The 52,180-nt window shown below is 40.9% G+C and overlaps 4 protein-coding genes across 4 annotated transcripts; all 4 read left to right on the top strand.

Moving 5' to 3' along the window:
* The first annotated feature begins 26,148 nt into the window (after nucleotides 1–26,148).
* HBE1 (hemoglobin subunit epsilon 1) lies at nucleotides 26,149–27,700 on the top strand. Its single transcript, XM_036927061.2, has 3 exons — nucleotides 26,149–26,258; nucleotides 26,382–26,604; nucleotides 27,447–27,700. The coding sequence occupies exons 1-3, from the start codon at nucleotides 26,167–26,169 to the stop codon at nucleotides 27,573–27,575; spliced, it is 444 nt and encodes a 147-aa protein (XP_036782956.1). The 5' UTR covers nucleotides 26,149–26,166; the 3' UTR covers nucleotides 27,576–27,700.
* Nucleotides 27,701–36,593: 8,893 nt separating this feature from the next.
* On the top strand, nucleotides 36,594–38,039 carry LOC118933088 (hemoglobin subunit epsilon-2). Its single transcript, XM_036927062.2, has 3 exons — nucleotides 36,594–36,688; nucleotides 36,800–37,022; nucleotides 37,911–38,039. The coding sequence occupies exons 1-3, from the start codon at nucleotides 36,597–36,599 to the stop codon at nucleotides 38,037–38,039; spliced, it is 444 nt and encodes a 147-aa protein (XP_036782957.2). The 5' UTR covers nucleotides 36,594–36,596.
* An 857-nt stretch (nucleotides 38,040–38,896) lies between these two features.
* Nucleotides 38,897–42,746, top strand: LOC118933054 (hemoglobin subunit beta-like). The gene is given in 5 exon segments (XM_036927021.2): nucleotides 38,897–39,026; nucleotides 41,402–41,513; nucleotides 41,652–41,773; nucleotides 41,776–41,877; nucleotides 42,643–42,746. Coding segments are annotated over 5 exon segments (570 nt in total).
* A 3,102-nt stretch (nucleotides 42,747–45,848) lies between these two features.
* Nucleotides 45,849–47,166, top strand: LOC118933086 (hemoglobin subunit beta). The gene is made up of 3 exons (XM_036927060.2): nucleotides 45,849–46,003; nucleotides 46,133–46,355; nucleotides 46,915–47,166. The coding sequence occupies exons 1-3, from the start codon at nucleotides 45,912–45,914 to the stop codon at nucleotides 47,041–47,043; spliced, it is 444 nt and encodes a 147-aa protein (XP_036782955.1). The 5' UTR covers nucleotides 45,849–45,911; the 3' UTR covers nucleotides 47,044–47,166.
* The last annotated feature ends 5,014 nt before the right edge of the window (nucleotides 47,167–52,180 follow it).

Below are 52,180 nucleotides of genomic sequence, written 5' to 3'. Positions count from 1 at the left end.
ATAAATTAGGATATATTTTATAGAGAGATATAGTTCCTAATAAAGAGGAAATGCTGGTAATATTGGGAAAAAGGGATACAGAAGACAGATGAGATGCAACATTCCAAATTTGCATTCTAGATGTAAAGAAAGAACAAGCATTACTTCAGAAAATGTCAGGATAAGTGGGATAAAACAGCCTGGTTCCAACATCTGAAGATGTGCCATTGGAGGTACATTTTTGTGGGCTATATAAAGAAGAATTAGAATGCTATGTTTATCATGTTCCCTTCTGCATGTTTTGAATGTAACTACATTGTAAATGATGTTGCTCTATATGCAAACAAACTTTGGTGAGGAAAACTAGCAAATGTATAGAAATCTAGAAAGCATACTCCTGAAAGGTCAGTTTCTCTTAGGACATGAGGGTAATTGATTAGCGAAAGGAAACTGATACAGATTAAAAGCCAAGTAGCCGCTTTGCGATTTCCTATGGCTAGGTGAAGCCAGATCCCCTCACACTTCTGTCTTTCTTACCAAGGGCTGCTGAGCACCAACACACTATATTTTCTTTTTTCCAGCTTTCTCCTTTATCTCCTGATATTTTTCTTCTGAAAGACTGACCCTAGATTTAGAAACAGCTTCTTTCCATCTCCCCTCACTTGCTTCTCTCAAAAAAGAACTCAGGGATTTTTCACTTTGTGACATTTTTCTCCCAATCAAGGCAGAAAACCTGACAAAACTAATGCTGCTGGTAGAGTAGTTTCTTCCTTACCTTTAAAATCTTTTAAGTCTTTATGCTGTTTATTTTGGTTGAACCATAGTCTACTATCTGGTAATGTTATAGGTTTTGATAATTAACTTATTCATCTATTGTTAGCTCTATGCTACTATATGGAGCTAATCTAGTTATATGTATGGGACCTAAAAATTTATATTTATTGCTCTCTGAAGACTGATGTTTTTTCCTATTTGTAAGTTAGTTCTTCTATTTGGACTTCCTCCTAACATCCTATTTTCTGATTGAAAACTTATGTACAGAGCCCAGGAAATAATTAGTCCAGTCTAGATTCTCTGCCAGTTAACCAAGAAACTTTCTATAGTGATACCACATCCAGGTAGTGAGCATTCTAAAAATATTCCATCAATTTCAACATGGAAAATTCTCAACTGTCCTTTTCTTGAGGAAAAGCATGTATCAGTTGCCCCCAGACTTAAGATTTTCATCATCCTTTCTGTAAATGCAATATATCTAGAGATGCATTTTCTAGCAATGAAGAACAGGATAATCCCCAACATGAAAATACAATTTATTTTAAGATTTACTGTATTATTTAGAAATCTTTATAAGCAGTAGAAGTTGACTCTGGCTCTCTTAGCTTATAAAGGGCATTTGTTGGAAGAATATTGGGGTGACATTCAGAATTATTTGCAAAGTGTCAGGAAATAAAGCATTACCCACAGAACCAATAGTAGATGTCCACCATGATCCTTTAGCAGAAGCAGGGCACAGGGTCTATGGCTGCAGCTATGAACTGAAGCGCTGAGGACACCACTGTCACAGCACTTTACAATTTATTCTTTACCTTTTGTAGAAAGGTAGATGAGATGATGCATCTAATCACTTTTGAAGAAAGTTCTAGAATTCAATTTACTTATTTTTGTCATTCTTGCAGCAAGTTTAGAATCTCAGTGTTGGAACCTGAACAAGACTGTGCCCTGAATTTAGGGTCTGAGTTGCAAAAACTAAATGCTAAATAATAAGGGATTCCTCCTGATTAAGGGAGAGATTCAGATACAGGACAGCCGAAAGCTAATAAATGTCTGCTCCTGAAGGATTCAATCATTGTGCAATTGCTTAGTGATGGTTCTTGGAAAGTTGTACCTAAGCATTCCATTCATTATCCTTTTGTTTGCCACTCATTTTATTTTTCTAAAGTTGATATATAGAGTGTATTTCATTTAGGGACATTGGTTTCTAGTTAGCTTCATCATTTGGTCTAAAATACACATCATTCTAGAATATGAACTATTATAGGGAATCTGCATCCTTGTTGACACTAAAGAGATGTCAGTAAGAGAAAAAAAGAGGAGCTTGGTAGTAGCAATTGCAATATATTACCACGTTTCCCAAGAATTTCTCAGGGAGAAGTTCCCTTGGTGTTACAGGAAGACAGCCTACAGCAATAAATGTGTGGTACACAGTCAGAGGCAATGTGCTGAGAAAGAAATTAGGTATGATACAGAATGCTTACATTCAGAAGAAGAAGCAGAGGTTTCTAAATATAAATAAGAAGAAGCGATGGGAGGTCAAGATGAAAACCCCGATTTCCTCAGGCAGCAGCCAGAGGTGCAGTGATACGATTTCACCCTCTACTGATCTTTAAACAGCCTGGACCAATGGTCAAAAATTGTAAGTCATTTAATCATCAACAACAGCAAAAAAACAAAAAAACCCCACAACAGAGTGAATATTAAAATGTACTGATTAAAAAAATAAATACTAGATTTTAATGTTAAATAAAACTCATCAAAAATAACATAAGCATTCTTGGTTTTGCTTTGTTTTGTTTATAATTCCTTGCTTTGAATTGAATAAAAAAGACATTCTGTGTTCAGAAAATAAAAGTTGTCAACTTTAGGCTTCAGTTTTTTAATCAATAATATAAATATTAAAAAGCTAACCAAATAATTATAATACTGTAACACCTACTCTGGATAATTAATCGGCTAATATTTACCTACTGCTCCAGTCATATATAAAGATATTTCCTGCACAACTTAAGTGGAAGCAGAGATTTTCCAAGCAAGCACAGGCACCACACAAATGTGTTTGGCTCCTTTTTCACTCTGACGTCTACCACCCAGTGGCCACGTAAGACCCTCCTCTACAGAACATTCTGAGTCAGTACTGACAGGAAAGCAGGAATCACGCGGATGCTTCCTCCGGAGGAATTATCAAGTTCTAACAGCTTATTCTCTGCCATATCATGAATTCAGCCAGGGCAGTAATCGGGCTCCCCCCTCAGCTTATGATGTTCCCAAGGATGACTGCCTGCCATTCTACAAACCTCCAAAGCTGTTAATACAGTCCTTCAAAAAAAAAAAGAATAGTTTTATTTGTGTGGTGTGGCTAGGGCTGATTTATTTAATTCAGGACACACTTCAATTTCTCACAGTCAGCAAATACCCTATTTCAGGTGTTATTCGAAGAGCTTTGCAAGAATTAATTTGCTGCATACTCATGACCACTCAGCAGTTTTTGAGATGGGGGCCAAAAAATAAAATCTAAGCAACATACAGCTTTCAAACATTCTCTTTAGGAACATAGAGTTTGGAAATTATTTAACAATTCTGGTGGATGAATGAAAGGTGATAGTTTAGACATTTAATCATTTAAACACGATAATGAAGGCGTTGCAGTTTTCCTTGCTTTCTTTGAATTTTTGCCTGAAATCTGAAAAATCTGTTTTTACCTCAACATTTCCAAACATTTCACTAAACCTTAAAAAAAAGCCCCTTTCTTTGGGTTATGTCCTCTTCCCCTTCCTTCATGGGTGGTTTGAGGGCACAGGCACAGTTTGCATGCACACACATGTGTGTGTGTGTTGGGGTCTCCAGAAACACCCTCCAGCTGTGCGACCTTCTCCAGGCCTCACCTCTGCCTTTGGTTTCTCCATCTGTAAAACAAGGGGACTGGACCTGGTTCTCTCTCTCATTCCCTCGCTTTCTCAATCTCTTCATCAGCACACTGCCAAAGTGACTTGTTCAGGATGCAGAACAGCTCCAAGACCCCAAAATAACTCCCTCACACTAGCTTTTATGGCATACATTGCACCCTTAGCCCCTGGCAATCACTGATCTGCTTTCTACCACTATAGTCTTATCTCTTCAGGGAAGGCTTATAACAAAACACATATTGCTTGTAATTTTTTGAGATTCACTTCTTTCGCTTAGTGTAATGCTTTTGAGATTCATCAAAGTTGTTCTGTTTATCAATAGCCCATTCCTCTTTAATTATTGAGTAGTATTTCTCATATGGATCTTCTGTTACATGGATGTTAACTGTTTCCCTGCCATTTCCTAGTAATTTTCAGTTGGTCAATGATAACCTCCAATTATGTTTCACTTCAATCACTGTTTCCCATATTCATTCCTAAGACATTTCCCTCCACCAGAACTCTCCCAAATCTACACTGTGCCAGATCCTCCTGTCTATCTCTCTTATTCACACACATACAGAAATCACATGCACCTTAATGTCTCTATTTTATACCTACATTCCCCTCCTTTCTTTATTCTGTCTGTCCTGTGAATGCTTCCTCCCCACCCACCCCTTCAGCTGACTCCTTACTGATTTTTCCCATTGCATCAGTAGCCTGGACTCATCTGATAGACCCCCCAAGCCTCTTGACTCCATTATCAAATGTTATCTCTGTTGAACAGCTGGATCCAAAAGTACTGTTGGCAGATGAGGCCCGGGAACAAAACTAGCAAAACGAACTGCATAGGAATAAACATAGGTAGTGCACTTAAGACCAGGATTCAACGATAAGTGACAGTTATAAGCATTTCTCTAAGATTGCTTGAAAAGCTTAGATGTGGAATGTGGATCCTCACATGAGTTCAGGGTATTCCAATAATAGAATAAAATCAGTTATGATTTCAGATTTTACTGTTGCTACTCTTTGCCCTCACACTTGTATGTAGTTGATTCTCACAATTCATATTCATTGTAATTTTTAATATACAGAAAAGACTGAGACATAGGTAGCTTACTTAGGTAGGTTAAGGAGTTTATCTAAAGTCAAATAATGGGGAACTTAATCTGATATAACCATACAAACAGAGTTTGTGGTACTAGTGAGGGGAAAGTGTTCTCTTTGTGTTCTGGTCAGAGGAAAACAGAATATTCAGTCCATCTACTACGCTTTAAATGGGATCCAGCTCATCTGCTGAAGACTGGGAGAGGGGCTGGTAACTCTAGTGATGACATTTGAGAGAAGTATGGGGAAGGGGGGGTGACCCTAACAGAAAGGAGAGAGAGGTTGGCAAGGCTTTGTTTATGAAAGTATATGTAAGAGCCTCTATGTGAATGGGCTTTATTTGTGAATTTTTATTTTATTTATGATTTATATTTATGAATATGTGTGTATAAAGCTGTGCCTTTTTCTTATAGGTGCTTCAGTGTGCCTAAAGGTATCAACTACTTGGAGTCTGTAGGTGTTTATTCCCCTGTCACGTGCCTGGTTATTTCTCTTTATTTCTCTGAGTGCCAACGATAAGTTTGTACCATAGTATCACATACATACCAGAAGGATCATTTAATATTTCTCCATTCCATAAAATTCATTAATTGACTAATATGTACCAGATCCTATAACAGATGCTGCAGAAACAAAGTTGAATAAAGTACAGTCCCCAGTTTCAAGAGTTGTGTAGTCTTGTTAGGGAGAAAAATGTGCAGACAGAAATCATATATGTAGAAATGAATTATAAGAAACTGCAGCATTTTATCAGAAGACTTTGGGATCACAGAAAAGATGGTCAGCTCACACTACTAAGGGCAGACAAGAAAAAAGAAAAAGTTAACTAATATGGAGTGACATTTATGCTGATTAGATGTTTTAACCTAAATCTGTCTTCGAGTGCTGGAAATGCATTAGCCTATTATTAAGTATGTGTTGAGGTAGGAATCAATACATATAAAAGAACTGGAGAGAGGAAAACAGAATAAGGATGATAAAGACCTGGTAAACCATAAGATTGAGAAGAGATTAAAGAACTGATTTATATGTAAGGAAAATGATATGGGTGATAACATATGTATAAAAGTGGTATTTTGAGGAACAAATAATACTCTATAGTCTGAGTTTCTTTATATAAAATAGTAAAATTTCTTGAAGTAAACTACAAGGAGGTATTTTTTAGATCAATATAGGAAAGACATTTTCAACAGAGTCATACATTAATGGAATGAGGATTTCTCATGTTACCTACCATTAGAAATGTCCAAGAAAAAATAGCAAAATGATGTAGTAGCATTTTAAATATCCAGGTACAATATAGAGGATAGTACAAAGCTTCTACATTTTCTATGAACTTTAAGACTCTCAAATTACTCTTAACTTATTGAAATAACACCTAACGTATTGAAAATATTTTTATACAAACACATACATCATAATCCAGTCAAAAGCCTCTGTATGTTACTAGGGAGTTATTTCCCATTTGTAACTTGAACTCACTGCTGCTTTTGATCTGCCTGATAAAATCACATACCCTTCCAAAATTTACATTAAATGAATAAGTACAATGTGTTCTCTACTCATTTAAATTTCCATTAAATTTTATTTCTATAGAAGAAACTTTGTTCTTCTCTGTAATACATATACATGTATACTCCAAATGATCAGTACACAGAGTACTTATCCATGAACACCTGCATCAGCCTTCTAAGCACTTCTGGACTAACTACTAGGACATGTGAGAAGAAGAGAGGTCTATCTCACACCCACAGATGGGTCAGACACCAGAGCAGCATGGCTGCCCATTGGCACGTGGGTCCCACAGCTCGGGGTCAGAGCTCTCCAGGTCACCATGCCTAGAGAACAAGTGTTTTCTCTTGAAAAGATGATACTTTTGCCAGGCTTCTCTCTGGAAGGGACTAACCTTTTCTCTCCTTTTTCAGGGAAAGACTATGTTTAGCCCTTGAAGATACAATCTCATTCTTTTATTCCCACCTCTACCCATAAACGCTCATCACATCCTTGCTCCCACTCCCCACACCCTCAGCACACACAGGGATACTTCAGTGGCAATACTAGTGACACCACTGCTACTAATAATAATGCAGTTTTTATGGCTGACACTATGTACGAGTGTTGCACTGCTCATATATTGACTTATTTAATATTCACAGTAATGCTGTGAGTCAGATACAACTGTCTCCTCCTTTCTATGGTTGAGGAGACTGAAACACAAGGACATGAAGTCACACCCCCAGATCAAGCAGCTTGAAAGAGCAGAGGGCAATGTTCAACCCAGGCTATTTGGCTCTAGAACATATGCTATTTTAACTATTATACAATAATAATTCATGACAAGACATTTTTCTAAGACTACATTTTTGTTTTGGAGTAAGATATAGTTTAAGAAGACAGAGATTAGATTCAGCCAACTATTACACAGAGTTATTCTCACTGCGTATGCATTATAAATATATACTTTAGTTTGCCTTTAATTTTACAAGGAATGCCCTTATTGCTTTTGGATGTGTGAAGCAATGTTAATCACTAGTGACTAGTACAGCAGAAAAAAAATGGGTCATTGAAGTCTATGTGCTCCCCTCTATTTTCTATCAACCCTTGCAGTTAAGTTGGCCATGTGACTAAAGAAATGTGAAGATAATAATGTGTTCCTGGCCAAGCCTGGGGCATTTCTCTCTCTCTCTCTCTCCTTCCATGTGGCAGGAAAGTAAAGGATTCTGAGATGATGAATTCAAATGCTGGAAAGAGTCTCGATTCCTGTGCTTCTTCTTGGACAAACACTCAAGAGAACTAACTAATAATCAACATCCAGCTGTGACACGAGAAATAAATAAACCTGAATCGTATGAGAAATGATTACTAAAAGCCCATCCTTGTCACCAAAGTCAAATCACAAACACAATGATGAAGTTTTGAGAAAAGGAAAAGAACAATTTATTAATTTGCTAGAAAATGAGGGAGTGGCAGGCTCCTGCCTTCAAGAACCACTGACCTCTTGAAGCACAGGCAATTAGGGCTTTTAAAGGGGCAATTATTGGGGAGAGGCTGTGGTGTTCACAGACACCAGACACATGAAGTAGCAAATTGCAAGGATCTGAGCAACAGTCCTGCACCAGTTTAAATGCTTTTTGTTTCTGTTATTGGTTCCCCCTCAGTAATCGGAGACAGGATGACTTGGGTTCTGCAAAATCAGCGTTCTGCATTATCTCTGACCCTGGAACTCAGAAAACAGAGAGAACAAAGAGAAACTGCCACTTGTTAGTAGTTACAATGTTTTTGGAGCTACTTGAGTTCATTTTCATGTTAAAGTCAGTGTCAAATTTTACACCCAGGGACTTAATTCAGGTTTCCTCTGTTACAGAATTGCCTAAAATTAACGAAGCACATCATGTTCCTGCTGTCACACTTTGGCTTTTTTGCTTCAGCTCCAGTCCTACCTTGAGTTACAATGCCATTTCAAATTCTCACTTTGAGAGCCGAGATAAAGTGACAATTACTTCTAGACTTCCAGAAATGCTAAAAACTTTCTTAGCTCACTCTTCCAAATCTGCCCATTTCCTCAAGATCTCCTAGATTGATCACAATTCACGGATTGTAAGGAATCATTGAGAATTTCCTAAATCCATTATTGAGTCTTTACATTGACATTTTTGACTATGACTCAGCTTCTGGGATGAACTTAAGGAAAGGTGTTAGCCTCTGCAGTGCCTTTCCCAGCCATGAACCAGGCCCATGCTGACTGTCAAGCACCTCCCACTGCATCCTCACAGGCATCTTAGCCTCTTGGCTGGGATCCTGTCCCCTTGCTTATCTCCACACTGCCCACATGTGCAGCAGTGCCATCCTGGCCGGCATCAGGACAGAACCCTTCGTTGATGAATCCATGCTCCTCTCCAAGTTGACTCAAATGGATCTGGTTTTTACTTTCATCATTCTTTCCACAGACATGGGATCCTGTGTTTCAAATGCCTGAGCTCAGCTTTTATGTGTATGTCCAGTTATGCTTCCTCCTTAGATCATCCTGTATGAAATCATCTATACAGGTGCCAAATCCTTTGACTACCACGTGAATATCTGATACCACCTATTTATGCCTCATCATTAACAGAGTTATCTGCACTGCTGACATCACAATAATTTGTTATCATATCCTGTTTGTCTTTTTCTACTATTCTTTATCAAATGGCTTTTTGTCTCTTGCTCCCGCTGTCTCTTATTCCTCTTGCCTCCATCTTGATATGATCCCTGTAGTCTGTGCTTATGTCTAGACTAATAATCGGTATGAGTTTATGTTAGCATTACTCACCATAATATGGGGCCCATTGTCCATTATTGTTTCCTGTGCACTGACATGGAAAAATGTTCAGTCATTTTATTCTGTGTGGAGAATATCTGGAAACTTTCTAGTACACTCTGTTGTGGGCATTTCAGCTTAGACAGTGTGCATGGGGTTACCACCTTCTTTGATTCAATGTCTCATAGCCTGTTGGCCAACACTTAGTATAGCTAAGTGAACACCATGAGAGACTGAGGATGCCAGTGTAATACAAATAACAAATGCATGATTTCAATTGCAATCTTACGTTTTCCTCTTTAGCAGCATATTATGTTCCTCGGGAAAACTCTTAGGGAAAGTAGGCAGCAGCCATCGCTATGACCACTAGAGGGAAGCTCATGCCTGTGGGTCAAGGTCAGGGTGGATGGGCCCCACCTGAGGGAAGTGTTGCAGGGTCTCTTGGTTGAAGGCAGATGCCCCCACCTTACAGAGACAGGGCATCTGGGACCCCTCCTAGATTCTCTTTTACCAAGTTATGCCTCCTGAGAAAATGTCTACACTTTGTTACCAATTTCTAACAGTAAAGTGAAGTCCAGTACAACATCACTGTGGATTGTCAAAATGCCACAGACTTTCAAAGTGATTTTAGGTATTACTCTTTATTTATCTCAGGACTGCAGAAAGGATCATCTTACCTTCAATTTAATGTAATGGAAAGAGCTTTTTCAAAAGACAAACAGATATTAATCTCTTTCTCTACCTCTCTGCCCTCTTTCCTTTCCTCCCTTCCTCCCTCCCTCCCTCTTCACCACAGTCCCATGTATCAAAATCCTGGGGTATTCACACCAGACAGCTAAGGCTGGTTTTAGAGGATGAGGTTAGGAAGTGGGGCTGCAGGGACCTTTCAATTTTTAGTTTATATGCACTTCTATTGTTCTAGAATATAAATAAGATTACATTGTAGCTATATAAAATTTGGACGTTTGTTTACTTATTCTGAGTTATACTTAACTCACTTGGAAAAGGTAGATGAATACTTGTTGCATAGTGTGTTAATGATTAAGCAAGATACTGCATGTAAAACTCAGTTCAGTAACTGACATGCAGAAGGTGCTTAAAATATTAAAAGGTAAAATTTATAGGGTTCTTACTTTATGTTGGACATTGTAATAAGTACATTGATCCATGAGACCATTAAGGTCTAATTTAAATGCTAGAAGGCAGACACAGTTATCCCAATTTCATCGTGGAGAGCTCCATATTCTTAGAGGTTAATTAAATTGCCCAATATGTATGATCCAAAGACTGAACTCAAACTTCAGTTTGCCTGATTCTAGATACCACCCTCCTACACATGACACTGTACTTCTTTTTTAAAAGTTATTATTCTCTGGTTAATAAAAGGATATTGAAATACAAAGAGGGCAGGGTCTACTCCCCCAAAACAGTCTCAAAATTAAGCTAAGCAGTTGACAGACACTTGCTGGGTCGTCTTAGGGCCACATGGGGGCAACAGAGTTGTATTTCCTCTGCGTTCCACCTCCAACAAATCCTGTCGCTCCCCAACCCACAGGCAGCCCTGAGCACTTTACATTCTGTACTACACTCAAAGCGTTTTGTGGTATGGGAAGGAGGGAAAGAAGAAAGGAAGGAAGGAAGGAAGGAAGGAAGGAAGGAAGGAAGGAAGGAAGGAAGGAAGGAAGGAAGGAAGGAAGGAAGGAAGGAAGGGAGGGAGGGTGGGTGGGTTACATGAATGGACAGATGAAGTAAATGCTTCTCTTCTGGATTGTCTCCTACCCTGTTTAAAATGCATCTGTCCCAGATCTGAGATACTTGGCCTTTTAATTCATCAATACCTAGGTTAGATCCTTCTGATGTCAAAAGCAGTAAAAAAAAATTTGAAAAACAATTTCTAACCCACAACTCATGCTTTGTAGGTGACTGGACTAAAAAAGGAACATGTTAATAGGGAATGAACACTAATATCTTCTCCCAGAATCTGAGATCCCAGCTCCTCAGAACTTTCCAGGCCCATTCCTTCTGCAACAAGCCTCGGAAGTAGACAGTGAACTAGTGGGGAAAGGAGAAAAGTATTTCAGTTCCTAAAGACAGGCACAGCCTTGGAATTCTCAGATCTTCACTAACCCTGAGGGTGGACAGGGGGGAGCTTCTCTGAGAGTCAGGGAGCAGGGTAAGGACCTGCCTGTGCTTCTGTAGGAGAACGTCCTTGTTCTGGAGGCAGTGTTTACCTCAAGGTACTGCCCTTTGGGGACAACTAGTTCTTTGCGGGGATTTCTAGGACAGCTACACAGGATCTACAGGGTCTCTGACCACACTCTCAACCCAGTCCCTCTGATGGAAAGACTGAAGCTCCTGCTTTTGATTTAAGCTCTTTTGGGTTATAACAAATTAAATTCTGACCTATCCCAGCCCTCTGCAGCACTAACTATGCACCGTCCGCTGTCTGCTATCCCTCAGGCAGGGCCAGGCATTAGCCATTTAAATATTCTGCCATTCCTTTTCTTGATTTTCTGCCATGTGTCAGGCACAGGACTAGCTGCAACATTATTATTTGGTTAGTTTATAATATTTATATTATTGATAAAAGTATCTGAGGCCTAGAGATGATAGCTTTCATCTTCTAAACTCGTGATGGCCTACTCTTTTATTAGCCATAGTGTGACTTTCCCAGACAGACAATAACAATTAAAAGTTAGATGAATTTATTTAGATGAATTTACACAAACACAAGGAGATAGTGAAATTAAATCTCGTCAAGTTATAAACACACACACACACACAGACACACACACATTTTTTTCCCACTTAGCCACTGAAGCAAGAGAAATCAGAGAAATTGAAAGCATTTCTCATTTTTTCCTTGACTACTATGCAGAGACAAGCCTGCAGACCTGGGAAGGGGTTATTGTCCATTATTGATGTGTGGGGCAAGATGAGGGTTGGGATGGGATGGCAAATAGTACAATGACCATGTTATCACTTTTAGAGCAGAGAGCTCTTTGGTACTCAGGCACATAAAAGGGGACGCAGGGTATACATAGACCCTGAAGGTTGTTTCTTTTTTTAGGGGGAGAACAGTCACAGCCTGAGCATATGGGCTATGAGCCCTCTCACTCAGCATCCAGGTCAGAATGATACAGCTTGTCCTGCCCCTGTGCTGGGCGGACTCGCTCCAAGGCCCAGCCGTGGGAGGGGGCCCTGGCAGGGCTCTGATAGCACTATCTATAGGACCAGGAACCAGGAGGGCAGCCCTTCCCTCCCAGCCTCTGAGCAGGCTTTGCTTGTTTATGTATTTAAATACAATATTTATTTTTAAAGAAATAACCAGGAGCCTTCCCAGCCCTGGCTATGGCACAGAAACTACCTAAGATATTTTAGGCTCCATCTATTTGTTCCTTCAGAACCAGCATGGTCTGAGGTGAAGAAGCTAACTGCGAGGGCACCGGACAGCACGTCTGGGCTCTGAGTCCCAGCCAGGGCATCTCCATGACACACTAAATCCTGCTGAGGAAGTCCCCAGTCTCTAAACATCAGGCTAAAATACATGGCCCTTCTTCTGATGCTGAATTTCTGCTGTTGAAATTCGTGAGCTCCCTGAACTCCTGAACTGGACAGGTCACTGGACCCAATCCTCCCCAGCCACCAGGATGTCCCCAGGTCTTCTTGGCCGACAGTGACATTCCCTTCTTTAGCCAGACCACTGGGCTCTTGATGTGTGTGTGCCACCTCAAGTGGGGTCAGGAAAGGATGCCCCCTGCCTTCTGCATCCACACACCTCTAAGAAAGAACTGGACACCCTCCCCAAATAGCCATCCCCACATTTCAGAGATCCAAACCCTTTACTGCAAGTTTTAGTAGTGGAGAGCAGTAGTTAAGAGCATGGACTCTGGAGCCAGACTGCCTGAGCTGGCAACTCAGGACCTCTTACTAGCTGTATTACTCAGTTCTCACAGCTTTAAAATGGGGTTTTAACTGTCCCATAAGATCGTTGTGACAGTAACTGAGTTAACATACGCCAAGAGTTTAAGTAGTATCTCATACATGATAAGCACTCTAAAAATGTTTGCTATTTTATTATCTAACTGCCATTATTCTTGCTACAGCCAAAAACTATATTATTCTGAACTTTACATCAGTTCATTTATAACAGTAATAGTAAAAATAACTGACACTTATTAAAGGCTTACTTATGTGCCAGGTACCGTGGTAAGTACTTCGCATAACTTACATCATTTAACTTATTTCTCTGAGGTCAGGGAAGATACATCAGGTGGAGAAGTGGGGATGGTTATGACCACATATGGGGGTGGTTATGGCTTCAGTTAAATGGCTGGTTTTGTAAATTCGAGGACTTTGCCTTTCTGGTTTGCTGTTATGTCTCCAGCACTTGTTACAATGTGCAATTTGTGTTTAACAAGTATATGAATGCACCAATATGGAAAAATTATCTTCTGGAACAGGGATTTGAGTTATACTGTGTGATAAAGGCTTAAAGCATTTTCATTATGTAAGAACTTTGCAAATATTAAGTTGTCTAACAAAAACAAGAGCTCAGTAGTAAAGCCATAAGCTGCTTCCTATGATAGAAAGTGTTTCACCCATGGTTGCCTGATAATGACAGAGATGTGTCAGAGGATTCCTAACTAGCAGAATATGGTCTTGGTGAATTCCTACACTTGGAAAGCTCTGGAAAGGCCAATGCCATTGCATTTATTCTTTGCTCCCCCATCATATTCATAGTGATGACAGTCAGCTTTCCCTATGCTTCTTGACTGGAAGACTCAAATTGTCAAGGAGATGAGTTGAGGCACATGGGGAAGAAGAGCCGGAAAGGGTTCTGAGTGAAGTGAAAACCCACCTTGTTCCCTTCCCACTCAGGATCCAGCAGTTGGGAATTAGGGCTTTGTGGAGGCTGGCCAAAACCAGGATCCCTACAGGACATGAAGAGGAGAGAGACCCAGTTCCTACACTGGGCAGGTCTCCTTCATGGGACTGGAAGCCACCTGCCCTAAACCACCAGAGTCCCTCTCTTCAGTCTCTCCTGTCTGGAATCTCCTCACCTCCATCCAGAAACTGTTCCTCCACAGTCTGTGCTCCTGCTGGTGGAAGGGGTTCCCTCTGAGGACACACTCCTAGCCTCCAGAGCTGGCCCTCAGTTCCTACTCTCAGCTCCCAGAGGCCCCGACTCCCGCTGCCCAGTGGCTCCTGCCGTTGACCTGGACCCTCCTTCCCCTCCCTGAGCCTTGCTGGTGATCCATTTGGTGAATATGGCTTCAAGGAATACCTCATTTGTAATAGCTTATCCCCAGATGCCACTCTAATTACCAGAATCACTGTGCGTAATGAGAGGAATCGGCACAAGTAAGAGAATACAGAGGCCCGAGGAGCCAGAGAGTAAGCAGGAGGGCTGCAGGGGAAGAGGGATTAATGGATGATAAAAATCTGGTTCCTGAGAACTCTTATATTCTCAGGTCTAATCAGTTAGGCTGCTTTACAGACAATGTGCCCTACTTCCTTCCCTCCACATAGTAACTCTGTAAGGGAGGTAGAACTATTAATCCTGTCTTTAGATGTCAAGACTGAGCTCAGAGGAGTAAAGGCATTTACCTAAGGTCAGACATGGAAGAGGCAATGCCAGTCCTCGGATCTGAATGTACTGCACTGTTGAGGCACCTTAGGTGAATGGCCTAGGAAAGCAGGGGAACTGGGCTATGGATAATGGATAAAGGAGGCAGGAATGCAGAAGTTGATGATGGTAACTTAATTATGGCAGCAGGAGTCTCTCAGGGCTCGGGTTTAGAGAACTTTGACTCAGCAAACTGGAGGTCCCCACAGTGTGCAAGATGTGTCTATCAGAGGTCACAGTGAGGGCAGGGCCAGGGCTAGCTGCCAGCTATCAGGGACCAGCAGGGCTATGGATCTGTGGGCTCAGATAGGTGGTCAGGTCAGGTTGGTGGCTCTGGGTGGAGCCCACGAGTCTCAGGGGAGATAGGCTGTGAATTCAGGGGTGAGCATGGGAAAGGACAGGGAGGCACAGCCTAGTAGCATTTCACATTCTACTACCACATGGGACTCCCCATGTCCTCAGCTGGGGGAAATACCTCAAATCTTCTGATCTCAATCGTGACACTTTTAAAATAAGAGTAATAATTCTATTACATAAGGCCATTAGGATCAAAAGAGATGCATAGTGTCTGGACCAGTAACCAATGCATAGCAATTCAAGCCAGAGCTATGGGCTTCCTAGGGATCAGATGTCTCAAAGCAGCAGGTAAGTTCTAGAAAATAACACTACACTTAAAGATGTAGAGACAGTCTCAAAGCCCAATAATTAATTTAACTGTGGCCTGAGATACTGCACAACAGAAGCCTCCCCCTGCTCCAGCAAGGCCATCTCCCAAGGTACAGTGCTCAAAGTCCAGAGCCCAGCTTCAAGGGCTCAAGTACCTGAAGCCATAGGGCACAGATGAAGACAGTGGAGAGCAACTTCATAGTTTAAGAAAATCCCACTGCACCAGAAGCATGTACTACCCAGGATTCTAAAGCAGAAGGGGTCCACTAAGAATCTCCCAGAGAGAGAACAAGATGCTTAAGGGCCTAGAGGTCACAGGAGAGACACTTGAAGAAACAGAGGAGATTCAGACAATAGGAAAATGAAAAGGGGATGGGAATCAATACTTACTGAAATCCTTCTATATGTCAGGTGCCATTCTAAGGTACTTAAATAGTCTCATTTAATATTATAGTTCTGTGAAGTATATATTATTGAACAAATTATAATTCATGCTAATGATAAGTAATATTTCTTAAGGATTTAATACATACTAATATATTATTTATTTATTAACATTAAACACTTTAAATTGAGATACGTTAGATGCCTCATTAGCGCAGTAGGTAGCGCGTCAGTCTCATAAATTGAGGTACGTGCAATAAAATGCACAACCATAGTACAGGTTGATGAATTTTGATGTGTGTACACATTCATGTAACCATCACCCAGATCAAGATACCAAACATTCTAATTTTCCCCCCTTACTTAAGATAAAATGAACATAAACGTTCATTAGATGAATCAATTTAGTTTTTATCATACCAATACTCGGAATTGGGTTAATGTCTCTTACCGATGGGGACACCAAGGCACAGAAAATGTAAGAAAATTTCTTGAAGGCACATAGCTAATAAGTAGCCAATCTGTGATTTGAACCCAGGTTCTGGGCTCTCCTACTGCCTACATTGCACTGCCTTTCTGTAGGTGTGGGGACTTGATGGTCAGGGAGGTGACACAGCCTGCCTAAGCTCACAGAGCTGGTACACAGTGAGGCCAGGACGTAGGCCCAGGTCTGCTGCTGCTGAAGACTGCTCATTCCACATGAAAACACCATCGCAGACATCCACTGGGGAGCCAAGAAATGGGAGCAGGTGCCCCTGAACCCTACTCCCTGCTTCCTCATCTTGGAGATTGGAGAGCAGGGCTCAGGCCACAGCTGCAGACCACATTTCCTTAACATGGCTGTCTCTCTTTAGGAAACTTTGACAGAAAGAAGTAAATAAACATTTGGAAACAAGTTCAGAATAAAAAGAGGCTCCAGCTTGGGTTGCAGAGGTCGACAGTTTATAGGTTATGTAGGTAGGTCCTTGAGAACACTGGAGTCCCATTCCTGCCCAGATGACCCCTTGACTCCTTGGCCACGCTGCAAGTTTGGTTAAGGAAGAGAATGGGTATTATGTTCTTCAGCTGCTCCTCAGGCCTAAGCTGTCTCCTCTCTTTACCCTACAGTAACATGGAACCTCACTGCCCCCACACATTTAAGTCTCTGTGACATTCTAACTAGTGCTAAGCGTTGAAGACACTAAGCCATGCTAGGGGGTGGTGCTGCGGTGATGAGTTAGGAATACAAAAAATGAGAAGAAAGCCTGCTAGCACCCTGCACTTTCCTTCAGTGCCTGTAAACGTTACCATGGCAAGACCCTGCTCTTTAGTTAACATATAAGTAACTAAACATATAGTTAACTCCAGAGTCATTTCGGGCTTTCCACTGACTGTCTGTCTTGTGTGCAAGCAGAATGGAAGAACCAGCCTCAACTCTTTAAAAGTTCCTAAATCATGTGAGTTGGGCTGAGCTCTCCTCCTTCCTCTCTCAAATATCAGCTCTCAATGCTTTTTGTTCTGAGCCAGATTTTAAGGTCTTACATTGTCTGTGGAGACACTCACTTACAAAGGAAGACTATTGAGAAGGATGCTATATTAAGAAAAGGGAACAGGTGAACGGGAGAGTCAGGGAGAGACAGGTAGACCAGAAGTCATGACATGATGGCCGATTGTCCACATGCCTCCCATAGGATTGTTTTGGGAGGTTTGACGAGTGTTTCAAAATGAGCTGAATCTGCTGCCAATATTTAAAATCAAGAAATGCCAGACACAGAAAGGAACAAAAAGAACTGAAAGATCTTACATCTGGAATCTAAAATAAAGAATTGAACTCATAGAAGCAGAGAATAGAATGTTGTATAATATGTACCAGGAGTGTACATATTGTATAATATAATAATGTACCAGGAGTGTGGAAGTGGAGGAAATAGGGACATGGTCAAAGGGCACAAAGTTATAGTTAGGTTGGATGAGTTTGGAGATTTAATGGACAGCATGATGCCTGCAGGTAGTGATACAGTATTGAACGCTGACAACTAGCAGGGCCTCTCAGCACACACATACAATGGTAACTCTGAGGAAAAGAATTGTTAATTAGCTCGACTGTAGGATCTTTTCACAACGTGTAAGTATATCAAATCATCACATTGTACACCTTAAATATACACAATTTTCATTAAAAAAGCAAAAAGAGAAATGCCTCAAAACATCTGCACTTCCAATCACCCTTTGAAAGTGAGATGTGATCCTAACAGTTATAGGTATATACTTATTATAACAAAAGATATCATTTAGTGAGCATATACTGTGTCACTATCTCTTTATGCAGTAATTTCAATCAATCCTCATAACAGCCCCATAGGCTAAGTCATATTAGCATCCTATATGTCAAAGACATGGAGGCATTAAACAACTTGTCCAAAGTGTAATGGCAGGAGGTGGTGTTGGTGTCTTTAAGTCTTTTCTAAACCCTCTTGGTAACATTTGGCTAAAGCACTGACTGTCTTATTAGGGGTGGACTTGTATTCATTGCAGATTCTACCTGACACCCTATTCCTTTATGTGACTTGCCTGACCCTCATAGGCTTATGAAACCTCTGATGTAGAAGAGAGGAGGAAGGGAGGGCTTATTGTAATGAGTGATGAGGTCCTCTCTGACCTGCACCAGCAGTGATCCTCTCTAAGGCCAAGTCTCTTTGTGTCATTGTATTTTAGCTATTTTCATATACCTTGTCCTGAATGGAGTATTCTCCATCATGAAAATTCCATTTTCATGTCTCAAGACCCAGCTTACATTTCCCTAATTCTGTAAAATCTTTTGGTCCATTTCTTATTCCCTATAAAAGAACCCAGTCCTAAAGAAGCATGATTTTGCTCTTCTCATATATAACTCTATTAAGAATGGAGAATATTATAATATTTATTATACTTAACTATTACTTTTGACTAGACCTTCTGGAAGGCAAGATGCATGTCTTATTCTTATTTATGATTCAAGTACTCAAATTAGTGTCTAGCACATACTCCAAAAACATTTCCTGGATGATTGTACTTTCTACAGGCCTAGACCTCTCTATTCCCCCCAACCTCTTTGTCTCTGACTAAATAAGCTTCAATTTTCCAAAATTCCTATTCCATTTTTGTGTAAGTTTCCATTGCTGCCTTCCCATAGTCCAAGCATAGACATTTCTGCCAGGGTTCCAGTCTGCGGCAATGCCCTGCTCCCTATCTTCTTGGTCTGTGTAGCCTCCTAGGTCAGCCATGCTGAATCATGCTGAGTCATGCTGAGACTTAGGGCGTGTGGCCAGATGTTTTCAGCCTTGAATGATGACTGCTATCTGGGTCCCCAGCAGGAGGCTTACAGGGCAGATGGCAAGAAAAAGAGAAGTTGACTGCTTGACTGAAACTCCACCCCAGTCAGCAGCATGAAGAAAAGGGATCTAGGAGACAGAATGTGACATATGTTAGAATATATTCCCTTCTGATTTAAGATTATTTCTGGTTGTCCCAATAGATGGCATAGGATGATGAATCATATTTCATCAAACAGCTTGCAGGTCGTCTTTCATACCTACAAGGAGAAAAAAGCCTTCCTTGTCAGGACCCGTGTATGGATTTTTAATTCATAAAGTACAATCATAATCTAATTTTATCAGAGAAATTTGAAGATAGGACCTTTGCTAGTGAGGTTCCTGACCCTTTCTCATGTACCATGTGATCCATGCAGAACCTTAATTTTCTCCTGTATATAAAGATATGGCAGGTCTGGATGGCTGAAGAATTTTTCCAGTTCTCACCTTTCTAAGATACCAGAGACTGAACATCTACTTTGCACAGATTCCTGTAGACATGAACTGAAATATGGGTATGAAAGACATACATGAAACAGAGACAATAGAAATAATTATTTACCGTTTAGGATACCCATAGACATCTAGGTGACAAAGGGCCTGTGTTCTGAGAGGCACCGAGTTGGTGCCTCTGAGTGGGTCAGATCTGGCCGGGCATACCACCTAAGGCTTCAGTTAAGGAAACATTTCAGGCCAGTCTTGATGCAGCCACTTTTATGGGGAAATGTAGACAACTCCAACCAAGCCTGAAAGAAAGAACCACTCCTTGAAGAGGGCCAGCAGGATTCCCATGTGTTGGTAACTGTCAGGACTACAAAGGGATGGAAACTGTGACATGGGGCCTGTGGGAAGAATCCCCAGGAGGTTAAGGGATCAGAGAGGGCCTCCAGAGACTGACGCTGAAGTAGGCTGCTGCGGGAGGTAATGGTGGCAAGTTCTGAAATTCTCGTTTCAGAAAGAGAAATGACCTGAAGAATTGGAGGGAAAAAAAAAAACATAAAAAGAGAGGCAGATTAGTCCAGCTGACCCATGAGGAATTTTGAGAGGAGTATTTGATTCATTTCCTCCTTTGAACTTCTAGAGGTCTGGAGCCTGGTTGGCTCTGGATGCCTAGGGCCCATTACAGGCCCTGGCGCATACTTAGCACAGCTTGTGGTATTTTTTGGTGAATTCGTGACTTCGTGTCAGTCTACTTGGTTCTGTTAGGAGCACAGAGAGAAGATTTAGTGATGTTACTTAAAAACAAATAAATGAGTGGAATGATGCTGGAAGTGGTAAGGCCAGCTAGAGGGAGACAGACCCCAGCAGGCAGGTCCTTGATCAAATTATTGAGTTCCAGGATGTGGCCCCTTTGTTTGGTAAGTTGAGATTGGCTTTTGAAGGCTCATTGTGGCCAAAATAAATGGCACACAAGACTCAAATAGAATCCAGGGTACTTTTTATTAATTTACATTTAGATTTATAACTAGAATACTCATGTCTTTGTGAAAAATAAATTCTTTTCTCATATCAGGCAGGTAAAGCAGAAAAAACAATTTGTGTGAAGGCAAATAGCCAGATGTAATCATGCTAAGCAATCATCTTGTCAGTGGGGTCGGATATGGTTTATTCATCCATCTTCATGGGAAGTCGGCCTGGACATAAATGTTATACGAGGTTCAAAACATCCCTAGGCACTGAGCCAACAGAGAGACTTGCCTGTTTCCATACTTTCCTTGTTGGTCCAGTCTCGTGATGAACGCACTTTTCTTTATACATAAGAACATTCCATATGATTATAGTTAAGAGCTTCTGGCCTGGAAGTTAGTCTGTCTCTTGCAGGCAACTTTGAATCTCTCTTTTTAATCACTGAATTTATTTTTAAGCTCAATTGAAGTTAAAGAATGCAATTGATTCCTCTGGCTTCCTAGGCCTTGCACATTATCTAGTCCTTGTAACCTTCATATTTTGACAATACTCACATATTTGCAAATATATGTACATACATATTTTATAATATTTTAAATACATATTTATATTATATATATATAATGGTATATTAACATATAATATATATTAATATTTATGTATATTTGTGTGTATATATAACACAGAAGATATTTATAAGGCATTCCTGAGCAGTTAACCATGCAGGACCCTCAAGCACTAACTCATAATCTCTTCCATTTATCTACTTGTGTAGGAAGTAAGGACAGGGTCTTTGAAGGCAGTAAGAGAAGCCCTCTGGATCTCACCATCTCCTTTGCCACAGTGTAGTCCTGAGCCCTTATCTATGCCCACAGTTACTGACCCCACCCAGCTATCAGCAGCCCAAGTCCCCAGAAGGAGTAAAAAACACTGGATCTTTCTACCTTTGTTGATTAAAATCCAAATAAAATAAATGCTCCCTAAACCCCAGAAAACACAAGAATAAACAAACCCAAAGACTAAGGAGGAAGAGGGGGATGGGAAGAGGAGGAGAAAGAGAATAAGAAAACAAAAACAAAAGCAAAAATAAAAGCCAGGAAACCAAACAAGTGCAGGAAAAGACTGGTGACCTCAGGGCCTGAAGGAGGCTAGAGCACAGAGAATTGCTCCATCAGCCCATTGTTGGTTTAGGAACCTAAGAGGTGTTCCTTTCCCTTGCAGATGCCTCAGACTCAGTAAGAGGGGTTGTGGGGATTTGGTTTAGAATTAGCAAGGGCTAAAAGGGGTTCTGGAAAGAAACAGTCTTTAACTGCCCCCATAAGGTCAAACAAAGCAAAGGGTTCTCGTGCCTCATAATTCCTCATGACTGATGAGGTTATTAATGGATGGGGTCTAATTAAAATAATTATGACTTCCATTTAAGCCCTAATTAATTACCAACCTTAAAATTTATCCTTTTTTCAAAGAGATGCAATATTTTTATTCAGGAAACATGCTATGGCTCCAATACTGAATGCCCAAAGTACTGAAGGTAGCACTCCTAAGGGGCAAAAAGTCATTAACTTCTTTTTTAGAATTCAAAAGCTGCCAAGAAAAGGACTTCCCAATCTTCTAGCAGCAGAGATGGAAACTTAGCATAGAAATGGATCTTTTCCATCATTTCTGGATACAAAGTTCTCATCTGAATGAACTCCAAGAAGAAATTGAAATACTGAGTTTGTGTATGCTTCAGAGGTACTGTATTTGAACAAAGTTCATGAATTACTACTTGACTTAGATCTTGGATAAGAGGTGTGAGACATGCACCACACTTATGATGGTGAAGCAAACCGAAGAAGAGAAAGATAAGAAAGCACTGGCTCTAATAATAGTGCCATTCCTTCAGACTATTCCAAAATAATGTTTATCTATGTTGTCCATAGTTTATAGATGACATTAAATATACATAAAAAATAGGAATTTTCTATTTTTAAAAATAAATCATGAAAATAAATGAAGGCAACTTTACTTCCTACAAAAAAGTATGAAGGAAAGTAAGAAAGTAAAGCTATATGTCAGGGAAAAAATTGGGAAATTGATGACTTTTCTATGCTGCCAGATTCAAGCTTTAACCTTCGAGGTCCAACATGTAGAAAACTGTACAATAACAGGCTAGTTCTGGCTTTCCATTTCCTCTTCCCAGTAGAGATTCCTCTGTCTAATTAACATTTACTCTTATCTCTGGCTATGCTTTAAGCATAGTAGTCCCAGAGGTCAATTAAACCACTGACATTCATGCTTTAAGCCACTAGCTGGAAGAAGTCACTGAGAATGAGACCCAGCTCTGGAGGTTTGGACTCACCTACAGCCTTTGTGAGATGGGATGCGGAGGCACGGTGTTCAGAACCACCAGCTGTGGTCTATTTTCTCAGTCTTTGCAGTCCTACGAGAACATGTTCTTCGGCTTCCCTCATGGCAGCCACAAGAATTTCCTGCTCCCTGTGGTCCCTAATTATTCTAGTTAGTAAAATACCTGGTAGAAGCTTTGATCCCACCTCTTTCTGTTATGAGAATATAAATTGAGGTCTATAAGAAGCAGACTAACTGATGGCCTCTCTAATCAAGCATCCTAAGCAGCTTTCTGTACTTTAGCAGTTTATAAACACTCTCTATAATTTCTCAATTTTAAAATTAATAAAATAACTTATTTATGGTGAAAAATAATTTTTGAAGTAATATTTCTCAGGTAGTAGTATGAAAAACATGCCATGGGGCCAAGACCTAATTAACCTACCAACAGTATAATTTATATGGTTTTCCATACTAATAGCACCTAAAGATAATACAATATTTGACTCATAGGATTAGTATATAAATTAATGTCATAAATTAGCTAGCAAGATTTAAGAAACTGTTTAATTTTTCCCTGCTGAAAAGAGGCATCTTACATTTCTTAAAATACTACGCAGATCTTAAAAAAGTACAAATGCTGCAGGACACCCTGAGAGGCAGGAATTAATCTTTATCAAACTTAACTCTTTTTTATTTAAAGACCTTAACCCATAATGTGTTTTTTTAAATTGATTTAAATTTTTCGTAATAAATGGATACTCCTTCTGTTTTACTTTTTTCTGACCATTTGATCTATTTGTTTTATCCTGGGTAACCACATCATTTATCTCTTTAAACTTAGGTTTTTTTCTTTTTTTTTTTTTACTCCGGGAAAGGTAAACAGTAATCATGGTATTTTATAGGAAAAAAAACCCCCCTCAAAATGAGCATCTGAGATAATTTAGCTTGAACCAGCAAGCACCTAGGAAATAATAAGACTACATTCAGTCTAGCTGACTTCAGAATGAGAATTCATAAGCCTCATCCCTGGAGGCAAGCCAGCTCTGTTTCCAAAGGCCATGGCTGGATGAGGTGATATGGGCCTGCCATGGGTTTGAGGGAGGAAGAGCACACCAGCCCCATACGCTCGATCTAACAGAAGAGAGGTGTCCACACTCTGAATTGGAAGAGAATGGGACATACTCAGTGTCTGATTCAGGGAGACAGGCTCTTGGTTTTCTTTCTATCCCAAACTCTTGGTCATGAAAGGCTTGGCTCTTATTCCCCAGGCTTTGGCCATATGTGAGCCTCACACCCCAGGTGTAAGGGAAGTGCCCCTGTCCTCATACTGTAGATTTACAGAAAATTTTCCCTGAAAACCTACAGATTTATCGCTATTGAATAAAAAACTCTTATTACCTAAGGAATATTTTTCTCTGAGTAACCAGATAGTTCTTGTCCATTAATTGGTCTTCTATTCAGTGACTAAATATCTCCTCTCTCAGCCTAGAATCTTGTCATCCTAGGCTATATAGTCAAATACAGGGAGTCTTTCCAGTTTTTGTTTTTTAAGGGGGAAAAACCTAAGAAACACTGTAGCCAGGAACACTGATCCACTAAAGACTGAGATGTAGTTATACAGTTATGAAATGCTTCTCCTCTGCCTTTCCTTACCACCATATCAACTGGGCTCCAGTATAATAACAGTGGATAACAACTGAAACCTTGGGAGGTGCAGACTCTGCTTCATGATGAGTTTTTAGGGAAGCCCAAAGACAGCAGGGATATCAAAATAAAAGAAAACCAAAATTACAACAAAACAGGGGCATTAGAGGACTTTAAGCCTCTGGTTCCTGTGGCTATAGCAAACATTGAACATATTCCAATTCCTAGCCTGATTTATGTATTCCTCAATTTGATCACAAGTCTTAATTTAAAATAATTCCATATTCCTCAGCTGTTTTACTGGTGTTAAAGAAGTATAAGTGGGTCAGAAAATCAAGAATAGAACTCAGGGAAGCAAATTAAGTGTCCATCAGCCGATGAGAATATAAAGAAAATGTGACATGTAAACACAGTGGAATATTACTCAGCCATAAAAAATAGTGAAATCCTGCCAATTACAACAACATGGATGGACCTGGAGGTATTATGCTAAGTAGACTAAGCCAGACAGAAAAAGGCAAATACTGCATGGTTTCATTTGCATGTGGAATCCAAAATCTAAAAGAAATGAGTAATCAAACAATCAAAGAATAGAACAACAACAAACAAACAAAAAGCAGAAAAAACTCATAAATGCAGAGAACAAACTGGTGGTTGCCAAGGAGAGGGAGGTAGGGAGGTGGGCAAAACAGATTAAGGGGATTAAGAGGTACCAAAAGGAAAGAAGAGGGCTCAGGGCACTCTCCCTCAGGTAGCACGTTTCCCCTCTAGTCACAGAGAAATGGACAGGAAGAGGGTTTTCTGGAAGCACAGGATGTGAACTTATTCTGTCTCTCCTCTATATGAACTCAACCTTGGGCACCATACTTTAGGATTGAGATCTTAGTCCTTTTCTGAATCTCTTGTTACTCTATTCAGCTTCCTGAAGTAACCGTGTATGTGTTCTTTTTTGTTGTTTGTTTGTTTTAAATTTTTGCGTGTGTTTATTATTTTTTTATTTTGGTATCATTAATCTACAATTACATGAGGAACATTATGTTTGGTAGACTCCCCCCATCACCAAGTCCCCCCCACAAACCCCATTACAGTCACTGTCCATCAGCATAGTAAGAGGCTGTAGAATCACTACTTGCCTTCTCTCGTGTATGTGTTTTGTCTCCCTTGGAAAGCTAAGATCTAGAGGCGTGGTTATAACCTGCTCCTCAGGAGAGCTAGAACTGGCTGAGATTCTGTGCCAACAACTGTATTCTTTTCCTTGACCCTCTTCTTCTCCTTGTCACCATCCTTAACCCAAATATTCAATCTGTTTTGTTTTGACTGGAACTCTTTCCCTATCTTGGGCTTAGTTCCTCCTTATGGGTCTTTCTTGGAGAAGGAGAAAGGGAAAGATGGGTGTTGTCCTGGAGGATGACATGGGGACAGAAGAGGGCAAAAAGGGGAAATGAGTGGAAAACTGTGCTGAGGATGGAGGAGGAGCCAACAAAGGAAGGATGTCTCAGAAACTAACACACATTATCACAAACTCAGTGTAATTCTTCACTGCTGACCCTTTACTGACCTGACTCCACCCCCGAGGGGCACAGCTCACCCTTGACCAATGACTTCAAAGTACTGGGATTGGAACGAGGGGCCAGAAGTTCAGCAGTAAAGAATAAAAGGCCACACTGTTCAGCAGCAGGTCATACCTGCTTCTGACACTTCTGTGATCATCTGTACGCTCCCAGACCTGTCATCATGGTGCATTTCTCTGGGGAGGAGAAGGCTGCCATCACTAGCCTGTGGAGCAAAGTGGATGTGGAGGAGGCTGGAGGCCAGGCCCTGGGCAGGTAAGAATCAGGTTTCAGTGCATGGGAGAGGACAGTGAATATGAGCCTGACAAATTGACCAGGGAATTCCTCAAGATTCTTGAGACTGTCTGATTTTCCACCTGTTCTGATTCCATCCCACAGGCTCCTGGTCGTCTACCCCTGGACCCAGAGGTTCTTTGACAATTTTGGCAATCTCTCCTCTTCCTCTGCTATAATGGGCAATCCCAAGGTCAAATCCCATGGCAAGAAGGTGCTGACCTCCTTTGGAGATGCTATTAAGAACTTGGACAACCTGAAGAACACCTTTGCTAAGCTGAGTGAACTGCACTGTGACAAGCTTCACGTGGATCCTGAGAACTTCAGGGTGAGTCCAGGAAATGTTCATGTGCTCGTTTTTGCTTTCTGCTTTGGGTTAATAATAGAAGTTGAGTTGTTTGTTGGAAAGACTAACAAAGATCTCAAAAATTAGGGTTCCAACTTAGTGCTAAAAGGGAAAAAATTCAGTGGGCATAACTGAGACCACTTTGATTCAGGATTAGTGACAGTAAAAAGGGCTACTAGCAACCTGAGTTTGCTTAACTTTTCAGGAACTTTTGCCAAAACTGGTTGTATTTATCCTACAGAATAACATCAGAGAGTAGCAGGCTTCGTCAAGGAGGAAAGCAGTGAGGCTCTTGGTAGATGAAGTCCTGTCTCAAGGAAGCAGAGTGCCTTATTTTATGTGGTCCTTGATGACAGAAGATTAGGAAGAGATTTGGGGGAAAATCTTTAGACAGATTGTCTCAAATAAAAATACAACTTCCCTGATGTATATGAAATTACCTGTCAGCACTGTGAGAAAGTGGAAGTCTGTCCCTGCATTGGTTGGAGAGTTTACAGTCCCTCTGAGAACCCATGTGGCTCTGAAATCCTATGATCACAAGAATTAGACAATTGGTAAAAGAGAGAGGTTGGAAGAGATTCAAATACAAATGGTGAAATGCAAAGAAGGTGGGGATATATGTAGGCCGAATGTTAAATGGAGGACTCATAAAAATAAATTGGCTTTAGGAACTATCTTATCTGAGTTTATTGGGTAAGCACAGCCATTGTAGTAGTTCAAGGGCAGAACTGACAAGGAGTGTAACTATGAAGCTATTTTTTTTATGCAATTCTTTTTGGAAACTTCTACTCAACATGCCTGTCATTTTGTCTTTCACTTAACAGCTCCTGGGCAACGTGCTGGTGGTTGTTCTGGCTTCTCACTTCGGCAGGGAATTCACCCCTGATGTGCAGGCTTCCTGGCAGAAGCTGGTAGCTGGTGTTGCCAATGCCCTGGCCCACAAGTACCACTGAGTCCTCTGTCCAGCTTGCCAGTACCCTTCTGTATCCCCAACATCCTCCTTCTTACATGGGCACTGGGGTTTGGCCTTGAAAGAAGTTTTTCTTTAATAAAGTACATTCTATTCAATCACCAAAAATTACTATTTTATCTTCTTCATCTTTTATTCTTGTGTTAAAGAAGAGAAAGTTGATTGGCTGAGGGGTGGGAAGAGTTACAGGAAGGAAAAAAAGTTCCTTTGAGAAGTGTGTGGGAACTCATCAAAGGAAGGTGGACATTATGGGAAGATTCCAGAGGGTCTGGGAGGATGCCAAGATGGGGAAGAAATTCTCTGGGGTGGAGAAAAGGCTACTTAAATGGGTAGGGCCTTACAGGGATGTGTGGCAAAGAATTACTGTAGAAGGAAAGGAAGGAAGGGTAAGTAGTGCTTGAGAAAAAGCAAAGTAGACTTGTGGTATATGTCAGAATTGAGTTTTAAAAAAACAAAATTTTGTAGGGATCCAAGTTCTAGGCTAGGTTTACTATTTCAGTTACTCTAATGTGTGTTTTGAATCAACTAACTTGTCATATGTCCTGTGAAATTGAATTGAACATGAGAGCATGAACTGAGAGATGGCTGGGAGCTTTCCATAAAAAACCTCTGTGAACCAACAACAGTCTGCTCCTTCCTGAAGGTTTCCACTGTTTTACTGGGGAGCTAAGGCTAAGAGATGAAATCATGGTGCATTACCTTCTGATTGAACATGGCATGCACTAATATAAAGTTAGAGTTAGGATATTATGTGAATTTCTGGGGGAAGAATGACCAAGATCTCATGGAGGAGGGAAGATACTAACAAAGGCTCACAGTCTAAAACCTGTAAGCTGAGCTTGCTGACTTGTATGAAAATGTTTCCCTGGAAGTAGAGGAGATACAAAGACATAGGTGGAGTTTTAGGAAGAACCAGATCATGCAAGCTCTTCAATATAAAAATAAAGGTATTACTATGCTATGGGCAAAAGTGAACAACATATTCTTAGAACTTTAAATGACTCAAAGAATAGGATTGGGGGAAAAGCAATCTGATTAATGTATACTATACAGAATGAATTGAAAATTGCAAAGGCTAAACATAGTTGCTAATTCAGGGGAACTGAGATAATGGCTAAACCCAAGAAAAAGAGTGAGATCTGCAAGAACTGAAGGATGAGCAAATGTAGAATGAGGAGGACATAGTATCAAATTAGCTGGGGTGGATTATAAGGCTAGGGGTGGCAGCAGGTGACTGAAAGCACCCAGCCTGGGTGAGTTTACCAAGAAGATGCCATGTACTGACCCGGGCACCCTCCTATGGGAACAGCATTAACTAATCACTCTTGAGGGAGTCATTGCTAGGTTGCTTAGGGAGTTTTGACCTTAAGGCCTTGGGTCATATCAAGTCTTGAGACCTTCATACTTTAGAAGTTAGAGTGCCATGTTTTGGCAAAATTGACTCTGTTATGCATTTTATTGTCCCCATACATTGTTTAGAGTCTGTCCTATGAGTTACCTTCTAATTTGGCCTCATATGTCTACAATAGGGATGAGAGAACAGTGATTATCATAGTTTCAGGCTGTCACCAGCCCTGATTTCTCTGAGCCTGATAGCCTCTCAACACACCCTATAACAGAATAAACAGAAGCTATTCATGGCACTAAACCTTTTACCCCAGCAGGCAACCAGTCACTCAGTCAGCATGTGAGAGCAATGGGCATTTTTGAAACGGTGCTATTATCATAATTAAATTTTTCTGATAGTGTTTTACTCCTCACCTCTAAGACAATCTAAAAGAAATCAAGCATGTGCTGCCTCTGTAACATGATCTCTGGTCACACTATACTATTTACCTATAAACCCCATGACCCACTATTTATCTCTCTAACATGCCAAGTATGTTGTGTGTGTGTGTGTGTGTGTGTGTGTGTGTGTGTGTGTGTGTGTGTGTATGTTTTCCTGCCTTAGAGCTTTGCGTTTGCCATTCCAATTTCCAGTAGCTTACTTTCCTAATATCTTCCATGGCAGACATCTTCATGTCATTATGGCCCCAGCTCAAATATAATCCTCTTAAAGAAATCATTACTTATATAACTGTGTCTCATTAACACCAAGATACTAATTTTCCCCACGGAAAATAATAATAGATGAATGTTTTTGCTGACTGATTTACCTGTTCATTCTACTTATCTCCTACTCTATAGGATATATAATCCCAGGAAACCATTTTCCTTCTTTGGATTGTTTTTCTTAAATCACCAATACATAGAATAACTGATGGTGCATAGTAGCTCAATGTATTTGTTGAAAGAATATTTGAAAAACACCTTCTATGACTTTCATGAAGAACCTGCTTTACAGGTGAGAACTTTGGCAACAACAGAAGGAGTGACCAGGGAAGTGAGGGAGGGTGGAGCAGCTATGGATAAGGAGGACCCAAGAAGCCTCTGAAGGAGGCTGACTTGGAAGCAAGGAGAAAAGCAGTGATTATGGATGACCTTTACAATCACTCTTTGGGTTTCTGGGAACTTGGGAGGTTGTTTACGGACATAAGAGATCACAGAAGTCCCTCAGCTTGAAGGAGGGTGATTAAGAATCACATAAGAATCACATTCATTGCTGAGGCTTTCTGAGGCATGGGCACCAGCCTCTAAGTCATCCTCCTGGGAAAGGCTGCCCACTGAATCCATCAGATGTTGTCAAATATCTGTCTACACTTATCTCATGGGGCTCCGCTTAAAGAAACTCTAAATCGAGTTCCCCTCATTCTCTGTACCCTGTACCTTTATTCCAGTAAGAATGCCCTTATCCCATCCTTAAGGGTGTGAGAACTCTCAAAATTTCTGGTTACAACATAGCTATTGAGATATTGACAAATTTTATCTACCTAGCCTTTAAGCTTTTCTGAGTCTCCATCAGTGAACAGAAATAGGCTTCACATGAGGTCATAAGGACAGAAAATATTTAACTTGAAATACTCTCATTTCAGGCATCTGATATGGTAGGAGAAAAATAATTTGAAGATTGAGATTCCCTCTAATCATATTCATTAGGTACCTTCTTAATCTGCATTTTTATTTGATTAGCAGGTCTCTAGTGCTACGGGCAAATAAACTGGATTTCCAAAGTTTCAGGGCTCCTGGTCAGGTAATATCTGACATCATGCATCAAGAAAAAAAGAGAAAAAAAGAGTGTGAACTCTGTCATTTGGGAAGTGTGTCTGTCAAAAACTGCAGTGGGTTAGAGATAAAGTTGACTCTAAAGTGCAGTGATGTACCAACTATGACTTTGGACTATTAGTCAAAGAACAAAAAAACTTCTCTCCCTTTAGAGTTATTTTATAAGCACATGAAAGAAAGCAAAGAAGGTGCTTCCTGATGTTAATTTTTGGACTAAGACCAGCTGAAAAGCAGACCCTCCGTTGATCAGAGACAAATCCAAGTCCACACTATTCTACCAAGGGACCTTCCATCATCATCTTCACTGAGACGGAAGAGCTACACTGACCCCAAAAACCTGGGCCGTCAGCCAAAACACACATTTGTGCAGTGAGGTAAAGGATTTTCCCCAGAGGAGAAATTTGTTGTGCTTTACACAGGCACATAGGTAATGAGGCGAAGGTCCAGTCCTGTAGTTTGTCCCCTAACCTCACATCTTGCCATCGAATGGATGCTTTATGGGAACCATTTCTCCTTGGCTACTGGGAATAGAAGGGCTCATGGTCCAAATTTGACCCTCAGAAAGGTCTATTCACAGATCAGTGTGCACTTTTCCAGTGGAAATCTCTCCTGACTGAATTTACACTGAATTCAACACAGCTCCTGTAGTGGTAACCAAAGAAACCTGCAATCCCTGAAATTTCCAGATTCTTGCTTGAGCTTCAGCTTTAAGCACATATCTGAAAATAGCAGCAAGAATCAGAGGGAAGGTTGGCAAAGAGTACTGCAGTTTTCTATGGTCGGACGGACTCAGAGAGTAGCTAGAAGAAAGAGGGAGTAGGGAAATCTTGCATAATAGAGTTGAACAAGGAAAGGCATACAAACAGCACATATTCATCAAGGCGGGATCTGAGACATTATCACAGATGCATATTTCTGCAATAACTCTTCTCTGCCTAAATGCCACAACTGTATTCAGAGTTCAGCCTTAATCAATAGCCTCATGGAATCAGGTAAAGCAAGGGTCCCATGATTCAGGGATGAAGAATAAAAGGCCAAACATTCCAACACTAGGGTGTACCTATTTCTGACACATCTGTGATCACCTGCAAGCTCAGACCAGACACCGTGGCTCACTTCACAGCTGAGCACAAGGAAGCCTTGTGGGTCCATCACAAGCCTGTGATTCAAGGAGAATAAAGAAGAGGTAGGAGACTAAGCCCTGGCAGACAGGTTCTTGGGTGCAGAGCAGAGGTGGAAAAAAAGGAAGCTAAGCCTGACAGGCATCCAGTCAGTTCTCATATGACAAGTTCTAACTTCCTGTCTGAGATGGTCCCATCACATAAGGACCATTCTGGTCATCTATCCCAGAACAGGCTCTTTGAGAACTCTGAAACCATTTCTTCTGCCTCTCCCAGCATGAGAAACTCCAAGGAAAGTTCCATGACAAGAAGGTGTTGAATTCCTTAGGAGAATCCAGAAGGAATCTGGATGAGTTCAGGGGCACATTTGTTCAGTTGAGTGAGCTCCACTGTGACAGGCTGCGAGTAGGTCCTGGGAACTTCAGGGTGAACCCAGGAAACACTCTTGCCCTCTTGCTTTTAGCTTTGGAACAACTTAGGTAACTGAGCACCGACCTGACTACAACCAAGATGGCTGTGGGAGGTGAGATACTTGGAAATACTGGAGTCAAGAGGATAGCAACTGCAGAGGATTGAACTAAGGGCCTGACGTGTAGGGCCTAAGGTGTGCTTCTAGAAATCTAGGGGTGCTTGTTTGAACTCTACTGCTTTTAAAAGAGACATAGAAACGTGAAGTAAAGTGACTATTGGTAGTTGCATGGAAGGAACTTTGGTTTTTATATTTTATCTCTCACATTTTCCCCTCTTGGAGGCAGAAAAGAATGGACAAGAAGAACTATCTATGCAGGCATATATTGGCTCTGTATAAGTAAGGAACCTAGGGTTCGCAAACAATTGCAAAGGCTACTTAGGTACTAGCTGGACATTTACACATACTGCTTACGAGACCCATTTTTAACTTACATCCTATAAATCCAGAAGTGGTCCGAAGTGTCTCTGAGGGAAGGAAAGAGCTACAACATGTGGCCTGGGGTAGGTGTGGAAAGAAAGCTCTGGGATGTTGTTTTCCAGCCTACACAATATGGGGTTGGTGGTAAGAAGATAGAGTGAAATCATCATGGCCAGGAATTTGTCCAGCAAGAGAAACAAACTGTGTTAGTAACTTGGCAAGAACCCAAGCTTTGAGGGAAGTTGACATTGGCTTAATTCTAAGTGGGACTTGGGTGGCTAGATACCTAGGGGCCAGCCTGGAGCTCTCTGCTGATTGTACACCTCTTGATACATCTACAGCTTCCGGAAGACATGCAGATTGTTTTGGCAAAGCATTTTGGCAAGGAATTTACCCCGCAGATGCAGGCTGCCTGGCAGAAGATGGTGACTGGACTGGCGAATGTCCTGGTCCACAAGTACCACTGAAGCCCTTGCCCTGCAACGTAGAGTCACTAAGGAACACTTTCATTGTTTAAACAATAATAACAGCAATAGTGGTAGTAGTAGTAGTAATGATAATAAATAATAATAATGTTCTGCTAATTCTTTCTGTAAATGTCTTCAGTTCTACTTTTCCCATGTGTTATTAAGTATGTAGAACATGAGGGATTGCATTTAGATCTACGAGTGTGTGTGTGTGTGCGCGCGCACAAGCTACCCTACTCAACTTTTGTATGAAGTAGATATTTTGAGAAGGAAAATAAAACAGCAGGGAAATTAAAGTAATATATGCTTGGGACATACAGTTGGGAGGAGCATACACCATACACTTAGGAGTTTTTCAAGTTAAAGATGTGGAAGCGTTGAGTAGGAAAGAACAGGCATCATAGGACAAGCACTCAAAACCAGACGATTGTATGGGGCTGTGAGAAGACTTCCTTGGAGGTAAAGGCTCTGCATGGAGGCAGAGTACCTGTGTGGGGATTCTTTAGAGGAAAATTAACCCAGGTCTTAAAAGGGCAAGGTCCAGGCAAGGGTTATAATTCCATTCTACTTATGGGAACACATTCTGAAAACAGCTGGTTTGCCAAAAGCCCTTGTGAGGACAGATTAGGGATGGGGGTTTGGAGTTAAAAGTCAAAGCAGAAGATGACTTTTGTTAAAGTCAGCCCCAAAGAACTGGTCCTGGGCTGTACTAAATAATTTTATGCCTTTAGGTGGTGAGAGGTGCCTGGACTGTTAAACTGATTGCATGTCAACAGGAGAGACGATGGCCAAATGTGCAGGTTGGCTACATTTCAAGGAAGAGACATCATTGTAAAGTGGGGAGAGATAAAGTTGTAGGTGAGGGAAATGAACTAGAAGAAGCTCAGAAGCCATCTCAGAACAGTGACCAGCATTGTAAGATTAAAATGAACACAAAAGAAAATGGGAGGACAGATCACAGGAGTTTTTTTATGACTGGTAGTTGATACCAGTTTCTAGGCAGGAGTGCAATGCAATGGATAAGAAGTTAGGAAGATAGTGTGGCTGTGGGTGCTGAGTAGACTGGAGCTCATAACTCATGTCTCTGCTGGTTTCCCATGCCTTAGAATAAAATCCTCACTCGACTCTTGTGTTCTCAAATAACAAGCCCTGGGTCCAGCTCTCCAGCCTTGCTTCCTCCCCCTCTTTTCTTAACATACTTTACTCTGACTTGCAATGCCTTTCTTTAAATGAAATCCCATTTGTTCTTCTTTTTTTTCTACTTTTCTCTCCAGACTTGGAGTTCTACACTTGCCATTCCTGCTTCCAGGAACTTAATTCTCCAAACTACCCATGCCAGGCTGTATCTTGTGATTAAGGTCCCAATTCAAATGTAACTTCCTTTAGGACATCTATCCTTATATTATTTTTCTTTCGTCATTTGCTGCCATATCATCAGACACATTTTCTTCCTGTCATACAACACCATCTGAAATCCTCTTACTCATTCATGTGTCTGATTATTAGAATGCTCACTAGAATGTCAACATAATGAGATGAGATAAGCTGATATGTTCATCCAAGATTCCCAGTGTTAAAACAATGAACCGCATGATTGTCTTCCATATATTTTTTTAATATGCAATGAATGATAGGGAAACTGTTAGATGACTGTGATGATGATCTAGCGCTGATGTGATGAGCATCTAGATGGCAATGGAAGCAGAAAGCATGGAAATAAATCGGAAGTATGGAACAACCGTGAATAAAAAGAATCAAAAAGTCTTGGAAAGTGATTGAACAGTGTAAGAGAGAAGCAGGAATTAGAGATAACTGCCAGAATCACTGTCTGGTTTGCTGGAAAGATGGGAGGTTATTCATCAACATTCGGCTTTGCAAAGGCTCCTGACTCTGAGGGATTGCAGTGAGCGTGCGCCCTGTTGGAAATGAGTATCGGGGCCATTAGAGCAAGTGCCCTATGCCATCATCTCTGGACAGGCCCTCAAGTGAGTGTAAGTGGGATTCTTAGCTGCAGTCAAAGTTTTCTCACCTTTCTGGTACTTCCTTGACCTCTTCTCTTGTAGAAATCCTTTTGCAATTTTATCAAGCTTTTTACTTTATATCTCTTTCAAAGTGTTCAGCATAGCTTGGGACTGAGAGCTTACAGAGAATCAAGTGTATCATGGTAAAGCAGCTTCTGGCACCTTAACATTCTTATCCACATTATATTTAAATCTTTTCTAAGCTGAACAGATGAAAGTCTCCCACTATATCAAATGGAAAGGATTTCTTTTCTAATAGCAGAAATTCAGCTCTAATATATTGTGTCAAACACTTTAAATTTTAGAGTTATTCTGTAAATACACGTGGAGATTATTTGTTAAATTGTCATCGTTTTTGATAAGATTGAAGTCAGGGAAAAAGAAACCAGCCAGCTTCCTGGAGCTCAAAATGAGAAAAAAAATAAAATAAAGGAACCATTCCCTCTCCCACTGGAAGTATGCCTTGTCTAGTCCTATGAATGCTTGACTGAGATACATGAGACCAAAGTAACTTAGGTCACAGGGACAGTAGTCTGATGATGAGGATTGCCCCTGCCTGACTAGAAATGAGCAAAAGTTAAATACAGCAGGAGAGCAAGGACCTAGCACATGCCAGAGACAACTCCCTTAATCCATGGAGTCTTCCAATACTGTTCATTGAACACAGAAACACATGTTTTTCTCAACACTCACACTTGTCTGTATAATCAGAGTGAAAAAAATTTACTCAGACAAGTGCATAAATTAATATAATTCAGCAAAAATGAGGGTAATGCTCAATTCTTCTCTAAATTACTCAGTTCCTACTTATCCTTTTTCTAAACTGATGCTGGATTGGGGTCTTTTTTTCTGGCATGGAAGAATTTTAAAAGTCTGAGACCCATTTAAACTTAAGAAAAATTAGTAACCAAGAAGATCTGTGCCTTCTTCTACACCTTAAGTGAACAACAGAATGATGTCTTGTAAACACCTGACACAATACCCAAAAGATTTCTTATCCGTCCTACTTCCCGTCATGCAGTGGTCAGCCTACAGGTCACTTCAGGGATACTGGCAATGGGGAGCTTAAGATAAGAATTGCATAATAGGTGGTTGGGGAAAGGACAGTAGAACGCCCCTGATAGAGCCAACAACACTATCAGAGACACAAATGGCCATCTTGTTGACCATCCCTTCTCCAGATCCCACCCCTGGGTGACAACTGACCTTTGACCAATAGTCTCATTTTATTGGAAGAAGCAAAGGTCTGGGGACCAGAAATGAGAAATAAAAGGCCACACAGAGATGCAGCAGCACAGACTTGCTTCTGGCACACAAGTGATCACCACTAAGCTTCCAGACACCATGGTGCATTTTACTGCTGAGGAGAAGGCTGCCATCACTAGCCTGTGGGCCAAGCTTAACGTGGAGGTGGCTGGAGGAGAGGCCCTGGGAAGGTAGGCAGTGGAGGCCAGGGAAGGGACAGAAAGTGTTCCTGTAAGAGGGATTGACCAGGTTTCTTACATACTCTGTTTTCTATCTGCTCTGTTATAATGATCATCCCACAGGCTCTTGGTTGTCTACCCATGGACCCAGAGGTTCTTTGACAATTTTGGCAACTTATCCTCTGACTCTGCAGTGATGGGCAACCCCAAGGTCAAAGCCCATGGCAAGAAGGTGCTGACCTCCTTTGGAAATGCTGTTAAGCATATGGATGATATCAAGGGTACCTTTGCTAAGCTGAGTGAGTTGCATTGTGACAAGCTGCATGTGGATCCTGAGAACTTCAGGGTGAGTTCTGGGCAGGCTTTGCTTTGCTCTTTCATCTTAGATTTCTGTGCTGTGAATATGTTAGGCAACACAGGCACTGACGTCTTAACCTATAGAGATATTCTGAGGTAATGTTTCAGGAAAGGGTTTGAGTTTGGTAATCAGGTTGTTTCAAAGGTCATTGGTAAAACCAAGTAGAGTAATTACTATGACCAGTGAAACCACTGGCCATCTGATATTTCTGAAAAATTACATGCTGTGAAGGGTGCTGGTCAAACTGAGCTAAGTGTTTTGGCCTGGAGAATACTAATTGAGCCAGGGAGGAGAATATAATACTTTTGGTAACTGAAGTTTTCTATAGAAATTGATGAATACATTTTTGCACAGTTCTTGAGTTTAGAACCAGAACTAAGCAGGGCAAAGTAACAGCAATCTTTTCAATGAGTGACTGCGGTTTGCCTTCCCTCTGCCCCGGCCAGTTAGCAGCAATGAGATACTCTTATATCCATGACACAGCGTTCTTTGTCATGAATGTCCAAACAATTTGAATGTATGTAATATCTGGGGACTTAGAATACATAATATTAAGGCCCCATGCATTATTATAATCTCACTTTAAATAAAGACAGAGTCTAACAGAGAGTAGCAATCCATAGCAATGTTCTGGGGTGGGATGTTGGCAGGGCAAACGAGAGAAGTACAGAACACAACGGGAGGTGAAGGGCTGGGAGACATACTGAAGTCAATGTCGAGCCTGCGGTGATGCACTTTTGTGAGTACATGACCCAGAAGGTTGACTCAAAAAATTATCATGGAACAAACTGTTGTTACATCTATTTGTTGCAAGGCCAGTTTAAGTTAAGGCCTTCCATTCACTAAGTACTGTTCTTTTATTCTCCATCTCCCCAGCTCCTAGGCAACATGATATTGATTGTCTTGGCAACCCATTTCCGCAAGGAATTTACCCCACAGAAACAGGCTGCCTGGCAGAAGCTGACAATGGCTGTGGCCAATGCTCTGGCCCACAGGTACCACTGAGTTGTCTGTCCGTGTTGGCACCCCATGTTCCAAGAGCCCATCTCCTAAAGATGGAGGACAGTGCCCTGCCTCCACACTTAACTCCTACATGATAAAAATAAAATAAAATTATTCTGTATAAGGATTTCTTGTCTTCTCTGTCTTTATCCTTTATGTTCATTCAGCTAAAAGAAAGCACTCCTATGGGATGGGAGGATAGGATATTGGGAGTTTGGGGAGTGTAGAGAATAGAGTTGGACAATGCTTTAGAAAAAAAGAAGGAATGGAGGTACTCTTGAGAGATGCTAGGATATCTTTGATAGTGAAAAAGACAAGTTATGACTCAAAATAAGGGACCTGTGTAGGCTGTGATTTGTATAAACTCAAGATATAACTCTTTAGGAGTTTTGGTTCATATCTGCTTAATATAAGAAACATCTTTTTATCAGCTAAAACACAGTGAAGATGGGGCTTCCCAGACATCCAGTCAAGGGCCATACTCTCAACTTCTCCCTAGTGTCCTAAACGATATCAATGGAGGAATCATCCCTGAGGCATATGAACTGAGTGCTTTGGTTTGAGTCTGTACTTGGCCTGCTAGCTCTGTGACCTGGAACATACTTCTAATTCCATTAAGGCTTTGTTGGGGGTAAAAGGCTATTTCTGTGGGAAAATAACAAAATTAGGGATCAGCATGCCAAGTCTAAGAGACAGAAGAGAAATGGGCCCTTCAAAAGCAGCGGGGTGGAATAAAACTAGTGAAGCTGCTGGAGAGCCCAGAAGGCAGGGAGAGCAGCTATAACAAGCAAAGGGAACCAGTGATGTTCCTTGCACATGACAGTGACACACTAAACAAGGAATTTCCAGGAAATTGATCCATGTGTGAGTATAAAGCTGACAAGGCAAGCTCTACCTTGGATAAAGCCATAGTACTTTGCTGTGACAGTAGCAAAGTGATGGGCAAAAGGCTGGATTTGATAGGAGCAATGAAACTAAGAAAAATATCAGGTAAGGGGCCATTGTGGCAAATATTCAGCAGAACTCAGAACATAGTAAAATAGAGAGTGGAGAAGTCACAGATGATAGCCAGGTTCCCGTGTGATGCCATTCATTGGTAGGAAATCTATATCCCAAATAGAAAATTCCTGGAAGTTTCTTGTTGGGAGATGGCAATGAACACAGTCGCTTTTGTGACAATCCCTTCAAATTCCTGTACCCAAGTCCCTAGTGTAAAGGTGAAAAACCAGGGCTTTGGGATTAACAGCCAAAGTTAATGAAATCAAATTCAAATTACAGCCCCATCACCTTGAAATGCTTAGTTAATATGTTTAAGAATTTTCTCATTTGTAAAATGAGATGACTCCTACCTCACAAATATGTCCCAAGGCTTCAAGGATACCTTGTGAAGTGTGCTGTCTGTCATTTTTGATGAGACAGTGGTAGCGGCTTATACAGTAAACTGTGACCTGTTCCTTTGGGTGCTGTTTCATTGCGTGTTCCTGACCTGACTGTATTCTATCTGACTCCCACACCCACATAGCTAACTATCTGCTTAAAATCCCATTTTAGATTGTTCAAGAGTGCATCAAATACAGTATGTCTAAGAGTGAATTCCTGATCTTTTTCTAACTTGTTCCTGCTGACTTTGCCCTCTTCTGGTGTCCCCATTTCAGGGACTAACACACCATCCCTGTTCAAGCCTGAGAATGAACATGGTATTTTTACATCCCTGGTTACTACTATATTATCCTAACTGTTTGTCTCTCATTTATTCTACCCCTAAAATCCATTTATACACTGAAGCTAGAATACTTTCTGAGAAACACAGATCAAACCATGCCACCTGCTTCCTTGAGTTTTTCAATAGTTTTTCTTGGCTTTCGGTTAAATAAAAATAATTTGTAACATAATTTAAAGATAGTTCATGTCTCCTCTGTGCCTTCCTATCATGTAACACTTGCCTTTGTGATCTGAATCGTAGACCATACTGACCATCTTTTCCTATATAAATCACAGTTTGTGTTATTGTCTCTGGTTTGTTTTAATCAACATTTTGTTGTGTAATTTATCAGTATTGCTGCATGGGAAGCAACAGTTGATTCTCTTCAGTGCTGTGTAATATTTAATTCTTTTACTATACCATAACTTAACTATTCCATTAAATGAGGAACATTTAAGTTGCTACTAGTTTGAGATTCTTATGAATATCTATGCATGTCTTTGGATGTACACAAGCATTCATTTCTGTGTATGTAGAAGAACAATTGCTAGGTCACAGGTTTTGCAAATGTTCTGCTGCCATAGAGACTACCAGATCTTTTCCAAAGCAGTTATACTATTTTACATTCTCATCACCAGATTATGAAATTTTTTGTTAATCTACATCCTTGACAATTTTTGGAATAACCAGTCTCTCTCTCCTCTCCTCTTCTTTTATATTTTTTTCCCTCCCTATGCTGGTGGGTATGTATTTGCATGTCATTGTAGTTTTATTTTGATTTGTGAAAAGAAGAGAAATTCCCTTTGAATCTTCATTTCTGATCCACTCCATTTTTTTTTTCCCCTGAGGACACAGCTGTGAACATTTCTGCACTTGCATTTTCCCAGAAACCCTATCAGACTTAATCCCACTGAACAAGGTAAATCTTCTTGGGAGTTCCTCTGCATTTTTTCTGTAGTCATATCATAGTTTGAAACAATTACATAGGTACCAGATATTTTTCTTTGTCTTTCATTAAATTGTTCCCATTATAAACCATGTGCCTCAAGCCTATTTCAGTAGCTGGCAGAGAGATAATATTCATTATTTTTCTTTCTTTTAATGGACATTTATTTCAATGAAAGAGTGGAACAAAAGGGAGTTTTGTGATCAGAGGTATTTATTTAAAGAAGAAGAAAGAGAGTGAGTTAAAATTATGGCAAAATACTTATCCATTCCAATCACTGATAAATCTTTTTAGAGGCAAAGAGAAGCTCCAAATAGAGTCAAGTTTATAAAAATTCTGCTTGCTAGACCTTAGTTTTCTTGCCTATAAAGTGAAAGAACTGGATGAGTTAAACTGTGAGATGCATTTCACTATACAGACTAAACATTTTAGCATAAATGGGAGTATATTTGCAGAAACAACCTCTGAGGTATATGAAGTAGAGAAGTAGAGGGGAAGAAGGGTTTCTGAGTCAATGCACACAAACAGAGCAGCGAATCAACAGCCCAGCTGAAGTGGACTGAAGAATGAGGGTGCATCTTTCATTTACACAAACCAACGGGTTTCTGTTATTCCTGAGCTAATCTGCTCACAAGAGCAGGAGCCAGGGCTGGGCATGGAAGGAAGAGCAGGGCCAGCTGCAGCGTACACCTGCTTCAACACAACCATGCTCACTAGCAACCACACAAACAGACACCACGGTGCATCTGAGTGCTGAGGAGAAGGCTGCCGCCACTGCTCTGTGGGACAAGCGGGATTTGGCAAGTGTTGGTGCCGAGCCCCTCGTGAGGTTGGTGTCCAGGTTACAAGGCATGCAGGTGTAAAGAGGGAGACTGAAAGCCACTGGGGCATGTGCAGACAGCGCAGCCCCCCGGGTGGCCAACAGGCCCTGACTCCCTCTGCCCTCTGTGCTGTTTTCTGCCCTTAGACTGCTGGTGGTTTACCCCTGGACTTGGAGGTTCTTTGAGGCCTTTGGGGACCTGTCCAATGCTTCTGCCATTATGGGCAACACTAAGGTAAAGGCCTACGGCAAGAAGATGCTGAACTCCTTGATGATGACTTGAAAAACCTTGACAACCTCAAGGGCACCTGTTCTCAGCTGAGTGAGATGCACTGTGACCAGCTGCACGCAGATCCTGAGAACTTCAGGGTGAGTCCAGAAGAGGATCCACCTCTTCCTTTTCACTTTCTAGTCTTTCCCTCTGCTTCTTTACCTGCCTGTTCTTCCTCCACATTCCTTTTTGCTTCAGTATGTGTCATCATTCAAAGTTTTTCAAAATTTACATAGTTTTGTATTTTTTCTTTCAATATTCCATATTGTTTCCTTTTTCACAACCTTGCTTTTCTATCAAGCTCTTTATTTGCCTTATCTTTTGCCTCTGTTATCCCCCTTAACTTCCTTTCCCATACCCAATATCCAAATTATACATACCAACTCTCATCTCCTAGTCTACACTTGGAAAAATCCTTCTGTTTCTCCATAAGGGGATTGTAAAGGCTCCTCAAGGAGGAGGTGCTCAAGATGATGTTCTAATGCTATAAATCATTTCAATACTGAAGAATAATTGGAACATAATAGAGTCAATACTCAAGGGAAAGGAAAGGAAAATGACTGAGGATGAAGGACCAGAAATAGTGCAATAGGACAGCAGTAGTTGCTGAAAGAGAGCCCACATTCACACTAATTAATCAATTAGTCAGTATATATAATATAGATATGTACATATTGTGTGCATGAGCATGTGTATACATGCACACATGTATGTATGTATTTACTCATTTATGCTGACAGGGATAACCTGAGGAACAATTTGGGTTACAGTGTGGGCAGAAAAAAGTAATTGCTGGCTCAATCTCGCATGCCAAGCTTGGTTTCTCTGTCAATCCTGTATGTATGCTTATTTACCCTTTCTGCACCCCTGGCAATGTGCTGGTGTATGTGTGGGCCTGCCACTTGGGCAAGAAATTCATCCCAGAGGTAGTGGCCGGTATGGCTAATGCCCTGGCTCACAAATACCGTTGAGATCCTGGCCAGTTTCCTGGTCACCATCGGAAGGCCTTATTTCTCTAGGTTCTATATTCTGAACTTGGGGAAATAATGTCCACCCTCAAGTATATGGCTTTTTCCTAATAAAGAACTTTCAGGTTAACTTCCTGATTCATTTCACTTTCATTTTTTTCTCTAGAGGTACAGGAAAGTCCCTGCAGATATGCAGACAGGGAGTGCTTGTGCCTTACCCAGAGGGGTCAAGGGAAATGAGAAAGAGAAGGGGACTACACAGCGTCACTAATGGGTGACACTTCCACCTCCAGAGCCTATCAACTTTCAAAAAAGGGTTAAATTTAGAGAGGATACTGGCATGACAGGAGATCTATCTCTCTGTCTCTCTCAGGGGCTTGGAGACTCTGTATGGGTGTGTGTGTGTGTGTGTGTGTGTGTGTGTGTGTGTGTGTGTGTTTAGTGCTCAGTGGGGCTGGAATCAAAGTAAGGCAGACATCCTGCTGTAGGCCTTCACAGGTTCAAGCTAAGCTTACAATGGTAAAGATGGCAGTGTGCCCAAGAATCATTGCAGAACTGTTAAATGCTGACCTGGATTTGAACCTGAGACTCTGAACTATTTATCACTTATCTCTGTTCTTTCTTTCTTACTTTTGTCTGGCATGTCTGTGCTGTTGATGTCTTATTTCAATATGCAGCCTGTCCCTGCAGGGTTCTGGGTATAAAAGGAGAGGTCTGTGTCACTTGTTAGTTATACTAAGCAGCAGTGGTGATGAAGAGCAGCCTCTTCTGTCCTGAAGTCAAGATGATGGCAGCTGCCTCAGCTGCCAGGACTGAAGAGTGGCCCATTTGTCATCCATGGGAAGAGAAAGCCTAAGGAAGAAGACACAATGGGAGAACTTAGGGGGACTTTTCTGGGAACAGGAAATGACATGGGAAGTCTTTAAAGTAGGTGGTAACTTCTGTCAATCAGATGGAAAGCTGTGGCCTTGACAGTCTGGTTTATTAGAGGAAGATCTAAGTCTATTCTGTACTATTATTTAATAAGGTCTGTAAGTGTTTCATGACAGAGAGTTCCTACAAAAAGCATGTTTAAACTTCCCCAGAAGAGCTCCTTTCACATGCATATGCCTGCTCTGATATCAGGGGTGTGAAATGGGGCCTAGGCTACAGTCTGAATGGAAAACAATGATAAAGCTAAAGGAGGTTTACATTTAACAAAATGAAACTCAAAATTTAAAGGTCAAACCATTTTTTCCTTTAAATATTTGGAACATTTTAAAGACCTCTTTTCCCAGAAGTCAACATGTGGAATCTTCTCCCAGAGAAGACCAATAGTAAGATCCTCTTTGCTTCAGAATCTTAGAGAAGAATGAATATAAGCAGAAAATGTTTAAGTGCTACCTCTTTTATGCCCAAACTCTTACATGGGCATATAGCTCTGCCCTAACCTTCAGGCAGCCAGACCTGAGCCAGCCTTTCCTGTATGTCTGATAATAATCAGAGTGAGTTTGTTCACAATCACTTGGGGAAGAAAGGGGTAAGGAATCTTATCTAGCAATGATAGAGAAAAATATGCTGGGGAATGGATCAGTGGAAGGGGGAATTTGTGATTATATTTGGAACAACTAGAAACAGAGAAGTCCTTTTCTCTTGGTTCATCTAAAAACGTTTTTGTAGTTGGAGTTTCAGAGTTGCAGAGCTGAAAGGATGAGAGATTTCTGTTAAATATTTGTTTCCAGTGATGGCCAAGGAGAAAGAAAGGTGAATTTAGACATTAGCATGCCTGAATCAGGAGAAGATTCTAAGATTCTAAGGTAGGAGAAACATAGTAAATAAAAGTGTCTGGCCCTTTCCTTGCTGAAAGGAAATGTGAATTGAGGAGGGGAAAGAAAGATGCAGGAGGCAGAGCTGACAGCAAGGAGGGCAAGTGAGGAGCAGGCTCTCAGAGAACACCGAGATCCTATGCTGAGCACAGACAAGCTTGCCGCTTTCGCTTGTTCCATGATGTCTTTAAACTTTAGAAGATTTTTAGCCTAAGATAACAGAATTTATTACATGGACAACAAGGAGTGTGGGCGGTTACTGGAAAAGCTGTAGAGACAGAAGAATACATTTCAGTAAAATAAGGTTTGGACACAAAAATACATAGAGAAAATGGGATTATGGATGATGAATTCAAATGAAGAAAAATTATTATATACACAGCACTCCTAGTGGTCTAGGGAAAGAATTTCTGAGCCAAGGCCAGAATGCCTTTCCATGGACCTACCCCTCTTTTTAAGTCACAGAGAGGATTCTCTGTTTTCCCAGACTTTCTCTGATCAGACTAGGAAAAATCAAGTTAAATGTCCCTGGTTAGTCTATGAAAATATTGCTTCTGTCAGTGTTACTAACAATTTTGGATTGTAGTTGATTTTTCAGTTATTTGTATTTCTTACTACATTCAGAGATCTCCGTGTTTCCACCTGTGGGCTCCCCAAACCCAACAGAATAACTATTTCACAGGACTCTCCTGATTCATATTTATTCTATTTTTCACTCGTCATGTATTTAGCTATATGATAAAATCAAGAAAAAAAATGAATAAATGAATGAATGGATATTTGTTTTCTTACCAGGAGGATTTAATGCAAACCAAGAAAAGAAATGCATACTTAGACCTGGGAGAGGTTTCATCCATGCTGTCCTTGTGTTATTGCACGTATTCTGAAGACTTTGTAGAAATCTAGAATTTCTAGATTCTAAAGGAAATCTATCCATATAGTCTCACTTTGAACCACAGCAAGCAAATCCCTCCCATTTTTTGGACCTCAGAGTCTTCATTTTTAATCAAGAAAATTGAGGATTCATTCTCTAAGAGACTACCAGGTTGTGATTCCAAAAATTGAACAAGTAAACTTGCCAAGGAGGATGATTTTAGCAGCAGTTTATATTGCTGGAAAGGGACCTAGAGATGCCTAGAGAGAAACTCATAGGCCAGTGTCAGAGCTGCCAAGGGCATGTATGGATGTCATCGCCTGGGCCTTACTTACCCTGCCCAGCCACACCCTGGCCCTGGCCAATCTGCTCACAGGGGCAGGGAGGGCAGGAGCCACACTGGGCATAAAAGGAAGAGCAGGGCCCAGCTGCTGCTTACACTTGCTTCTGACACATTTGTGCTCACTAGCAACCACACCCACAGACACCATGGTGCACCTGACTGCTGAGGAGAAGGCTGCCGTCACCTCTCTGTGGGGCAAGGTGAAAGTGGATGAAGTTGGTGGTGAGGCCCTGGGCAGGTCGGTATCCAGGTCACAAGGCAGGCATAAAGAGATGACTGGAAGCTGGGCACGTGCAGACAGTGCAGTGCCCTGGGTGTCTGACAGGCCCTGACTCCCTCTGCCCTCTGTGCTGTTTTCTGCCCTTAGGCTGCTGGTGGTTTACCCCTGGACTAGGAGGTTCTTTGACTCCTTTGGGGACCTGTCCAGTGCTTCTGCCATCATGGGCAATGCTAAGGTGATGGCCCATGGCAAGAAGGTGCTCAACTCCTTTGGTGATGGCCTGAAGAACCTCGACAACCTCAAGGGCACCTTTGCTCACCTTAGCGAGCTGCACTGTGACAAACTGCACGTGGATCCCGAGAACTTCAGGGTGAGTCTGTGGGAACCTCAAGGTTCTCTTCTTCCTCATCATGGGAGAGAGCTTCAATGGCAGGATGCTGTTTGAATGGAAAAGAGGTTTCTGGTTGCATTTCTCTGGATCTTCAAGACTACTTAGTTTATTTTATGCTCTTTGGTCACAACCATATTTTCCTCTTACTCATTCTTGTTTTCCTCTTTTTCTTTGTGACATCTCTTTTTGTTTTTTTTTAAACTTTTTAAATACTTAATTAAGAAACTCTTTTTTAACCCACTTAACATTTTATCTAATACTTTTATTCCCTTATCTCTTCCTTTCAAAGTGAGGAGGATCAAATGTATTATTGCTTCTTTGTATGGTTCTAAAAAACACCAGGGATAAGTTCTGGGTGAGGGCAGGAAGAGAGGAACATTTCTACAATATGAATTCAGGCTGTTATGGGTGGAGTCATAGCAGTAAGAATATCTAAGAGCCACCTATCTTTCTGCTTATAGGATGGGGCTGGAGTATTCTGAGTCCCAGCTGGGCCTCTCAGCTAACCAAGCACATCCCTCTTGTCTCCTCCCCACAGCTCCTGGGCAATGTGTTGGTGTGTGTGCTGGCCCGCCACTTCGGCAAGGAATTCACCCCGGAAACGCAGGCTGCCTATCAGAAGGTGGTCGCTGGTGTGGCCACTGCCCTGGCCCACAAGTACCACTGAGCTCCCTTTCCTGCTTTCAGGAAAGGTACCTCTGCCTCCACAGCCTAACAACTGAACATGGGAAAATTGAAAGGCTTTGAGCATCTAGCTTCTGCCTAATAAAGAACATTTGTTTTCCTCGCACTGCTGTATTTAAATAATTTCTGCGCTTTTCACTCAAGTGGGCACATGGGAGGGCAAGACATTAAGATAAAATGGGGAGCTAGTTCAGACCTTGGGAAAATATATTTGTGCCTTGGACTCCATGGAAGGAGAGGTTATAAATAGTTAATATATGTGGGAAACAGACTCTGCTGCCTACTCTTGTTTTCTCTCAGAAAAAGGATTCAAGTTGAGGCTTGGTTTAGGGATTAGACTTTTGTTATGTTTTACTTAAATCAGTTATTTTATATAGCCTTCCTTATAAATGTCTTCTCTCTCTTCTATTGTCCAGGATCTCACAGCCCTAAGTCCACTAAGTTCTTGTGCCTCGAGATATCACTGTTCCTCTAAGATTCTCCTCACATGTTTGACTGTCCCCTCATACCTCCTCCTTGATCACTGCTACCCTAGTTCCCTCCATCATCTTACAGAAATCTGCACAAAGGGCAGAAAGCAGGCGGACATAATTTGCTGCCTCTTCCCTTGACCCTTTCACAGTCTGCACTGGAAGGAGGGGGCTGTTAATATCGTGATAACTGTGTCTTGATACTCACTGCCATCTGGTAATTCTTGCATAGGCTTCCCAAAATGGAATCCCAGTCACCTCAGGATGCTTTAGCATTCATTTCCAGGAAGCAAGGGGAGGTCTGCCCTCTTCCTTATCCTGCCTCTGACGGCTTCTCTCTCCTTGTGGTTATTTGCATAGTGTTACCGTCAGCAGCACGAACCCTAATTCGATTTCTTCACTCAGTAGCCCTTTATGTGGATGCTAGATTCTAGAAGTAAGATACAAATTGTGAGTGGCCCTTGCCCCCTGCAGTACCCCAATGCTGAATCTAGTTAAGAAGGGCCTATGAGATCATGGGGTGTAACCCTCATATGAAGCAAATGATAAGGATAAGTAAATACTTGTAAGAAAGAGAAAGAAAAAGAAAAAAAATCAATAGCATATGCCAAATCACTGATGAATAATGGGTTTGGTATTCTGAGAATTTCATGTAGGAAAGACAACTGAAGCAAAACTGCCTGAAAGGGAATAGTATCAGATAGGATAGAATATGAACTTTGGTGAACACTGTGAAGGATATATATAAGATTAAAAATCCACAAGTGAACAGGATACAATTTAGCCATTATACATAAGAGATGCTTGTACTGAGAACTGGCAAGTGAGGTGGTAGTACAGGACTTTGGAACAAGTTTTGAAATCAGAGAGCCTGGACTGCAAACAACATTACCACTTATTAGCTCTGACCTTATGGAAATCACTTGTATTCCCTGAATTTCATTTTTCTTATCCTTAAAATACCCAAAATGATATATACCTTATAGTGCAACTGTAAGGATTAAATGAGATAAAATGTACAAAAATGTTTATTACAACATCTGGCATTTCACAATGCCTGTCACATGGCTCAGCAAATGTAACCTAACTAGTGTTTTTGTTATAATTATTATAAATAACAAGGATAGAAGTGGTGTCATTAATATTGGTGATGATGCCTGAAAGAGTTCTCATTAAAAAGAAAAATCATAGCCAGAGATATAAGTTCTTGGCTGGTACCATCTATGCCTCCCAACTTCTTATATTCAAGAAATCTGTGTGATTTGTTCATTATTGAACAGCCACAGTTGAGTGTATCAGTCAGGGTCCAGTTAGGAGAATGAAACCACACAGCTATTTGAAAAGAGAAATGTAATTACAAGCAACTGTTAACTATTACAGGAGACTGCAGAAATGGAAGATTGACTAATAAGGTCTTGAGGGGACTCCCTACAAGACACAGGGAGCAGTCACTGCTCCTAGGACTGAGATAGAGCCATCCATTCAGGAACCTTCTGGAAGAGGTCTTTTTCCTGGGACTGTTATCCAAACCTTCCAAGAGAGAGCATTTCCAAAGATCAATGGAAGGCTGAAAAATTTTTGAGGCTACAGAGCTGCCCCAGGGGAGGTGCATGAGAAACCACCCATGGGGAGGTGCGATGTCAGAAGTGTTTATTGAGAATTTCCCTGGGGTGCCAGGGGAAGCCAGCCAGGCAGAGGAACTGCACCTCAGATCTCTCCATGGAACTGCCTGAGGATGTACCAGGAGACATGGTTTATGGGGCAATTCCAGAAGAAACACCCTCTAGTGAAAAGCCACCCAAGGGGTGTCAGAGGGAGCCTTTTGCAGGAGGGGCTGCATGGGCAGAACTCTGCGGCAAGACCACGTGGGCTGCTAGCACCTGACACGGCAGAAACTGAACACCTGGTCAGTCTGGTGCTGTAGAGAGAGATTATCGCAGTCCTGCCTGGAGGACCACACCCAAACTGGTGAGAGAATCGTCTTCCTCTTCCAGCGCCTCTCCAGCACACTCTACTGACAAAACTGAACATTGTGCCCACCTGAAAAGGAGAACTTGTAACAATTTTACCTACATTATTATAGACAGGCAATTAAGAGTGGTTTTGTAATTGAAAGACAATCCATTGATAACTGATACCTGGCATACCGCGCTGGTGTCAGTTAAAGTGCAGGAGCCAATAGGAAACCCGATTAGAACTGGCAAACGTGACGCCTTACTGAGTACCTGTGAATTTGTTAAAGGAAGTAGGGCAGACTTCACCACTGTTTGGATTAACATCGTTAACTTCTTTACAAATCTGATATGTTTTTCAAGTTATTCAGATACCAAACAAGAGGGTATCTTTTTTGTGCTCCCATATCCAAGCAGAATGATAATTTGGACTCTACTACTGTGTGTATTTTTGTTTTTTTGATAATGATCATGATATTGATGGTTTGGAAATTCAACCACAAGGTGGCTTCATTCTACTCTTCACTTTATAGCAGGTTTTCAACACTCCAAAAAAGTTTCATTTTATTTTATTTTCCCCCTTTATCCTTCATCCTTTCACTGTTACTCTTTTTCATGTACTTTACAATTATTCATGTATTAAAAAAAATACATTATGACTGTATGTATTTTAATTTACACAAAATGTGTTTTGTTGCAAGATCTCATTTTTGCCTTCCTTTCTCACTCAATATATTATGTGAAAATCTAGTTGACTGTATCTACATCCCCTTGTGATGGACAGTGAGACTGCTCCCCTATATCACCAACACAGCATTCGTAACGTGCATTCTTTCAGTGCATCCTTTTATAGGAAACAAATTAGCCTCAGTTATATAAACATGGTTGGCCATGCTTGGTCATAAAATTTATCAATATTTCACTTGAAAGCAGACAGTTTTCAAGAACTGTGTACACCGTTTATATTCTTATTAGCTTTCCCTATTCAACACTGCTTCATTCAGCTTTCTTATGCTTTGTCATAATGAGTGCAAACTGATATCACATCTTTTCAAAATTAGAATTTATCTGATTAGTACCTATATAAGAATCATTTAATTCACTTCTAGGCAGTTAAGTCTTCTTTTTCTGTGAATTGCTTTCTCAGATATTTTTTTCAATTTAAAATTTTTGTCCTGTTTTTTAAATTTCAAGATTTATTTTTAATATTAGAAATGCTTTTCTAGATTGTCATCTCTACACTAACTCTATCTCAGTTATCTTTCATTGAGATGAAAAGCTTAATTTTCCTCTCCTTGTACCTGGATATCTGGTTTAAGATTTCTTTTCCTAATATTTAAACACAAAGATTTTCTCCTTAACATTTCGTTTTCTATTTACTTTAACTTTTAAGTCTGTATTCTATTTTCAATTCTTTTTTGCATGTGGAGAATGGTAGGACTACAGCTTTGCTTTTCTTCTACGACCTAATCTATTCTTTTGCTTTGTGATGTCACCTTGTTACTACTCAGAGCCCCATGAGTACGTGAATCTATTTCTGAACTCCCCATAAGTTCCATTGTTCTGTTTGCTGATTCTTTCATCAATTTCATATACTTTAAAAACACTTCTTTGTTTTTTTAACTATTTTTGGAAACAAGCACAGCCTGCTTATAACCTTTTGTCCTAGAATAACCATGTGTCCACATGATGCCCTCCTTTGGGCAGCAGGCTAGTTTACGGTATGCTGACGGCCTGGAGCTGGTCAAATCCAGACCCCCCTTATCTATGGAAACATCTTAGTAGGACCCAGTCTCCTCTGACCAAGGTTTTGTTCCTTGGGGTCTGGTCACACAAGAAAGATCCTTTCTAGCAAAGCATGTAGTCTCTGTCCCCTCGCCCCTGGAACACACGCAGTCTTTGTCTCCTCACCCCATATAATTGGTTCCCTCTCTGTCCATGATAGCCGTGCACAAACTTGTCCAGCTGGCTGCTCCTGGACTTCCTATGTGGGAACACCAATCAACCCTCATGTCTCAAAGGGCATCTCTGGGAATTTTCGTGGGTTTTTGAGCACTTTCTCATCACAACTCATCCACTTGCATGTGTGATCAGACTTATGGTCACACACTATGATTTGGCAATATGTCGAAATACCTAATGTGCATCTTTTAAATTATTCTTTCTTGTACATTTAGAATGGATCTGTATTCTAAATGACAATTTCTTTGAACAACTCAACTGGTGATCTGAGTGAAATTACCTTATATTTAGAAATATGTTTGGGGAAAATAGAAATATTTTATGGAGTTGTGCTACCCACGAAGATAGCAGGTGATTTCCATTTCTCAAATTAGATAACGGGATAAATAGAACATCAAGAAACAGATCACATTAAAATGTAATTTCTTATACAAATATATGGCCTTTAAATTCAGCAGGAAAATTAAAAAAAATCTCAACAAATAGTGATTGAACCACTACATAACTCTTTGAAAAGAATAAAGGGAAATGCCTACCTAACTACAAAAACCACAATCAATTGCGGACTTCAGTGTTAAAATAATACAAAGCTATGAAAAAAAAGACTAGAAGAAAAATCCGAGAGGACACATGTAATCTCGGTGATGAAAGAGGCCTTCCATCCTGGCAGAAGCTGCTCCTCTCTCCTTCCTGCTCTCTGTCTGCTTGCTCAGTATGGACGGTAAGGCTAAGCTTT

The sequence above is a fragment of the Manis pentadactyla genome, chromosome 9 (genome assembly GCF_030020395.1).
Source record: "Manis pentadactyla isolate mManPen7 chromosome 9, mManPen7.hap1, whole genome shotgun sequence".
Lineage (NCBI taxonomy): Eukaryota > Metazoa > Chordata > Mammalia > Pholidota > Manidae > Manis > Manis pentadactyla.
The sequence above is the reverse complement of the archived record's forward strand: the minus strand, read 5'-3'. Positions and strand labels throughout refer to the sequence as shown.

Excerpts from the sequence above, each read along its gene's own strand:
- HBE1 (XM_036927061.2), top strand. The coding sequence starts at position 26,167 with ATGGTGCATTTCTCTGGGGAGGAGAAGGCTGCCATCACTAGCCTGTGG. Across the intron at positions 26,259-26,381 it reads GGAGGCCAGGCCCTGGGCAG|GCTCCTGGTCGTCTACCCCT; the intron begins GTAAGAATCAGG and ends TCCATCCCACAG. Across the intron at positions 26,605-27,446 it reads TGGATCCTGAGAACTTCAGG|CTCCTGGGCAACGTGCTGGT; the intron begins GTGAGTCCAGGA and ends TTCACTTAACAG.
- LOC118933088 (XM_036927062.2), top strand. The coding sequence starts at position 36,597 with ATGGTGCATTTTACTGCTGAGGAGAAGGCTGCCATCACTAGCCTGTGG. Across the intron at positions 36,689-36,799 it reads GGAGGAGAGGCCCTGGGAAG|GCTCTTGGTTGTCTACCCAT; the intron begins GTAGGCAGTGGA and ends ATCATCCCACAG. Across the intron at positions 37,023-37,910 it reads TGGATCCTGAGAACTTCAGG|CTCCTAGGCAACATGATATT; the intron begins GTGAGTTCTGGG and ends CCATCTCCCCAG.
- LOC118933086 (XM_036927060.2), top strand. The coding sequence starts at position 45,912 with ATGGTGCACCTGACTGCTGAGGAGAAGGCTGCCGTCACCTCTCTGTGG. Across the intron at positions 46,004-46,132 it reads GGTGGTGAGGCCCTGGGCAG|GCTGCTGGTGGTTTACCCCT; the intron begins GTCGGTATCCAG and ends TTCTGCCCTTAG. Across the intron at positions 46,356-46,914 it reads TGGATCCCGAGAACTTCAGG|CTCCTGGGCAATGTGTTGGT; the intron begins GTGAGTCTGTGG and ends TCCTCCCCACAG.